Source organism: Chroicocephalus ridibundus, chromosome 3, assembly GCF_963924245.1.
Source record: "Chroicocephalus ridibundus chromosome 3, bChrRid1.1, whole genome shotgun sequence".
Classification (NCBI taxonomy): Eukaryota; Metazoa; Chordata; class Aves; order Charadriiformes; family Laridae; genus Chroicocephalus; species Chroicocephalus ridibundus.
Window position 1 is genome coordinate 90,307,650 of NC_086286.1, and position 72,089 is coordinate 90,379,738.

A 72,089-nucleotide genomic window follows, 5' to 3' on the forward strand; every position below is an offset into this window, starting at 1 on the left:
AAATTTCATAATGGTTAATATAAGCAGAGCTACAGTAGTGCATATGGTTAACAGCTGCTTTAACATGATATGGCATAACAACTGTCTGGAAATCATTAGCCTAACTTTTCTCTAGTATTTGGGTAATTAACCAACAGACAGAGCTATTTCAGCTTATCAGATAATACTTAGATATATATTTTTTCTTTATTATTTACAGTACATATAGTCCTGTTTCTTAAAATAATACATGAAACAATTGCTGAGCGGATGAAAAAAAATCATAGGTCTCAATAGATATTTGACAGATATTTAGATCTTTCCAAAACACTGAAACATACATGGGTTCCAAAGACGACTTTCCTTTAAGGAAATTAAAACATAAAACTCTATTACTGTTAAGGTTGCATAGAGACTAACAAAAGCCTGGAATATAAATATTTTTATATATATATAAATTTTGTTAAATATATTAAACCGTAAAGCAGAGTTCTCAGGGACTTTGATAAGGTAGATCACCTTTTGGTACAAAGATTTTGTAGCAGGCCTTTATTGCTCTTCACAACTGCCACCTTCCTCCTCTTTTATCTGCCCATAGTGATTTTGTTGTAAGTGCAGCTATTCTTTAGCTTAAACAGTGGTACCAGGAAAAGTTTTAGCTCTTGTAATATTAAGCAGAGCCAAAATTGAAGAGGAAGAGAGATCAGCACCACCTATGGAGGGCAAAATAATCTTCCTGGATTTGTGTTGATCTACAGAAAGCTAGGAGCCGTTGCCGTCTTGCACGAAAACATATAGAAACATGTACGGAGTCAAGCAATTATAGGAAGGCAGCTTGAAAAACAGAATAGTTTAACCAACCAACAACTCCATAATTTGTTAACATTACTGGTCTAGAAGTTTTGTTGCATATTCAAACTTTATTCACTCTGCAACAGAATTAAATTATAACAATAATATCACTTCCAAAAGCTTATTTAGGAAATAAATATGGTCAAAGAGACAACCTAAAATTTAGACTGTACATAAGTGGCAGAAGAAGTACTTAAATAAGAGTTGAATTCTTGTCAACTTCCCATAAGTCCAGATAGTAGGGAGGTATGATGTAAAGTTTTCCTTTGTGCTTCCTAGGGTGTTTGCATGTGTATATTTGTGCACCTGTCCTTCCTTGAGGACAGCTCAGAACTCATGTTTCATACCCATAGGAAGCTAAACCTGTCCCTGCATGCAGGTGCGTCCATGTTCTTTTGAGTGGGGCAGTGAAATGTTCTTAATAGTTTGGTTATAATGAAGCTTTGGGATTGCAGAGGGAAAAGGGACATGACTAAAATACAAGTAGTTACTCAGCTGCCTGAGAATAAGCCAGAGACTAGTTTGACCCAATTGACTTTTCTTTTGGATGCCACTAAATGCAGCCTTCACTCTCGCTGCTCCACAGAACACAGCTTATTTCCCCCTTTTGGACCTCATACCTACCAACATTTATATTTCCTTACAGCACACATCTGAGAACACAGTGGTCAATGCTAATCCTGCAACGGACTTTGAAGCACAGGTGTGTTCTTGCTTGATAAAGATAGATCCTTTTCAATGGTAGCCATTTAGTAAGGAATATGCGTAATGCACTGCTGCCTGAATCTGATATATCGCACTTCTGCTAATACACGACAGCATAGAAGTCAGAGACAAAAGACTTATTAAACATCAGTAGCTTTTCCGCAGACTCACCACCGCTATTAATTAACTGCCTGTTAATGAGTGCAGCATGCTTTCTAAAGTCCAAATCTGGATCTGGATGGAGTTCAACAGTAATCCCACCCCACTGATGGGCTTTGACAAACAACCAAAATGCCTATTTGCGGTCTTCATGGAACAGTATAGTCAGTAAAGATATCTGGTGGTATTTCCACATGTATATGACTTCTGTATGATTCATGGTCCAACATGAGCAATGACTGCAATTCCTGTAAGGTTGTGGAGTAGACGTATCCCATTGCTCTTTGTCAATGGAAGCTGTCACAAAACAGATCATTTAACTCAGAGAGCTAAATTTTGGGAATAGATACAGCGTTGAATCTGCTCCTAGTTTTTGTTCCATGGGATACAAAGAACTGAAAAATTCACATTTCTTCAGAAATGTCATGAGTTGAGCTCTTTCTCCTAGAACTCCATACGGCGGAGAATGCTTGTGGGCTGACAGTCTTGCACGATATTTAATACTCGGCACTTAAATCTCAGGAGAACAGTTAATTGCACTTTGTCTTCTTCAGGTTTGACACAGACTCCTGCTAAAGGCAGAAGAAAGCCAGCCCATGTGGCTGAGAGGAACCTTTTGAGGCGCAGGAGCGGAAGTCCTGCCGTCTTCCAGCTGAGCGCTCCCCTCCTTGCAGAGAGCACTTTTGGCATACCTACCACAAACTGCCGTACGCAAGCGCATTTCGGTGACAGCATCTGAGCCAGATTCCCAGCCTCCCCGCGGAGTTTACAGGAGTGCAGTGTGAACTCTCAGATGTGTTACTATTGCTACCATCTTTGTGCCAATGTAGTTGTACAGCCATTCACATACGACATGTCACTGGAGCAACCAAGTACGTAGGGGTCTTCTGAGCATGGGTAAAAAGTAATTCTTATTAAGGGAAAACCCCTTTTGTTTTACCTCACTTGCCCTTTTTTGCTCTTTTAGGACAATAGCTAGAGTAAATCTGCACAACAATATAGAGTCAGATTTCTAATCACAAACTAATGTCTCCATTCTCAGCACATCAGATGAAGAAAAAAAATTCTGTTCCCTTTCCCATTGTTGGCCTCCGACCAAGTTCCATGTGGGTCTAATACTGCAATCTTCATTCAAATAAGAAGAGATTTATCAAAGTGAGGATCAGGACTTTTGTCTATAAAATCAGATGGTTCCTGTTAGAAGATTCATTCAATCATGATGACATTTGTGATATCTCCACCAAAATCAGCAGAACTCATTCCTTTTGCTTTGCAAGATTCGTCTCATTGTATCTTATCAAAGTCTTTTTGTTACTCAGAGCAGTGACTGTAAAGAATTATCAGAAAAAAAATTCTGGAACTGCTTAAGACTACTGATTTCATGAGGGGGATGGAACGAGTGCATGGAAATCCCCTTCCAAATTAATAGCATTTGAATCCTGAAACAAATGTAACACAATAAAATTGTCTTCAATATTACAATAAATTTAATGAGCCTTAGAGCAATTCAGTCACAATAATAAAACACAGAATCATGCAAATAACACTAATAGTAACAGACAAATTCTAAGAAAAAGTATTGCATCTATCTGACGATAATAGTGGTAAGAAGATGAGAAATTAAATCAAATCAGAAAACAAACTTTCAATGGAAATCTTACTATCCAGACGTTTTACAGTTTGAAATATGTCTAAAATAAAAGTAGGAAGAAAATGTTAAGTACCCTACCATATTACAGATACTTTGAATAATTTTTTTTCAGTTTTATATCTTCCATCTTTGTTTTCAATATTTAGGCAAAGCTTCCTGGGAATGTTCTTCACAGTTAGCTTCCTATTTATCATTTGTCTTCTGTTATCTGGTCCTAGGAGGTAAGAAATGACAGTAAAAGGAGAGAAAAGAAGAGGAAAAAAATTATCTAGCTTTAGTCCCATTTTCTGTCATATTATAGGTACTCTTCATTTCTGAAAAATGGGAAATAACACGTTATATTTCCTAGATGCTGTTAAAGCCTGAATCTACGAGTCCACATTCAAAAAATGCCAGCAACATTTTTGAAAGGACTGCTGCCAAAGAACAAATAATACCTACACTTCAAAAAACAGAATTTGTGTCCTAAAACTTACTCCAAGAAAAGGGAGAACATTGCTCCCAATCTTTATGGGTTTCTGAAGATATATTTAATCCGTGAGCTAATTGATTTATTTTGGCAGGAGAGCTGTCCTTTTCTCTTTCTCTTTTTTCTTTTTCTTTTTTTTTTATTCTTTTTTTCCCTGCGAAACAAGCAGGCTATCTGGACAGCTTTTTCAAACGCAAAGATCTGCTTGATAAACTCCTTTGAGAGTAGTTGGGATGCAGATGTTTCTTATAATTATTACTTATAGCTTAAGATAAAATGATGATGGCAAATTAGAAGTCTGAGTTTTATACAGTGTACCTACCATTAAATCTCTTTTCTATTGGTGATCTTATCCAGCAGTATGCAACAAATGTATTTTACTGCAAAGCATACATTAAATATACCACACATATATAGCCAGATAGTTGGATGACGTATAACTCATGCAAAATTTGCATTATTCTTCTTCCACAGGGTTTACTGCTGTAATGTAGAGCATTTGACCAGTTAATATCCCAAAGTTCACCTGATACGTGTAAAGATGTTTCTTTTTTTTCACGGCAAATATGTAAAACTTTCCCTGTGGATGTTTTCTTATGACGCGCAGCACCAAAGCTGATGTCCCTCAGCCCTCTTGTTGCAGAAATGTGAAAGCACCTGCCTGCTGCCGACCAGCACACCTGGCCATGTTAGACCTTGACCTTTGGAAACGGGTCTTCAGTATGAGCCATCTTGCTGGCGCTTAGGGATGTCTATTCATGATTGGGACCCGGCTCTTCCAAGCACTTCACGCACACCTAAGAACAAATTTTTTGCTGCCCTGAAGAGTTCACAGGCTCAAGAAAGTAATTTTCTCCTCGGTGGTGGCCAGTGCAACCTCCTCACCAAAGGCAGGCAGGCATGTCACAGCTGTGAGCAAGGACGCGCAGCCTTTGGTTCCCACCCAGGCTGTATTCTTAACTGCTGCCCACAAATAACTCACGTTTTCTCCATTTTTGCCATGTCAAAGCTCTGTAGCTGTTTCTCCCTGTTTTTCCTTGTTTTTGTATTTTCTCATTCCCTTTCAAACCCATTGCTTTTTCCCCGCAGAACTTTTTTAAGCCATCAGGGTTTTAAATTTAGCTCTGGCAGAAGCCAGAGGGTAGGTTTCCGTGCTCACCTCTGGTGATGTAAGGCTAACCTCGGGGTCCACACTTCCAGCCGAGCCCCGTGCTCGGCAGAGGAAAGCTAAGCACGCCGATTTTCCCATGCCCTCAGGCTTTGCCTCTGGGCTGCCTGGTGGCAACCACTGCAGTAAACAAAAAGCAAATCCAGTGCAGTGGGTTCTTGTTTTATCTTTATGCATCAGGAGCCCAGGCTTCAGCCGGCATGAGCCAGGGCAACCCAGTCAATCCAGGCAAGGCTATGCCAGGTTGTGTCATCTGAAGACCTGGCTCCTGGTCTCAGGAGCCTCTCATGAAGTTCTCCGGGAGATTTTCAGCCAAAAGGCTTTGCGTTCCCTTTCCAATAGCGGCTGCTTTTTCCAGCACTGAGAGCGGAGTTCTCATAAAACGTGTACTCTTGTTATTATGATGGGACAGCAACACCAATATTATAGTAGTACCCAGAGGCCTGGAACGAGGTCCCATCACATCGTACACTGAACAAACATAGCTGTGGGTTTTGGCCGAGGCGTCAGCCCTGCTGCAGCAGCAATCGTTACCACATGCCCACAATGGGGCTGGAGGTACCAAGCAGGAGGAGACCCCCGTGGCTGCCAGCTAGGTGCACACCAGCCCTGTCTGTCTTCAAATACCCACCCTTTCGTGCCCTGGGGTGGGTTTTCTCCTTCCTTTTCACTACCTAAAGAAACCTGCCAGGAAGAAAACTTATAGGATGCAACATAAGACAGAGGGTAGGATGAGAAGGTTGCCATGACCCTCACAGAAGAAATAAGAAAATACCTGATCTCTGTACCACCAGGGGCTTAACTGATTTGCTTTTCAAAAGAAATATTCCAGTAATGAAATGGCCCTTTCAGAGAGACTTTTAATGTCTTAGAGTAACCAATTACTGGCTTATGCTGCCTCCTGGGGTGCTGAGATCACCCTCAGGTGAGGGTGATCACATCCAAAAGGGAACAAGAAGGTACACACTCTCATCTTCTGGCTTTTGGATATGCCTTTAAAAATTGTACATTGCCCTGCAAGCAAGACAGTGACAGAAGAGATGCCGCCAAATAGGGCATGTCTGAAGGAATCTTTCCATGGTTCAGATACATGATCTGGTGGAGAGATATTTAACTATGTTAGCGTGAGAAAACTCTAGTTACTGTGCCAGTTGGTTTACTGGAGAAGCAATTATTGATTGATACATGCTGTTTATCAGTACTCTGTAAACACTATGCGTTAACTGATGTAACATTCCTCAAGCACAATTTCACTCCTAGTACTGCCGTTTGGTGTCTGTCCTGGGGTACCTGGAGGCTGTCCCCATGCTTCGCCATTCTGCAAGGTACTCTACAGGCGCATAATGTTTCGCAGACCCTATTTCAAAGACTTTTAAAATTACGTTCATGGTTTCTGGACTAGATTCTCTGTTAGTTTAGGTTGGCAACCCTACATTGACTTCAGTGGAAGTCTGGTAATTCACACCAACTGCAAATTTGGATCTTTATTTCTTCTTCTTTTTATTTCTGAGGACAGATCGGTTTATTTTAAAAGCTGGCTGCTGACTAGAAATGTGTGAAATAACTTTTTTTTGTTGCATAAATATTTTAAACACTATTTTCAAGGATTTTGCAATGAGTTACATGAAGCTGGCAAAGCTCTTATACCCCCTCCATCTTGTGCAAACAGAATTATGTAAAGAACAGGCCTTTGGGACATGTGCATGTTCAAGGAAAAAGAGCATTAAAATGCAACTTTTTTCCCAGACACCCTTAACCTTTCCCCATCCTGGCCCCGGGAGTGACATTCCACCATCCAGAGATTTTACCTGATTTATCCTAACCACCCCCGCTAGATTTTTTTTATATACCCAGGACAGGACCAACTGGCCAGTTCAATGCTTGCATTTGCCATCACTGCAATTAATAATTAATCTCATGCTGTGAGTCCCTCGGTCTATAAAGCCTACTCCAAATTCAATTAAATTTCTAAGTGTAGGCACAAGGCCATCTAAAAGTTGTTTTTCACTTCAATTTAATAGGTTTTGGCCTAGAAAGCTGGTCCTCTGGCCTGGTAGTTTTTCCCACATAAGGGAGGCCTTTCTCTTTCTTCATTATTCAGAATTACCTTGGGATCTTCTTAGCAGTAAGCACTCACTTAGCCATACACCTCCCCAAAATATTTTAATGTGGTGAAGCCATGGAGCGTACCTAAACAGGGACACAAATATTTAGGACTGTAAATGATTTCTGCATCCGTTTGAGCATTGTCTAAGGCCAAAACTCAGAGCCAAGGAACCAAGTTTAAAACCTTGACATGAAAATAAGAGCTTGGCATCTGGTCCCCGATGGAGGGCTGTACCCCTGCTGAGGCTGCAGAGATGCCTTTCCTTCTCCAGAGCTGCCTCTCGCCCAGCTCTCTGCACGTGCCTCCATGTCCTCTCTCCAATCCACGGTTCTTGTTCACCTTCTCACCAGTGTTTTGGGGAAGCTGCTCTGTGCAATATCCAGTCTCTGTCCTGCTGATGAAGCAATTTGCCTCCTCGGCTCTATCCACTCTTATTCCAGACTCCCACTTAGTTACACACTGGAATTGACAAAGCAAAAAGATAACAATTTGGGCAACAGCAAGACACAGACACTACCAGACACCTCCAAGTATGTGGGATGTCTTTGATCCCTCCTTTGACCTTGAGCTCCTTTCCCTTCCTCATCTCCAAAGGCTGTGGTGGGCATGGTGGTGCAAGGCTGCATGAGAGTGGGTGACAGCTGCCCAGCCGCGGCGCCGAGAGCTGTCACAGCTCTTTGGGCATTGGAGTGCTGATGGCTCCTCCTGACCTTTGATTCATTCAGGGACCTGCCTGCATTGTGCTGGTGCAACCCTGCATCTGACAGCAATGGATAATGCTGCCCAACCCTTGCCACCCACCCCAGATCTGCCCCTGCCTCTCAGCCCCATCTCGCTTTGCGCTCCCAGTCCCAAGGAGCTGCTTCCCTGGCTGCACACTGGTTCCTCACTCCTGCAATGCCATCACACACACACCAAATACATCTGCTTCTGCAGGGATTTCCACGGCTCTCTGCCTGCCCTCCTGCTCCCAGTTCCCCCATTCCCAGCCTGGCAGCAGGGGCTGGCTAGGAAGAGGGGAGCAGAGAGCCCGGGAATGTGCATCCACCTGAGCTGCTCCCTTCTCCTGGAGGTGGAGGGCAAGACGCAAGGGGCCAGGCAAGGAGGGCTTCCTCCCGAAGGCAGAGCTGAAATTTATAAGGGGGCTGGATTTCTGCCTTCAGATCTTTCCTGGCTCCGCTCCTGAGAAAATCATGTCAGCGAGAAGAGCTGGCAGCACTGCCGGCTCCCCCCGGCTCCGCAGCCCTGGAAGACCTGCTCGGCCCTCCGGCTTCTGAATCGCGGCTGAGCTGCACGTGGAGCTGGCCGTCGCTCCCAGCCTTTGCCCTACCCCTCTATACGCCGCTTCTATGAATCACAGGTGTTGTGCATTTCCCTCGAAGGACTGAAAGGAGTTTTCAAGAGCTCCAAAATCACTCAAAGTTAATGGGAGCCGGGAGCCCAAAGCGCCCCCGAGGAGCTGCGCTGCCCCAGCGCCGCTCAAGCCCTGATGTGCACTGGAACTGGGATTCCTAAGTCACAGGATGCTTTTAAAAATGTGTTTCGCTCTCTCACACAAGTAGAAGCCAAGAGCTTGCGAGTTCTGGTCTCACTTCTGCAATTAAACTATTCTGAGGCTTTTAGGCAAGTCACAATCCTACTGAGCCTCTTTCACCATCTGTAAAACGGAGATAACAATATTTAACATCCTTCCAAAGTAAATGTTAATAAGACTGCAGCAGCTTATGTCTGCATAGGGTCTTGAAGATACAAGGCACTGGGAGAGCATTATGTGTTGTTGTTACTAATTGTGAATATCCTTCGCTTTAGTTTGTTGTCAATTATTATTAAAAGTGAGAATTTGTGATCCAATGTAATATTACTCTGAAAAGATTTAGTATCTTTCACAGCCTGTAAATAACTTGGTTGTATTTGTCTGATGCAGAGATGGTAATAGGAAACAGATTTCAAAAGTGGTGCAAAAAGGAATGTGTGGTTATTCTGACAATATAGTTTTCTTAAATTTAAACCTGATAAATCAGCTTTGGCCTCATATTTTCTCTGAGGAGAATATTTTTAAGTGAGGCAACATAAATGAATTCCTTAATTGGAACATAAACATTAGCACTATGTTTCTACTCTTCCGTTCATTCTAATGAATAAACAGACACATGTCGGGGCTTTAAACAACATTTGGCAAGGCAGTATAGGGAATTTGTTCGCAAATTGCAGAAGAAATCTGATGAAGGTCTTCCAACTAGCAACTTTTTGACCCCAACAAGTGAAAAGTGACCCACACGTTGCAAGGCTAGACACAGCGGTGTCACAGAGGGCATTGTGACATGTCAAACGTTTACCAAAACTGCTTGTCTTCGTTACCGTGAAATACCTATCTGAAGCCATCTAAAATATGGCAAACGAAAGTTAATTGGGCTGCAGTAAAGTTATTAGATCAACTGACCCCCTCGTATGGGAAGTTACTCAGCCACAGGAAAGCTCTGCTCAGTTTCCTTCATCTTGTTCCTTCTTTTTTTTCCTCAGGAACCACAGGAAACTCAGGCTCTGCATCTCCACCATGAATGTTGTTTTTCCTCCCCTGTCCTGCTCATTCCTATGGATTCACACTACCATGGCCTTCCCTCTGGTGGGGGCTAGCCATAAAAATCAACCTGAATGTAAAAGGTGGAGTAGCTCTTGGCTGTTGTGCCTTGAAGAAGTCAGTTTAGGAAATGCAGAAATTTTCTCAGGGATATGGGATTGCTGGTTTGGGTTTTCCTCTTGGAGATTTCCATCCCCAGTTGACTGAGTCTCCATCCCCTAACACCAAAGGGTTCCCAACCCTTCTGGGGTCACAGTGCACCAGCTGAAGGATTGTTGATGTTGCTGCTGTTCTCCTTTTCATAAGCACATGAGTATGGGTCACTGATGTGAAGCAGCCGATTTGTCTGCGGAAAATGAAGTCTGGACTCATTCTTCCGTGGCTGAGGTTTCTTTTATGCTCTCAAGCCTTGTAAAGCCACTGTGTAGCTCCAGGTGTATGTATGGTTTTGTGTGTTTTTAATGTAGCTTCTTAGATCCTTTAGATTAAAATCTATAATATTTTTCTAATATAATAGCAGTTTTGGAAGGGTCAGCTCTAATGAGTTTTATTATAATTGGTAGCGGATCTCGGTGTATATGGATTTTTAATGGAATCTCGGCTTCCATGAAGCTGAAGCAGATAGGAATTTCTCAAAAGAACAGAAAGGAGTGAGAATGCTAGTCTTTTCCATATTTCTAAGCAGCCAGTTATTTTGGAATCTATCGCAGATGTATCCCATTAACTGTCAAGTTACTTAGTAAACCCACCAAATTACTGCACACTCACTCAATAAAAGTGCTAGATATATAAAAGAGCAAGGAAGTTCCCAAGGTTTTTCTTAAACCTCACCAGGAAAAAAAAGAATTGTTTGTTCATTCTTTTTTTTTTACTTTTTTTTTTCTTTTTTTTTTTTTTTTTAAACAGGGAGTACAGCCAGGGAAAATGAATGTTAAAAAACAAGCAGCACAAAATGAGGGCTTACATTTCCAAACCTCGACATACCACATGTGCCTATAAAATACAGGAAATGGGTACAAATGTGAAGCTGCACACAGGATTAGAGGCACATGAACACATTTAAAGCAGGTGGAAATAATGTCAGCTGGAGCCGTAATGTTGGGTTTGTACCAGGGGGCAAAGAGTAGACAGGGCTATACTGCTATTAAAGTAATCTTGATACAATTTTCTGAAAAGAAATCATAAACACAAACAATTTCTGGCATCCTTAAACAAATGTACAGATGTTAGTTGCATCTCTTCCCATTGCTTTTAAAACAGGAAAGCCTCCGGGCCTTCAGCTCAACTGCAAAGCCTTCCAAATCCAGAGAGCTACTTTGTCAACAAAAGGAGCCTTGGGGAACATCACTAAAGTGACTTTTTTGTCAACTGGCATTACAATATCATGCAAGGCCAACACATGACATCAAGCTATTGGGAAATCTGTGGCCTGGTGCTAAGTTGTCCTCGAGTAAGCATGTCACGCATTAAAACAATGATGGGATGCACACAGGACAAGTAATAAGATGGCCTCTACTGCCCCCACAGACTCATCCCTGCAAGATCGGCAGGGGCGGGTGTCATCCTCTGCAAAAACGTCTCCGTTTTCCCTACCAATTCCCAAGTAGGAGGCTTTTGGTTACGCTACATCAGCAAGAGCCTGGCAGGATCAACATAAGGTCTATAGAGAAACAGTCTTTCCATCTCTTTTCGGATAATCCTGCCAGCAGTGAGGGTAAAAGTAACTCCTCGTTAGCTATGCCCAAGGCTATAATCTCCTCTCTGAAGATCCTGGGGGCAGCTGGAGCTGACAGAGCGCAGCAGTCGGGGGAAAGGGCTCAGAGCTGGCACACAGGCACAGCACAGGATGGTCCCGACCCTGTCTGCATCCTCTGGGATGTGAGTCGCGCTGTGTGCACAGTTGGTAAAGTTTACTGCATCCTGTGCCTCTCCTGCCAAACTCTCGCTCACAGTGAGGATCCAAATCAAAGGCTCTCCTGCCTCTACAGCCCTGCCTCCCCGTAGCAGCTTAGATTACACATTTTCCACGGGCTGGAGGAGCACCCATATCCTATGGCTTAAAAGCTGAAGAATTGCCTGGGTCTGAAGAAATTTGTGCTTCCAAAAAAGACAAAATGTGAATGATTTCAGAGTCTGGAATCCCTTCAATCGATGCCTTCCAAAAGCAACCCTAGCCCTGCATCCAAAATCTACTGAGGGAGAGAAAACAAGCAAACCTTTCCCACTTCTGAAGATATGGCATACTTGCTTCAGTGCCCATTAAATGAGATAGTAAGCTTTCCTCCTCTTTGCCAGGTTAAACTACAGATATTCCTTCCCATTCTCTTGTACTGTCTTCCAGAGCACAAATAAAGCACCATCTGGCCCTTCATTAACTCTATTTGATTTCCTTTGATCTCATGTAAACGATGAGAAAAAGATCTAAGAGTCCCTTCTCCTCTTTAGACATGTGCATAACTCACATCAGTGTCAATGGGAGTTAAACATGCCTATGGAGAGGAAGAAATAGAAACCACTGTGTGTTTCACTGTAGCATCTTTGCATTTGCAAAATGGAAACAAAATGGTCCAAAACCTAACTCCCAGATCACATTCCTCCAAGTCTGAAAGTGGACCTTAGAGAGGATGTAGAAATACCAGGATACTGTGACAGGACACAATAGGGTAGTTGATGTTCTTATTCATAAAGCAAACCATCTCGGTTGTCATGAATTCAAATGTCTGCAGCTCAAAGGAAGAGAAAAAGAATAAAACTTTAAAAGCATTTTGAAGTTTTTCACAATTTACTTTATCTTCTCTTTATATACAAGACAAAAATTGCTGTAAATTAAAGCCTGTGGTCACAGAGCGTTCCAAAGCCCCTCTTTTATTTGCCTTCCTCCCCTTCCCACACAGCACCATCGTCCCCCAGCTGAAGGAATCAAGTTCAGCATTATCTTCTCTCGCTGCTGGTCGAGTTTGTAAGGGCAAAAGGTGCTCTCTCTGTTTCACATTCCCCAAAGCCGCCATGGATCTGGAGAGCTGGCAGATGCCAGTTAACACCCCACACTTCCTAAGGCATGTGGGGAAGTTTGTGCCCATATAACACCACTGATGGTGAAGGCCAGGGTTACGCGCACCCCCAGGAGAATTGCAGCCACCCAGGCAGTCATGGTCAGGCAGGGGGGCAGGGAGGCTGCGTACCCCCTCACATCCCCTGGAAAGGGGTGCTTGGGGCAGATGAGACCTTCACCCTGTCCCGCACCATATGCTGGCACTGAGGTTCCTGCTTTGCCCTGCTGCCAGCGGGTTTCTCAGCCCCCCTCCCACTCCTCAGCATCCTCTGCTGCCCCTTCAGTGAGGCTTTTCATGGATCAAGTGATGGATTTAGGGGTGCGTGAGTGTGGACAATCCTACCCAAGAGCTCAGTCACTCTAAATACATGGCCCCTTCTGCCCAGCTGAAGTCCTATATATGTGTGCGTGTATATTTGTATACATACATTTATACATACATACAAGGTCTGTTTCTGCAGTCCGGCCCGGTTCCCAGTTTGTGCACTGAAGGTACAGCCCCAGGCACTGTTGCAGGACACGCCGGGCACTTTGCTGCTGGACCAGGACGAAAGAAAACCGCGGGAGAGGGGCTGGGGAAAGCGGAGCCCCCGGCCTTGCGCACCGGCCCACGGCGGCTCCGCGGGGCTCCGCGGGCGCGCAGGCGGCCACGGCCCCCCCTCCGCCGGCCTTTCAGCCGTTTCGCGGCACCTCTGCGGGCGGCTTCTCCCGCCATCCGCGGGTGCGCAGCGCTGCGCCGGGCAGCGGGGAGCTGCGGGGAGCCGCGGGGAGCGGCGGGCGGGAGCCGAGCCCTCCCAGACGGTGCGTTTCGTTTCCCCGGCGTTTAGTGCGGGCTCTGATCTCTAGTGCAATAATCAATAACCATCCTTCAGTCTTTGAACACCAGGGGGCTGAGAGGACTTTTCAAGACAAATTCCTCGGGCGATGATGTATACTTCACACTTACTGTGCACTTTCCACTGAGAAAAGGGAGAGAAAAAGAAAAAAAGAAATATGGGGGGGAAGGGGGGGGGGAAGGGGGGGGAAGGGGGGGGGGGCGGGAGGAAGGGAAGGGGGGCGAAAGCCAAGCAAAACCAAAACAAAAAAACAAAGTCAAAAATTGCATTTGCCTACAGAAATCAACGACTGAAAGAATCCCGACCGCGAGGCGTGCCTATATGGAATGGGAAGACTTTAATCGAGATATATGTCTGTGCGTGTGTGCTTGTTTATACATACATATAGATTTATATTATTATGTGTATGTGTATGCATACACACACGCGCTTTTGTTTATTTTTAAAAGGGCGCCAAGGGGCTTTACACAGGCGAACCTTAAAGGAGAGGGGCTTTAAAGCCCCGCTTGGCGACACGTAGCTGGAGTCTCCCCCAGCGCCTCGCCCTCGCCCCGCTCCCCGGGTAATTACAAGCAGAATGCTCGCACAGTTTTTAATAACTGTCTCCCTTTCAGCACATCGAAAAAGCAATATATTTAAAAGATATATTATGTATGCAACACTTGATAGGGAGCTCGGGGGAAATGATCTCCTGGATGTTACTCTGAAAGTATTTTGGTCTGGCTGATTGCAGAGGAATTTAATTTTGACGAGCCAAATCCCTTCTTTCAGGTGATAGAGGGAAGCGGACCGTGCCCAGGGGCTCGGCCGGCACCTCGCCGCAGCGGGCGAGAGCCAGGGGCGGCGTGAGGAGCCGGCGTGCGTGGGCTGCGCGGCAGAGAAGCCTGTGTGATGGCTTCTTCAAAACCCGCTGCCCAGATGGAGCTCAGCTTTCTCCTCGATAAATGCCTTCCTACCCCTAAAGCCTACCCGCCTGCCTCTTCCTCCGACGGCTCCCCGCAAACCCGTTCGCCCGCCGCCGCCGGGGTGTCCCGGCCGGCCGTCGGGGCGCGAAGTCCCCGTTCCTACACGGAATCCCCCCAAAAGCAGCCAGGCGGAGCCGTGGGAGCGCGGCTGCCGGCCGTGTTGATGCCCCGGCGCGGATGCGGGGCTGCGGGGAGCCCCGGGGCTATCCCGGGGTGCGCGGTGCCCCGTCTCCGTCCCGCGGCGTGGGCCGCCGCCGCCGCCCGTGGCCAGCCCGCGGCTCGCCTGACTTGGGGGATGTTCGCGGGGGAAATAAAAAAGCAAAAAGTGCCTGCGCCCCCGGGTGCGTGGGTTTGCTCTCCCCCGACAGCGAGGGACGCGCGGGGCCGAGCCGAAAATCCGGGCGTGGGGCTGCGAGGGGAAGCCTTCGGCTGCTGGGGGGGGGAAACCAGTCGGCCAAGGTGGGTTCCAGTCAGCGAGACGTTTCGGTTGCTCTCGCATATAAACGCGGGAACGGCCTTTCAAGAAATTCAGACAACTTTGTAAAACACCATCCACTCACACGTTCACACCGAGAAGAGCAGTAAAAGGGTATGAGTGCAGGGTCTGGATTTTATATTTCCCTGTCCTCTGGGGTCTGGTTTTAGACAGAGAGAATTGGTTTGGGTTTTTTTTTATTTTTATTTTTATTTTAGGGATTTTTTTCTTCTTCTTTTTCTGTGTGGGGAAAGATTAACCTTTCGAGCCGACAAATACAGGTGCTCCCAGGAATTTCTATCCCCCCCCGTCCCGTCCCGTCCCCCCCCAACGCACATATCTAGGCGAGAACCGCAGAGCCGGGTTCTGCGGGACACCGAAAGGGAAATTACGACGTTGAAAGCTAAAACAAAGGGCTCTCGTATTTCCCACTGAGCAGTACCGGGCTAGTTATGGCAGGGGAAAAGCCAAGTCCTTAGCAAGTGAGAGAAGCAGGAAGAAAGCCAGTTCAAGGCGGAGAAACAGGGAGTTTCGTTCAGAAATTGATCTGCGCTTGGAACAGGAAAAATTGACTCTTCCCTCCACATCTGTCCGATTATTTCGGTTTATTTATAGCTGACGGGGAAATATCATCTTTTCCTTCCCCTCCCTGGAAACGGGAAAAGCGCTAGCAGCTCTCGCCTGACGGGATAAGCTTTTCCGCCGCTGGGCACGAGCGCAGTTTGCGAGACCCGGCGGCGGCGGCGGCGGGTCGGGGTTGGGAGGGTTCGGTGCATCTCCTGCCCCCGCCGGCCCCGCCGCCCCCCCGGCGCCGCTCCCTGCCCGGCGGCACCGCCGGTCCGCTGCCCCCCACTGTTCCCCCCGCTCCTCGCCGCTGTCCTTCCAGCAAAGCCTTATAGCGCCTTTGCAGAGCAGGGTGGTGTTTGGGGGGAGCTCTGCCAGGCGTGGAAAGGGAGGCCCGATCCTGCAGTCGGACCCGCGTTAAGGTTGGGAGGAAGTCTTAACTGAGCAGAGACTCTAAGGTCAGCTTCTAAAGGAACCTACTGGGTTGTTTTGTGGCCATAAAGTCCTTAAGTAACCTTGCATTAAAAAAATAAATAAATAAATAAATAAAGAACGAAAGAAAAAAAAAAAAGCCTTCTTTGACATGGTTCAGTAATAAAACAATCGAAAAAGCTAAACCTCTCCCACTCGGACGCTCCAAGAAGGGAGTTTGCAATTAGCTGAAAAATCCCCCTGTGAGTTAATGACCTAATTTGTGAGGTATAAATTCACTAACTGTCTTTGCTTTCTTCTTTTATTTTTTTTCTTTCCTTTTTAATTTTTTTTTCCCGGACCTCCATGGAAATGTCTTTATTCATTTGTTTGTAATATACCAAAACTATGACTGCGACACTTTGCTGCGCAGTATTCAAAGAACGGAAAATACTCGCTGGAGTACCCTTGGCTTTGTAAATAACTGCTTTGCCAATAGATGGCATAGTGTCCTTTCCATTGTGAGGAAGCTCCGCTTCCCCGTTTATTTACCTTGCTTGTTTGTTTTGCTCGCAGCAATTTATTTTTTTTTTTACGCATAAACGTCTCTTTGCATTTCCTTCCCTGCAGTACAGAAAACATAGGTATCTTTAAAAAGGTATATTGCAAAAATTAAAATTACAGATGTAATACATACTGTGAAACCTATAAAAATGCGTTTACAATGGTTACTTAAAAAAGAAATTTATAACTTTCATATGTACCTTACTCGTGCAATATGCAACTGCCATATGTTTCCTAGTTCCATAATTCAGTTTTTCCTGGACAGCTGGAGCAGGTAGTACTTCTTAAAGTACATTTCATGTAATATGAGAACTAGCCCTGACTAAAGACCGAGGGTTACCATAAAAAGACACAAGCCTTGCTTAAAAAATGTTGTTTAACTACACATCATTTCTTACAATGGCATGATATAAATGTTCCCGTAGACCCACGTTATGATAAAACGGGGATATACTGTATCTTTTTACTGCTTAAATCCCAGCCTCGCAAACATAAATATTTCCAATTAGTGACTCTACCTTAAACTATAGTGATTTAAGGCTACCTAATTTAATTTAATTCCATACATGTTTTCATATTTTTCCTGAGACAATAGTGAAAATATGGGTTAAATTTATAGGAAAGCAATAAAGAACTAAAGCCAGAGGTTTCTTCAACCCTCATTTAGCGTTTGCAAACGTTTATTTTGTGACCGGAGTAATGAAAAGGCTATTTTTAAAAATCGTTTGTCTGAAACGAACAATAAATGTAAGTGGGAGCGTCGTATTAAATACTGGAGATTTCCTTACAAATGATTCATACTCGTTGCTGCGTAATTCCAAATTAAGGTAGCAATTTAAGCGCTATAAAACGCAATCACCAGAATATTTATAATTTTAACACGGGTGCTCTTAAACTGTGTTTTCAATTCTTTAGTGCAATTCCTCAGCATTTTCACCCGTCTGGAAAGCCGGTCGGTTGGCTGCGCCTTTATTTCCGTACGCCGATCTTATTTATACTCCACAGCAGGGGACTGAATATTTTTTTTTTTTTTTCCCGCAGTTTTAAAACGAGACCTGAGGCTGCGGGGGCACCGGCCGGTAGGGACGGCGGGGCTGAGGGGCTCGGTGGAGTGCGCGGAGAAAGGCCGGTGGCCGACGCGCGGGGGGATGACGCGCGCCTGCTGCCGGACCGGGCGCCCCGTCGGCGGGCACGGCGGGCCGGCCCGACCCGTTCGCCTCCTCGGTGCGCGGCCGCCCCGATGCAGCGCACCGCGATGCTGAAGCGGGAACAAAATGTGCCACGCCGCACCGAGAAGCCCTCCTCTAATTCCACTCACGGCGGCTGTTTGTTTGAGGGCCGCCGTCGCGCCTCCGTGGCCGCGCTCCTGACAGGTTGGGCTTGGCTTCGGGGCGACCGGCGACGCCCGCAGCGAGGCTCCCCGCTGTCCGGGTTAACTCTGGGTCACCTCAGGCGACAAACGGCTCTGTGAGCGGTGAGGGCGCGGGGGGTTCCCTTGGCCTCCCCTTCCCCGTTCCCATTTCTCGGCTCCTAAGCCAGGACCGCCGAGCGGGATGCTGCATGCACCCTGGTCCTGGATGCTGGGGCCGGGTCGGCTTCGCCTTCCCCTTGTTTTGGGAGCCGCCAGTCGAGTTCGAGCCTGGGGAGCCTCAGGTGTCGGGGAAGCCTGCCCCGCTCCCCCCCGCCCCAGTCCGGCCGCGGAGCTCAGCCCGTCGGGCGGGCGCACGGGGCGGTGTGTCCGGGACAGGCCCCGGGACGAGTACCGGCGGCTGAGCCCAGGGTCGCCGGGGCTCGGTGGGCCTGGGCTAGGCGCGGGGTGAGCTGGGGCCCCCCGCGCCCCTCGCTGTCAGCCGCTCTCGTTACGCGCCCGCGGAAGGCGACGCACACAAGCCGGGGAAGGGTCCGGGCCGCTCTCATCGGAAACCGAAGGAGAGCCCCGCCGCCGCTCCGGGCGGCCGTTCCTGCCGGTTCCCCCATGCCACCTCCGCCGGCGGGCTGGATCCCGCTTGGAAGCGGCGGGAGCAGCCCGGCCGGAGGATCCCCGGCAGAGCGGGACGGGCAGGCTGTAATACCCCGCCGTGGCCAGGGGGGCTGAGGGGGGCTTTCCTGCCTCTTTTAAATTTAAGCCACGCTTAACCTTCTCTCAAGCCTGCTTTGAAGGTGTGTTTCGGGGACAGTCGCTCCAGGCTTGGCGTGCACCGTGTTCTAGGAAAACTGGAAGTGCTAATTCGCCCCCAACACCCCCCGAGTCCTCCCGCTCAGCCACAGCGGCGGAGAGCAAGGAAGAGAGACGGGGCCGAAGGTGCGCTTGGGAAGTACAGAAACCGAGTTTACATGCGCTGTTCTCACCGGCGTCTCTAATTTTTTTCTAATCGGCGATATTTGACTAACTAGCCCCCGTCAGCTACCTGCTGTCAGTTTTATACGCCACGTCTCCTTAGGGTGAAGCGATTAGGCTCACTGGGGGGAAAAAGCGGATAATGATATAAATATGTTTTCCTTAGTGACCGCTCCTATGGTCCCCTGCTGGGAAGTTACAGAAAATCGTGCCTTTAAGGAGAAAAGGACGCTTTGGCTAATTTACTCTCTGATGGCACCCGACTTTAACGTTCGAAAAGGTTTGCGGAAATCACACCGTGAATGGCAAAACACGGCCATAACCACACCCTACATGACACTCGAGATTTTCGAAGGGAGCTCAGAAAAATATCTTTCTGGTGGAAAACAGTTTAAACACTTTTTTTTTTTTTCAGGAAGCCTGAATATGCGATTCTCCTACATCAAATAAGAGCCTCACCCAACTGCCTAAAAACCCTGACGGTATTTTAAAGTCCGGAAATAAAAGTAACCCCAGAAAGGTGTTTTGAATATATATATTATTCCATTAGCAGATCACTATATATAGAGATTCTTCTCTCTTTCATCATCCCATAAAAAAATTAATCGGACAGACATATGGATCACAGGTTGTTCGATAAATTTAAATCCACCCAGTTATTTAAAAAAGTCAAGAAATGAAAACAGCATGCCACATATCAACCTACAGAAATCTGGCAAGGAAAAAAAAAATCAACAACAACGAGAAGCGCCCACCCTCCCGGAAAAAAATAATCCGGACGATTTGTCCATCGGCCGTAGGACGGGTAGGCTCAGGCTGTGCGCACCCCGCGGAGCGGCGGGGAGCAAGGGGTCAGGGTCTCCTCCGCGGGAAAGCGCGGCGGTTTGCCTCTAAGGGGAGGGAAAGGAACAAAAACTGGGCAGGACCCGCAACCCCCCTGCCCAGAGGCTTCTCCGGGACCCCCGCCGCCGCACCCCCGCCGCTCCGGCTGCCTTCCCGCCCGTGCGCCCAAGCCGCTGCGGCGGCGAGAACCCGGCGGCGGGGGGGGGTGGGCAGCTCGCCCCCCGGCAGGTCCCGGCGGCCGCCCGGGGCCGACGCCGCTCTCCCCGCCCGCCAGAAGCGCAACCCCGGCCTAAAGCCCCCGCGCCCCGCGCCGCTCCCTCGTTGGTCCCCGCTGCCGCGGAGCGCAGCCCTTCTCCGCCTCCCGCGCTGCTCCGCATCCCCCCACCCCGCCCCGGGCCGCCGCGGCCGGGCGGGGGTCGGTACCTGCTCCCCGCGGGTCCCGCCGGGGCCGACGCACCGGTGGCGGTGGCGGTGGGGCGGGTGGCCCGGCGGCGGCGGGAGAGCGGAGCGGGGCGGCGGAAGGTGCCGTCGGAGCCGGGCGGGCGGGCGGGGGAGGCTGCCGGAGCGCCCTCGGACAGATAACATCCATTTCCTTCCTTCCTCTCCCTATCGATCTCATCCCCACCGCGATGGCGTTTAAACTCTTGCAAGATCCTCTAGCTTAGCACGTTTCGACCACTCTCGCACATCTGATTTCCTTCAGATTCAATCAGGGTTGGAACAGGCAGAGCAGACAGACTTTAGACCACGGAACAGTTAATATGTCCCAGATTTAACGTAAAGATAAACTAACTCCGCAGCACTCTTGGTCGGTGACAGGCACTAGGCATTTTCTGCTCTCCTGTCGATTCAGAGCGACAGCCACTGCAGGGGGATTTTTTTTTCGTAATGCTGAATTTTTCTCAGACAAATTGCCATCTTTTCCAATGTGCAGAGAGTTAGTGCTCCTGCGGCTGTTTCTTTTTGTTTTGTTTTGTTTTCTTTAATCATTTATCTCTCTGTCACATACCTATATTTTCACGTCTGGAAAGCACTTCTACGGTTTTAACGCCGATAACCGTATTTGAAGGGATAATTTATCTCTGGGGTATATTTATTAGCCAGCCTTTCCTCAGACTCTCTGACGAAGCGACTATTAAAATCAGGGGTAAATTTGCATTTTAGGGATAGGTAAAAATGCTATAGTGGAAACGGTTAAGTCTCCTAAATGGCAGCTATTTCCTTTTTAGATTACGATCAGAAATCTCAGCTGTGCCACTCGACGGCCCGAACAGGAGCTCCGAGGCTGTAACACAGACGACCCACGCTACGAATTTCTCTCTCTCTGTTGCCCGAAACAGCGAAGCGAAGCCGAGATCCTATGCCCCGAAACCATGAGATTTGCCCCGTGATTGTTTACAGAAGGAGGATTTCTATTCTGTTTCCTTCAGGGGAGCGTGTCGCCCCATTTAGTTCTGGAAAAAAAAAAAAAAAAAAAAAAGGAAAAAAATATCTCCCAACAAGGGAGGGTGGGTGGGGGAAGAAAATACACACACAAAAAATCTCGATAGTTTTTTCATTTCCCTGGGCATGCAAAGAAAATAATATCTGCGTCCAAATCTGTAACTTTTCATAGTTTTACTCACTGGAAAGATAGGAAAGGATTTTCCCCGTAACTATTCTGTGCACCTGAATATGATTATTATTATTAAAGTTGCTGCGGCTGGATGCATCCGTGTTCAAACACGGTTCGGTTTAATTCTCTTTTTATTGCAGCCCCAGCGCCTAATCGGTTGGGTTCAAAGGGGGCTACGGATGCTACGCCGAAGCCCCTCTGCAGCCCGTGCCTGGATAACAACGCGGTGCAACAGCTGAATAATAATAATAATAATAATAACAACAACAACCACCACCACCACCACCACCACCACCTAATCACTAACAGCGAAAAAGGCCACAACGTCATTTTTTTTTTAAAGTCCGAACGTTTTTCCCGAGCGAAACGCGGCTCCCCGGGCGGGCCCCCCCTTCCCTCTGCGTTTCGGGGGGAGCTGGGGCTCCCGACCAGCCTCGGGGGTGGGGTGGGGGGGATGTGGGGGTGCCTCATTAACGTTTATCGTGGGGTGCCTCTGCCGCCGGCCGGGTGACGCGGGGCTGTTTGTGCCCGGGCGCGGGGCGGCGGGGCCGGGGGCGGGATGGCGGTGCGGGACGGGGGTTCTGTTCCCGTCCCCCCCCGCCCCCGTCCCCGTGTCCCCCCCCCCGCCTCGCCCGGCCGCCGCGGCGGGGGCCCCCTGGTAGGGCGGTGGGGCCGGGGCCGGGGGGCGGCGCTGATTGGTCGTCGGGGCCGGGGCGGCAGGGCGGGGGCGGCGCTGATTGGTGGTGGGGCGCCCGAGGGCGGTCGTAGCCCCCGCCCCGCGGCTCCGCCCGGCCCCCGCCGCCGCAGTGACACTAATGAGCGAGTTCTTCCCACCGGTCTCCTGCCTGGAAGTGCTGACAGATCAAGGCAACAAATTTCAATTACAAGCCCTAATTTGTGTCCGCAGAGCGTTTGTTACCCATGTCAGTCCTGCCTGGCCCATCAGACGGGGCAGAACGTGGAGGAGGAGGAGGAGGAGGAGGAGGAGGGGGAGAGAAGGAGCGCATCTGCAAAAAGGAATAGATTTCTTTTTTTTTTTTTTCCCTCTTTAAAAAAAAAAAAACAACAACCCAACCCACCCCCCCCCAAAAAAAAAAAAAAAAAAAAAGACTTGGCTGATAACTCGGATTTAAAAAGAAAGGCGAGGAAAAGCCCCAGCCCCTTGCCGGCGCGGTCGGGAGGACGGGAGGGCGGCGGGCCGGGCGCGGGTGCCGGCGGCCGCGGCGCGCCTGGATGCGCGGGCTGTAGCGGAGTGAGGCGGGGGGGGGGGGAGTGGTGGGGGGTGTGCGGGCATGGCCGACAAGCGGCGGTCCTCGCCCGGCACCACCATGAGCCTGAAGGCTCACGCCTTCTCCGTGGAGGCTCTCATCGGGGCCGAGAAGCAGCAACAGCAGCAGCAGCAGCAGCCGCCGCCGCCTCCGCGGCAACCCAAGCGGCGGAAGCTGGGCGGCGAAGACGAAGCGGCGGAGGACGAAGGGGGCAGCGGCTGCTGCTCCAAGAGCTCCCCCCCCGCCACCGCCACCGCCACCGGTAGGACCTGCGGCGACATGGAGCTGGGCTGCGCCTCCCGCGCCCCCGCCGGTGAGTGCCACCCCGCGACCCGCCGCCTCTTGCCGCCGGTTCCCTCCTTCCTCCTTATCCCTTCTGTCTTTCCATCCTCGCATGGGCATCCCCCCGCCCCGCCATCGCCGGCAGCCGCGGCGCGGAGCGGGGCGGCTGCCGGCAGAGCATCATCTTGGAGGAGGGGTGTTGTTTCCGAGGATGAGGAGGGGGAAGCACCCCTCGGTTCAAACCCACACCGGGTCGGTGGGGTCCGGTTGGGGTCGAGGGACACCCCCCCCGCCTCCTCCGGTTCGGAGCTCCGCGGTGCCCCGGTCCCCTCTGGCTTCCTCTGCCGGTCTCTCTCCGCAGGCGGCTGCGAGGAGGATGGTTTCCCGGCGGCTTCCCCTCCCGCTTCCCCCGGCGGTTCCCCGAAAAATTCGAGGCCCGGCTCGCCGCTACCCACGCCGCGGGTGGACCTGCAAGGAGCCGAGCTGTGGAAGCGCTTCCACGAGATCGGCACCGAGATGATCATCACCAAAGCGGGAAGGTAACGGGCACCGGCGGGGGCCGCCACCCGGGATCTGTCCCCGGGCGGGCGGGCACATCAAAAACCGGGGTTGGGGGGGGGGGGGGGGGTTGAAAAAAAACCCACCCAGATTTACGAGGCAGGTAGATGGCGATAATTTTTAGCTGGGCACGGGAGCGTGTGGGTTTCCTGTTCATTAGGGCGCGGGTCTGGAAGCGCCGTGTCCTTCGGAGGGGAAACTTTTCCCCTTTTCCCGTGGCTACACATGGTAAAAACCTGGGTAGTATAAAAGTATCCGAACTTATTAGAAATTACAAAAACATATTTTATTGGATCCATATGCTGCCTTCTACGTTTTCAGAGAGGCTTTATTAATGATTGAAATGCAGTCTTGAACAGCACAAAGCAACATTTGTCTTAAGAGAGTCCAGTCGGGGAATTTCTGTTTTATCTTACAGGTGCACTGAAATAAAAGGGAAAACTAGTTAACCGCAGTCAGGTTTACCCTCCTGCTTATTCAGAAATAACGGAGATGGGATTTTTCTTTCCAGTAACGGCTTTTAATTGATTTATATATATATATATATTAGAGCAGCAGCAAATACTGAATAAACTGGAATGGCTTGCAGGTTTATAAAATACAGAAAAGTACCTTTCATTAGCTTGCAGTCAGCTCGTCACTAGAAATTTGTAATTTTTTTTTTTGCTTCGAGAATGAACCTTCTTTATAAAAGGCATGCCAAACGTGAGCTATGAAATGCATTTTTTTATGTTAAAACCACCGCATCGGTTAATTACTCCTTTTTCTCTGCAGAAGCAGCTAAATTGTGAACGTATTTTTTTATTTTTTTTTTTTTAGAAATTACCTCGTAGATTCGTTTCTGCTTTCAATAAAGAAGTTTTACTATACCTTTCAAAAACAGAGTAGCTCTTGCACTTCACCTTTAGTAAGTTGCAGACAGGAAGTCCCGTCTCAATAAAGACCATATTGTTGGGTTACAGCATGGCACGTTGGCTTTTAGAACTGCATCCTCGCAGTGTTATAATTGTATCACCGTGGACTTAGCTTCCTAATTTGCTGCTACAGACATGAGACACCATTTGCTGCTGTCAGTTGCAACTCCAGTGGCAATTTGCATTTCTGTAAGTGTTGGTTTTCCTGGGTGGCGGTGGTCTTTGCGCATCTCCAGAAATACATTTCCAGATAGCATCTCAGACGGGCTTTAAGTGCGTGTCCTGCTAAAGTGAAGGCTCAAACCCAAATGATTTACTGTCTAACAATAAAGTCGAAATGATGTGGTAATAGCTGTACTCCCAAAGCGTATCCCAAAACATACGAAGCATTGTTCGAGTAAATGCACTTTAGAAATCTGTTTTGACGTATCGAACGGGCCATTTCATGGCTATGTAACTATAATCGTCCAAAAGGACTCTGTAGGCTAAAAGGAAGAACGAGAAAAATCCCACGAACCGGTTACTTTTCCTAAACAACCATTCCCGAGTCTGTTTCATATTAAAAATGACCTCTCTCTTTCCATGTTCAGGCGGATGTTTCCCGCAATGAGAGTGAAGATCTCAGGTTTAGACCCACATCAGCAGTATTATATTGCTATGGATATTGTGCCAGTGGATAACAAAAGATACAGGTATGGTGACTTTAAGGCAAAAAACATACGATGCAAGCCATAGGGAGCTTGGCTATTGGAAGAAAACATTAACACTATATAAATTAGCCGAGGGTCGTGTTTAACTCTCCTTCGGATTCCCATTTTCATCCCAGTGCATTTGAAAAAACACAAATTGTGCCAAGTATGCAAAACCAACTAAAGTTTCTCTTGAAGCTCTTTATACATTTGCCTGATGTTGTCTATGTAGTGTGAGCAGATGCTCGGGTTTTGGCTTTCAGAGAGCGCAGTTCTAGTGCGGTCAGGAAATCTTGGCATATTTTATTGCTCATCATGTAGGTGGGAATTATTTCCTATTAACAAATATGAAAATGCACATTTTTCTAGTGCTAAATGGCATTCACATTTATTAATAACTTTATTAGCACTGATGTCTAGCTTCAAATTTATTATATCATTTAATTTAAAAGCTGTTTATCACTTAGATATTTGGTTGCTTGGATTCACAAAGGGTAATGTTTCTAATTTCTGCTTTTTAAAGAATTGATGGCATTATTTTCTGAAGAATAATGTGAGGAACAAAAGTAGTTCTTTGAACATTTGTAAGTAAGAACTATGTGCTGAAAGTCTTGCTGTTTGGAGGGCAGTTGTGTTTCGAAGGATAAAGTTGGACTCTGCTGAAAACCCCTGGTCCTGTAGAAATGTTTGCAGGAGTTATTATTGTGAGTTGTGGGCTTTTTGTAGCTCTTGCTTTACAGATGCGATCCCATGCTCCGTCCTAGCCAGGAGGAGCCTGGCCAAGTAGTTCAGTGGAGGCAGGATCAGGTCCTTACCAATTGCTGGTTTGATTGTTTCAACCCTGTACTTAGCCTAATGTAGGGAAAACCGCTGCAGATTTAATTGTAGAACTAGGAATATTTCAGGCTAAGACCAAAAGGTTGGTTCTGCAGGAATGCTGCCTTGTTTCCTAAGCAAACACTGCCCTGTGTTTTTTGCATGTCCTTACCTCATTGGCTGCGATTTTGTCCTTTTCTTGTGCGGTGCATAAGACATTTCTCAGGACCATTTTAGATTTCGTGTTTTTCAACCAGGTGCAGATACCAGAGCTGAGGATGTGCAGTACATACAGTTAGAGGAGGCATTTCTGACTGTGTCGTAGAGAAAAAATGCTTTTTTTTCTTTGGCCCAGTGCAGTGCAGCTCAAATGAAAGCCCTTTTCTTGCTTTGTGTTGCATGTGTGCATTACTTGGCAATCTGAGCATATCATTCCTGGAAGGTCTGAGCAATTCCTTAACTCATACAAAAAGGAAGGTAATTATTCCCAATTGAATAAGAATGTCAGTATTAAAAATTCAAAACAGTTATATTGCATATGAGTTGTTTAAACCTCATTTCATTTAAAATAAATACAGTCATAATGAGCTGCACTGTCTGCCCAGCGTGATACGTGGTGCCCAGATAACTGAAGGAACTTAACAGAAGTTAAGTATGAAGGGCAGTATTTTCCTAGTTGGCAAACTAAAATGTCTGTAACCGTGTACTAGCACCATGCCTTTAACCTTCCCGCTGAATATGAGTGTTTCACATGTTTCCCTTGATTCCTCTTTTCATTCTTTGCTGTGCAATCTATGATTTTTTTCTTTTATTGCTGACTGTTATTTTAACTTTGTCTGTTCATGTGGCTTTACAAACTGTCTTGTAGATCTTTAGATTTGAAAGATACAACAGCAGTCACATATGGAGCCTAGTCTTTAGCTGTCAGGGAAGACGGCAAAGCTAAATGGAAATGAAGAAAATTACAGCTAGGTCTAGGTTTCTGGCAAAATTGGACCCTGCTGTAAATATTTGGAAGTGTTTACATGAAACTGTTGCTCAAAATATTTTCTGCGTCTTTATGACTTTAGTTACTTTTGTAGGGAAAGCATGTATTTAGTATAAACCATCAAATATAAAATAAATGAAAAATGTTACAACAGCTGACTGTGTGATCTGGGGCTGAGAATTTGTCACCAGGAGAGAGTTTCATCTCCACTCCAGATCTTAGTTTTACAGCTTGATATGAATTGTACGGAGCGGTGCGTGTATTGGATCATTTTGTTTTCATTTCCAGTTATGTCGTTCGTCTTTTTCTAATAAGGAACTGAATTGTACAAACAAATGATTTGATAAGGTTTTTCTTGTTTTTATTAAAAAGTATAGCTGAATTACTGGAATTTCACTGTACTTGGAAAAAAACGCCTTGAAGTTTTTAATTGGTGCTTTTAAAATTGCCCTGTGAGGTGTCTGCCTTCAAAATAAGTTTTCTACCAAAGCAGGCACTATTTTTATTAGAAAATGACTTTGTCAGCATTGGCCTATCAAATGAAATATGGGCTGTGTTTTTTCATTTTTAAGCCTTTCTGCAATACTATTCCAGAAAATTAATATGGTCTTGCAGAAATACCAAGAGCATAGTCTGACATAGTTTCATTATTTTTCCCAATCATAACGTTCTTTCCCTTCAATAGCTTTATTTATAGACTCTTATATTAGACTCAACATGTTAAACCTTCCAAATATGGAATTACTACTCGATTTGATAAATGAGGGACTAGATTCTTCCCTGCTTGCTGATGCCTATTCAGAGCGGAGCTGTAGCAATCAATGAACTGACACCAGCTTAAAGCTCAGTGTGGAGCCCGGTGTTAAGGCTGTTCCTGATTTTAAGATGACTAAGGTCAGAGCAGAGCCTTACTTTTGCAGATACCAGAACTATGTTTTGAAATTAAAAAAACTCCACTTTTATTTATTGTCCTTTCAGGTTTTGTTAATTGGTGGGTTCTTGCTATAGGTATGGGCCCTAATTTATTAATACTGAATGGGTCTGATTGATAAATTATTTTGTGTTTTGTGGCTATAGGTATTTGTTATCTTTTTACAGGTATGTTTATCATAGCTCCAAGTGGATGGTGGCTGGTAATGCCGACTCCCCGGTGCCACCTCGGGTTTATATTCACCCCGATTCACCCGCCTCTGGGGAGACGTGGATGAGACAAGTGATCAGCTTCGACAAACTGAAGCTTACCAATAACGAGCTGGACGATCAAGGGCATGTGAGTACTCGCTCTTCTGCAGGACTATATGTAGGCACATTGCTCAGCCCTGGAAGACTCTGACGTACAGCTTCAGGGTGCCAGAAATAGGCTTGACTTTTCAAAGCTGTTTTGGAACTTTACCGTCCAGATCTGAAATCTGCTTACTTTCTGCTCCGATAATTAACTGCTTATTAGAGCCTGCTGTTTTACTCCCCCCTCAAAAACAGAACTCCTTCTGCAAAGTTAGACTTTACAAGGCTAAATTGCCTAATACGAAGGGGCAGAATTGCTCTCATGTTTTCCCACCGAGTGTGTTACTCGCAACTTCTGCTCCGATCAAAAAGGACGCTTAAATTCACAAGCGGCCAGAAGAAACATTAATAGTGTGTAATAACTTCATGTGAATAAAAATACACTTAACTATTTTCTTAACCTAAACATTTGTGTGAAATCCCATGAGGTGTTAATAATTGCAGTCAAAAACGAACAACATGGGAGCTGGGTTTGCTCCGATAATGATTTATTACATACCTTATGAAGCAAGACCCTTTCACAGCTGAGGCTCATTACTTCTGAAAAAACTGGCGAAGACGTATGCAGTATGAGTGTTCTGTTTGCAAGGTCTAAATTGTTTAGTTATGACATTATCTAATGTGACAAAATGTGTTATGTTAATATTTCCTTTTCTCTTCAAAACTGTTGAAACATGACAGATGTAAGCCAGTATCTTTCCAGCAATCCCTAAAATAGTTTTACTTGACACCTTAGGAAATAATTAAAAAATTAGAATTGTTTTTAGTCAGGGTGAAGTCTTTAGTTTTGCAGAATCCCATAATAAATGGCAAATGTTGGCTTCCTTTCAGAAGGAGCATCGAGTTCCAAGTGGTAGAGTTTTAAGATATTGGAGGCAAGTTTTGAGACAGGATGTGGATTCCATTGTCCTTAGTGTAGCCCGATTTATTAACCAGGATACTTTCTCCTTCACGGAAGGGAGTGAAAGAAAACGTACCTGGCACAGAGAACAAAGATACTACATGCATCTTTCAGTATAGTTGTAACTCTGTGACATTAGGCCAGGTATTTTGCCAATACGTAGTCCAAGTTTAAGCATGAGATTTTTTTTCCTCCATTTGTGTTTGCAAAGGAGATTAACGCGAGACTGTGGTCAAATGGTGCAGGAGCTACAAATTTCATGTTACAGAGGCAAAAAAAGCTTCCCTTTCCTCTAACGCTCTTCATAATTTTATTGTGCTTTTCCTTAAAAAGAATATGGGGATATTAACATCTCTTAAGTTAGCAGTGCTTTTCTTTTGGTTTGTAAGAAAGACTTTTGACATTGCTTCTTTCCAGAATTACAGTTGTGGGGTCTCATTTGGCGGTGTCCATCTGAGTTAAGGTTAGCACACTCAGTTCCCTTAGTTTTCCTAGCGTTTGTGTGTTTGTGACTCTTCTTGAGTGGGAGCTGCTTTCTCTGGGTCCTGACTCTGTTGTAAGGGCTTAAAAAAGTGAAGCGGATGCGAATGGGTAAAATGTCACTTTTCCAAGGCCGAGCGGGCAGGCCGGCTGGATTTTGTACTCACTCATTTCGGAGGGGCGATACGTGGGTACCATGGTCCACCCATGCACTTTGCAGTCGCAAACTGTGATAAAATCTTGGCTATGTAGAGAATTGTATTACTGTATTTTTTCCATCCCAGATCTTAGCTTTGTTTTTATTCTGAACTGAAACCTGTGTAGCGTACACAGCACACCATTATTCATAATGTTGGGGAGATATAAATTTTCTGGTCTTTAGTTAAGTGTTTCGATTTGGAAGCTAGTGAAGCGAAGCCCTAGTACAGCTATTTGAGACACATTGAACTGATTCAGAGTTACGGCAGCGCCCCTCCTCCCCAAAATGGAAATTTAAGTATTAAAATAAAAGGACAAAAGAAGGATGACTGTAAAATAATTTCATATTTCTCAAATCTGGGAAATTGCAAACATGTCATTCATAATTACCAGAAAAGGCAAAAGCAGAAAGCAGAAAAGTGTCTCTTCCAATGGGTACATTTTTTCTTTTAAAGCTATGGTAGTGTGGAATGCTGTATTGAAAAAGCTATGTAGCCTCTGAATGCCTCCAGCAATAATGGAAAACGAATAATCATATTTTGTGATGAATATAAAAAACAATTGTTTCTCATAAGCAGGAAGGAACCATTTTTCTCAAGAGGGTACCAGGGGAGGGATGGGGGATTAGAAGAGCTAGGGGTCAAGGCTGCACTGTCCCTCGAATATTTGTTTTTACATCGAGTGTTCTGACTCTCCCACCCTTCTATGGGAGATGGGGTATACTTTAGATTATTGGAAAGTTGGGGGTTTTTTCCCCTCTTGCTTAGCCAGAATGGCTCAGAGAAACCTCAGTGAGGTCTCTACACCCTGCCATCATTCCTCCAGTAGTCCGAGCAGTGTTGGCCTTTAGCTGTTGTTCTTGGGGTGTGCTTTCCATGCTGTCTGGTTCTGGGGCTTTAATCCTTGTCAAAATTGTTCCTTTATTCTAACCGCGCGCCTCAGAGGTATCAGCTTTTGCAGGGTTTTTGTGTTAAAATCCTAGAGAAAGGTTTTGATCTTGTGGGTGTTGAGGTAGGGAGCTAACACGAGATCGACCCAAGGCCCTTGTACCTATTCCAGAGTATTACCTCTCCGAAGCAGTGAAAGAATTGACCCACGTCCATGGGAATGGGGACGGGATTTGCAAACAGACACTCAGGTAGTGTTCCTGTGCAGTATTTATGTTGTAGTAGTAGTTCATGGCAGCCAGCTCCCCTCGCGTTGCGTTGGCCTGGGATTAGCTTCTTGTGAAAGGAGATCAGCCATCTCTAAGACAACTCGCTTCGCTGCTCAAACGCTTTCCGGGCTCCGCGTTGCCTGCTGCTATGTTCATCAGTATTCTGAGTGGGAGTTTGTGACGATGGAATTTTATAGCGCTGTTCTGCGGAGAGATTTCGAAGCGCATCTGCACGTAGGACGCTCTCTGATACAGGGGTTCCACTTGCAGGCTGAGGAGATCAAGCAAAATTTGTAAGAGTATTTTTGCCTTGCGTATTTTTGACCTCCAAAGGGAGTCTCAGGGTGAACTCCCTACTTCGGAAAGACTGTGTGCTTATAGAGGCATTACGGCCCAATGGCACCGTTTCGACACATACTGTGGCATTTGTATCTTTCATCTGTGCTGTGATGGCAAGGAAAAGTAAACCTGCATTTTGCTGTTGACGCTGAGGAGTGCGTGTTCTGGGCGCTCTTTGTTAATGCCCCTCATCCCTCTCTCATCTGTGGAGTAAGTGCTGCATTGTCAAAGCAGTCTCTCCCTCCGGCTGGTTAGAGCTGGCTGATTTTTCTGTGTTGATGCAGTTTTTAATCTGAATTTCAGTAGAGGGGGAAAAGTCAATATTTTTGATGCTATTTTCCATGCTTTTCAACTGAGTATTTTTTGATGCAGAGAAACATCTTTTAACTTTTAGTGAAAATGAGGCTGTTAGCGTGTTAATTGTTCCTTGGTGGTTGGTATTTTTTTATTTTTTTTTGACCATTTGAAAGCGGGGTGAGGCTGGAAGCAGAGGCGGACTGTTACTCTGCCCAGACTTGGCTCCAAGTAGCAAGCTCTGCTTACAGTCAATGGGTAGTTATACGTTCTTGTGACAATGAAAAGCTGGGAAACATCAGCATTTGCACTTGCAGTTTTTGTCTTTGTGGAGAGGGAATCCATGCTCCTTGGCCCCACACGCTTCCCTGACTGCAGAAAGCCTGAATACATGGGCTTTGCAGGGAGGAACAAAGGAGGATTTTTGGTGAAAACAGCAGCAAGGTGAGCACCCATCAGGGTGGAGAGGTGGCTGTGGAATCTGCGCACCGCCGAGTTGCCGGGGGATCGGCATCTCCCCCAGGAAAGAGGACAGGGCTCTCGCTTGTGCTGGCTGTGATGGCTGTGCTACGGCGGTGCCCGAGCCCAGGGTCAGCTCTGAGGCCTCATCACGGCAGCATCTCTCAAAAGCTGTATTGCGAAGGTAATCCCGAAGGTAATCCCAGTTTTGTGTCTGAGGGTGCCTTGGCCGCTTTTGCTCTCCCAGCCGTGCCCTGCTGCCTACCTGTGGGCTCCCTGCTGCGGCGTCTCCTGTCTGATAATGATTTCTTGACAGCTTGCAGGGGCCAAAGCGTAATTTTACATCTGGCGGGAGAGGTTTATTCCTCCCCAGAGTGTTTTTTTTTGTCGAGCCCCGTGAGGGATTTGTAGAGAGAAGCAGGCTTTTCAACTGTGGGTTGAAAGCAATGCCAGTTCGTGCTTGGCATTTGGTGGGGTTTGTTCTGGTTGGGGTTTTTTTATTGTTGGCTTTTCGGGGTACGAAGGGAAAGTTGCTGGTTCTGCAGATAAACTGTTAGATCCCATTTGCGCCGTTGAATATGCAAGCAATGTGAAATGAAAAGCAGGAGTCTCCTTTTCCTTAGCTTTTTTAACACGGTAAGTCTAGGCGATGATTAGAATAATAGGCCTACGTGGTTTTCAGAGTGGCCATTGCATCTCCCTCTCCTTTTATGTCCTGTGTACATAGTGTTGTTCTTCAATTCACCAGGGCTCTGCTGTTACGTATTATTACGTATTATTTATTCAAAATTCAGAGTCCTGGTCATTAACAGAGTTCCTATTGTACAAGGCATGGTACAAAATCAAGAGAAAAAAAAACGTCCTGCTATGGATTCGCTAATTGTCTGACAGTATGTCAGAGTCGGAAATTTCAGTATAGCAGAGAGCCGAGCCAGGTTGCTCTTAAGCGATGACAAGGATCGGTTTAGCTGCAAGAGCCACCCGGGTAAGGAGTGGGAGATGGTCATCTCCACGCTGCTGTGGCTTCACTTGTCCTGACACATGAGAGCAGAGCTGTTCGTGGCTGCCTGGGTTATCATTGCGTACGGTCAAATCCGCCGTGTAGGCAAGTGGGTAGTTTGCATGGCAGAGCTGGTGGGGTGAAGTGATCGGGGTGGGAGCGGAACGTGGTACGCTCAGTGGCACCCAGGCAAACGACAAGGCACCAAATAGCGATGGGTTTCATCAGTGGAACAGAGCTTTCCTTGATCATTTTTCTTCTCTTGCACCAGTATCTCCCCCGGTTATCACTGGGTGTTCACGGGAAGACAGGGTCAGGAATGTGCTGTCCTCTCTGCATTTTCATTTTGTAGATCTTTGCCAGCGGAGAACTGAAAGGAGTGTTGTAAAAGAGAATACACATTTGCATGATAAAAATCTTGCTCTGTGCAAGATTTCAGAAACCGGGAAAAGGCTTCATATGAGGACATCCATAGGACACTCCCTCAGCAAATTAATTGGAGCCTGTGATGTCATTGTCAAAACCTTACTTACAGGCTGATAAACCCCCTGATTATCCAGAATCTTGGCTTATCCAAAATGGGGTCATGTCATCTGGCCAGGACCAAGTGTATTGAACTAGCCAAACTCCAGTTTATCCAAATTAATGTAATGTCCTCTGTGTCATTTGGATGAATGAACTTCCACGGTGTCTGGCATAGGGGCTCCGTCGAGTGCCTCAGCGCATACACGGTCTGAGGCTACTCAAGGAGCAGGAAATTAAAAAGCTTCCCCTGAATGTTGGTTAGGGGTTCCACAGGCCAATAGGCATAGGACTATTTATTTATTGAGTTACTAATTTATTAGGCATTCCAACAATAATAGCTGAGCTTCCAATTATTTTTTTTTCTTGAAGTCTTCTGTTTTAGTAGTGGTTAGCTGAAGTGGTGTAAAATGGAGGAAAAAAATCAGTATTTTAAATCTTCTCTAAAATTTGGGAACTATATGAAGAGGTATTTTTTGTGTTTAATTTCATGCACTATGAGTTCATATACTTCTCATTTATCCTTTATTCTTAATTGAGCTTTTGTATGCTGGGAAGGGTTTGTGTATTGGTTGTATTGTGTGGATATGTATTATAAATCTAGGGTTATTAAAACTTTAGAGTTTTGGATCTTAGTATTATTTTACTTTTAAGTTTTTGCTCCTTCAGAGTGTGAGAGTCTCAGCTTGTATTCAAAACAAGATATGTTTCCAGCCTTTGGGATATCAGGAAGAAAATTGCTCCGAGCATATTCTGGAGGTTCCAAAAACAAAAGGCAAATGCTGTTGATGTTAATCCCGTCAGATCAAATCCAGGCTCCAGTGGAAAATAGGGACAAACGTTTCCTAATTCCAGTGGGAGCAGGGCTTCATCCCTGATTTTTTTTGTAATTTTTTTTTTTTTGAGCCATTCTCAATTGAGCTAGTCTCTGAATTTGGAGCTCCCGAGTCATAATTTTTAAATGCTTAGGGTTGGCAATAACATAAATGCACAGGGATTAGACTACTGTAATAAGAACCTTCAGAGGTTAAAGAAAACATTTGATTTCCAGTAAGTGGCATGGTAAACACATACCATAGTCTGTTCCAAAAAGCTATTAGTCCTGAAACAGCAGTGTGTCCTTTCTAATAAATGTTGTCTTTTGCCTTTCATGACTGCATAGATTATCCTTCACTCTATGCATAAATACCAGCCTCGTGTCCACGTCATCCGAAAAGACTGTGGAGATGATCTGTCCCCGGTCAAGCCCATCCCTTCAGGAGAAGGGGTGAAAGCCTTCTCCTTTCCAGAGACAGTTTTCACTACTGTCACAGCGTACCAAAATCAACAGGTAACGTCGGCTTTCTGCTTAGCACTTTAGGGGTTCTGCAGAGTGGACAGGGAAGGAAGAGATTGGAGAAAAGCGAATGCTTTTATTACACCACTTATTAAAAAGCGTTGCCTAAACCCTTTTCATATGACAAATAGCTTTTACTAATAGTATTACAGCAGTGCCTGGAGGCTATAGCTGAGACTTCAGGCCATGTGGGCTAGACACTGCATGTAAAAAGTCATTCTTATTATGGAGATCACACAGTCTAATTAGCATAATTAATGATGTCTTAATTATAAATACAGCATTGAAGCACAAGGCAAAGAGCAGTCTAATTTTTAAAGGTGTTTTTGTACATTTAAGTATACATACATGTCTGTATAGAATTTTTAAAGCATTTTTGGTACTGACTCCAAGTATTTCAAGACTCCCAGGACCTTAACAGAGAAGCTGGGATCTGAAAAAAGTTGGAGTCGTTTTCATTAACTGCATTCAATGTATATTATTAACTACAGTTTGTCTGGATCCACACAGATCCAAAGTCAAAAGTAAACTGCAGGTTGCATGACTCCAGTGTTTGGCTCTTACTACTATTTGTTTAAGTATTAAACATAGAGACACCATAGTTAATGCTGTGACATTTTATTAATTACATGTAAGTTATTGCAGCTATATTTTGGGAAATTATATATGCCTTGCTATCTTTACAAAGAGAAGAGCAGGAGAGGCATGTAAATACTGAAATGTAATTATTTGGTGTCTACCACATTTATTTAAATAAACTACAAGCATTCGGATGCGTGTGTGTGCTGGTTTTTTTTATGGAGGATAATAGCCTAGGGATAATCTCTCTTTTCACATTTCCTTCTTGACCCGTACAGAAATAAAATTTAATTTAAATTTTATTGCAGTTAGGCAGTATACTCTCTTAGGTGAAGAATGACATTTGCCAGAAGATTTTTCTCAAGAATTCCAACCTGCCATTTGGTAGCATTAAATACCTATTAGCTTCTCTGGGGATTTGCAAAAATAATGATTAGAAGGCTAGCCCTTATTTTGCTGTGTTTCAGGACAACCATCTTAAACCATGCAAACATGAAGATGTTTCTACTCCACTGTTGGCTTAATTCTGTCAGGATAGTCATTTTTGGTGTTACTCAGCTGAATTTGCATGTAATAATTTCTTTAATTGTCTTCACAGATAACTCGTCTGAAGATTGATAGGAATCCATTCGCCAAAGGGTTTAGAGATTCGGGACGTAACAGGTAGGTGTTGGGGAAGGAGGTGGGCTTGTTACTGCTGACAGAATTGGTTTGTGAAGGCTGGTAGAGGGGAATGGCTGTATTTACAGACAAATTAGTCTGGGGACTTAGATTCCCTGAGGGAGCACTTAGATTTCCCAGTAATGTTCTCGGTGATGGGCTCCCGTTCCTGCTCCTCTGACCATCGCGGTCAAGAACAGGTTGGCACATGGCTTGACTCGTGTCCTCAAGTTTCCTTTCGGTGGAAGCGGCGGCATACCACGAAGGCTGCAAATGCCATTAATGCATACTCAGGTGTGTGATTTCAGGCTGCTTCTGCTTCTGAAATCTCCTCTTTCTTCTGGCTGGAGACACAAATTGCAGATAGTGGTGTCAAACTGTAAGCCCAGGCTTTCTTGCCCATAAGTGGCATTTAGTATGGATGAACGGCTTGTTGTTTTTACTTAAAGGGAGAGAAACTAAGTCGCCTCTTGCAGTAACCTTGTGTTTAGTACACTTGCCTAGGAGGTGGGAGACCTGTGTTCAAGCGTCTCTTTAGCCTAAGGAGTTTTAAATCCACTTCCTAGGTGAATACTTTTGCTATTATGCTATAGTTGACCTTGAAATGAGCTTGGTTTCCACCTCCTCTGTTGCAGTTGGGCTGATTAATTGCTTGTTCTCTCTTGATCCATGAATCTTTCAAAATAGCAATGGGGAATCTGAGTAGTGCAAAGTGGAGACTTGGGTCTAGTCCCTGCTGCCAGTACTGATGAGGTATTTTATCCAAAGACAGTTTAATGCAAAATACTTAAGCCTGTTATGAATTGTATGTTAAACCATTTCAGCTAAAAAAAGCAGCATTTAATTGTGGTGCATAGTATACATCAGTTCCAGTGACCACATTGCGTTTGGTGTCTACAGCTGCTATATTTATGACAGCCTTGCAGAGAAGGCAGCAGACTGTGCTGGTAGGAATGCTCAGAGAGTATCTTCTGGTAGCTGCTTTATTAAGCTTCTCTTTTAGCGGAGGCCACAGCAGTAAAGCCTGTTCTGTGCTTCCACCTGAGTCACATAAACGTTAAACCTGGACAGCAAACGAGAGCAGTTTTTAGAAGACGAACAGTTATGGCAGGGGTGGGGGTAGTGTAAAGATTCACAGGAATTCACTGTTAAGTATCTTTTCAGTTTGCACTCTGCATTTGCTGCTCTCTAAGATTTTTGTCTTCTAGCAAAAAACAATTGGCCACGCTCCGTCCTGGGGCCTGGAAGGGATGCCCCAGGCACCCGCATAAATAGAGTTTTGTCCTCATTTAAGTGAACAGTAACTTCCAGGTAACTGCAGTGACTGAAGAAAGAAAACATGCCGTATGTACTTGGGGAAGGAAAAAGTTGCCATACGTGCCCTGATTGACAGCTCTCCGTAGGCAGTGTCTCTGCTATGCATTATTTTGCAGAGCTATAAAATAAGTTCTAAAGAGAGAAGTGTGAAACCCTGACTCCTCTGAAATTTCTGCATTTAAGTGAGGTTTGAATTTCTTCCGTAATGTTCTATGAAACAAGGAAAGATGACCTTCAAATGAGAGAGGAAAGAATTGTTCGCAAACCATTTTCAAACTGGATTTAACGTGGCGGGACAGACCTGGTATTATCCGAGGTGCAGCAAGAGAACTGCAAATCCAGTTGTAGGACTGGGGCTATTCAGAGTGGTTTTTTGGTTTGTCCGCTAGGAATAAGTTTGGTTCGGGCATTGGAAAAAAAGCAGGATATTTGACTTGAAAGACAGTTGTACTTTACAGAAATGGATTGGAGGCCAGTCCTGTAGGAAGGGCCAGCCTCTGAATAAATGTTTTGGAACTGGCTTTAGATGAGGTCTGAATGCTTTTATTGTAGTGTTTCTCCTTACAGAAGTGACTCTGCAAACTCTTGTCCATTGTAATTCGATGTCGGTTTACTGAAGTCAGTATTGCTGTTTTCTTTGATAGGCTCTGTGGTACTGAATAAGTGTGTTTGGGAATGCACTTCAGATTTTAGTTGTCAAGGAAAATTTCCTTTTTTAATTTAAATTGCCAGTCTACTCATTTGATTATTATTTTATTATTATTATTATTTTATTATATTATTATTATTATTTTACGCTGTTACTGGACATTGAAAGGGAATGTTAAGATTGGGTTATCTTTATTTTTCTAGCCCGTGTACTTCTAAGCTAGGCGTTATATTCTGCAACAAACTGTAAAAAAAAATAAAATAATACTGTGGAAGCATTATATCCAACTTTTCATTATTGTTTTAATAATTGCAGCTATCTTACTATGCACTGCTGCATGCAGTAATTCTGTTTAATTAAAAATATTCCCTTTCAGGTCACTCCTGTTCAGTCCCACAGGCTATTTTACAGAAGTCAGTAGCTTCACCTTTTAAAAGCATTCCCTGTGCATTTGCAAAGTGCAACAGAATTTATGTGCTGAGAATAGTTTCATTCTTCAGTTAGGCCTTAAGTTTGACCCTATAAAAACTTTTACTCAGGAAAGGACCAGAATTTCTCCCTTTAAATACTTCAGGAAAAACATAACTGTTTTGTTAAATAAACTTGGCCATTTGATAGCGTAAATTAGGGTGGTGATAAAATGTGGAAATTGTTCGAAGGCATCTTGTATAAATTATCGCCTTGGCTACACTCCTCCAGGAGGTGGCTTTTATCTCCACTTTAACTAGAAATGAAAATTCACCATTACTGCACAAAATGAAGGCTATCTTTTTAGTCCAGGTTCAGCTAATAAATGCTTTATAACTGTTTCCTGAAATACATTTGTGATCCTGCTAGAAATGCAGTGGGGAAGAAGCAGTATCAGAACATGTTGGTAGCTTCAGATTGGGCTATTTGCATAATTCGAGTTTACAGAGTGCTGCTGCTCAGAGGCAAGCACTTGTATTTGGTGCATGCCTGATGCTGACACTTAACAGGCCTTTGGGGCCCAGCAGCCAAAAATAACAGCAAAATTATACCTCTGAGGTACATTATTCATAAAATGCTGCCGGAAAACAAATGAGCCTTTACCTTCAGGAAATAGGGATTCTTCTAAATACCGTCTGTCATGATTGTCTGCCCGGTTACTTCTGTTTTGTCATGGCACTGTGTAAAGAAAATGACAGAATATTTTTAGTTTCTAAAGGCGTTTTGCTCAGCACGTAATAACCAAGAAACAACATGTCTTTATACATGCCTTGCTCATGTTGTAAACATGATTTTCCCACTCATGGTAATGACTGGGAATCCTATTTTAATAGAAGCTGTCAGTGGATCACCTTTGTTCTGGGCAGAAATAGGAGGTCATCCCTCTGGCAGTTAGAGCAGTTTCTATTACGGAAATGTTGTACTAGGAAAACATTTAACGTCTTTTTAGTCAAGTCCACCCCAGACCCCCAAACTCCAAAAAAGCCAAAACTGAAATAGACTGCCAGACTTGCGGAACTGGGAAACTCCTTGCACGCTGCCAGCCCAGTGACTGCAGATCACAGAGATCTCATGGGTGAGGATGCAAGGCTCTCTTCTAAACAGCAAAATCAACTTCAAAATAATCCTGAAATATTACTAATGTCTATATTTTTCTGAGGTAAAGTATCCAGAGAAATGTGAGAAAATACAGCTTTATCTCATGATGCCATGTTGGTTTTGTTCTAAACAGAATGGGACTGGAAGCTCTGGTAGAGTCATATGCCTTCTGGAGACCTTCATTGAGGACACTTACATTTGAAGATATACCTGGGATACCCAAACAAGGTAACCATCTTCTTTGTGTTCTTTCAAAACAAAAATACACAAAGATAAAGCTTCACCCATCATTCTTTACAAAAATCTAGGTGAGTGTGTCACTTGCAGAGGAAAAGCAACGAACCAACCCCAGTGCAGGCCATCACCTCTCATCAGAGTTATTCTGTTAGAAAATTAGTGCTGACTTCACCACTGTGGCAGTTATAAGGTTAGATCGTAAAGACAGATCAGATCTCATGTGGGAGAAGATGCCAGATTTAAGAATGGTATAACCTAGTGTTATACCATTAAGAATGGTATAACTTAGTGTTATGGCCTGGCAAGATACACAAGGCAGAGATCATTTATAGATGACTTCTGTTGTACACATCCACACTCCAATGTAGAAATTACTTGTGTATTTAAGAAAAGAAAATGGAATGAGAGAAGAAATGTCCGCTAAGTAATGAATCAATAGTGGCAAGCTTAATTGGGTTTCTGCCTGGGAAAGCCTCCTTGATTCCTAAGGATCTAAAAATTGTTCATTAAAAGTCCCAGCAAGCTTTATCTGCATCCTAGAACTTTAAAAAATGGACTTTCTCTCCATTTTGCTTTTTCCTGCTCCCCAGTCCATAACCTCTTGGCTCCCACTTTCACCATCATACAGGTAGTGCTGTGGGGGAGGGAGGGGTATTTAAATGGCCTGTTTCGACAGAGAGGGGTGTCTCAGTGCTTTTTTCTGAGTCTCTTTATTTCCAAAGCATCCCTCGGCATATAGAAAACCTCTCATCTGTTTCCCAACTAAATCAGACATCTTGCTCCTGATTCTTCACATTTCCTGCTTTCTTGTTAATATATTCCAGACTCATTAAGCATCTTCAGACCAAAAACCCAGAAAATAAGGAAATACACAGAAATAACTTTTATCAACTTCTCCTTAGCCCAGTCCTCTGAGAAATCTAGAGCATCGATGCCTGATGTGGGCAACTAAAAAGGAGTTTTTGTGCTGAGTCACACATATGTTGGATGAGGGCTTGCAAAGTTTTGGTTGGAGGATGGGAGTGGGAGATGGTCTTTATAGAAAAGGCTGGTAATGAGAAGCCAGGATCAGACCTGGAACAATTTGTCAGACTGCGTAAGACTGACTGTATATGTCACACTGTTTGAGAGAAGGGAAAGTGCTGCCATGAACTTCCCACTTCCTTTTCTCCTATTGCCTGAGGTTAAGTAGCTCGTTGATGCTCAGAGGATGGGATCTGGCATCCTTACATTCCTTCATCCTTCTGTCATCTATACCTTGGACAGTGGGGTAGTTTAGAGACTTGCTGAAAGACCCCATTAGAAATTATTCCTGATTGATAATGCTGGAAGTGCCCATCTTCAGATAGCGGAGGTGTTGATGTAGATTGGAAGCAAAATATGTATGCCTTACATCAGGATTTCTGGAATGTGGCAGTATCTCATGGTGCTTTGTGCCTGTTGTGGCCTGTCAACAGAGCAAGAAGAAGCAGGCAGAGTTCACTGATAATGTATTTTTCTTTTTACTAGCTCACCTATCATGAAAACCTGTTAACTTATTGACAGCGTCTATCTCTTTGCAGCATCACGCTGTTTGATAGTTAATGTGATTCACAAACAGAAGAATCTTCTGCATTAAGTGCCTTCTGCCTGGGAGACTTGGAAAGGGCCAAATTTATTCTATGCTCATTTTTTTCAGGGAGATATAATCTCTAAGAAAAGGAAGTGTTTCTTTCAGTCCTGAGAAAAGGCTTCATCTGTAGCAAGCAGCATGTTCTCAGGAGCGTTCAGCACTGGTATTTCCCATGTAAAAAGTTCTGATATCAGTAAATGAACAGTTTGTGAACCGTTTGCTGCAAACCTAAACCTCCACCTACCCATTCAAGAAATGAAGCAGACATGCTTTTTTGAGCATAGGAAGTTCCACCTAAATATGAGGAGGAACTTCTTTCCTTTGAGGGTGGCAGAGCACTGGAACAGGCTGCCCAGAGAGGTGGTGGAGTCTCCGTCTCTGGAGACATTCAAAACCCACCTGGACGCGCTCCTGTGCAGCCTGCTCTAGGTGACCCTGCTCTGGCAGGGGGGTTGGACTAGCTGATCTCCAGAGGTCCCTTCCAACCCTATGATTCTATGATGCACAGTACTCAGCCTACACTTTTCCTGAAGTTGTTCTGAAATTTTGTTCTCAAGTTTTTTGTAGTTGGAAGTTTTTGGTTCTGAAGTTATGAACTTTCCTGAAGCTGTTGAACTGTGGGACCCCCTATCATTTGAGCTAAGGAGCTGGTTCTTTAGCTGGTGCTCTGACAGTGAATCAGGCAGAGAGCGTTTGAAATGCACTCTGGTGTAGCCACAGCATTGACAATACAAAAATTAATAACTTTGAAGGAGGCTTCCTATGATGTGGTACTCGCCTGTCTACTTCTTAGCTGCCTTGCAGCTTGCTTTCTGTGTCAAATAGAGTAGTTAACCTTTTGGGCAGTAGCTCTAAGTATTGAGTGATGGGTGCAAAAGCATAACTTACGTTTTCTTTCTTGGACAGGGTGTTTCTTTAAAAAATACACGTGCCACACACGCACACACTCCCCTGCACATGTATGTACATGTCATTTTTTGAATTTGCATCATGTTTCGTGTCAAGGGTTATTATAAAAGACAAAGGTCTTGATCTGTCACCTAGGAGGTGAACCTTTCCCAACATGCTTCTTACACTGTAACATTCTCTTGCAGGAAATGCAGGTTCCTCTACTTTACTCCAGGGATCTGGCAGTGGAGTGCCATCTACCCACCCTCACCTTTTACCGGGTTCCCCTTGCTCATCTCCAGCCTTCCACCTCAGTCCCAACACTAGCCAGCTCTGTAGCCTTGCTCCAGCTGACTACACAGCTTGTGCCCGCTCAGGCTTGACCCTGAACAGATACAGCACTTCTTTGGCTGAAACCTACAACAGGCTCACAAACCAAACCAGTGAGACGTTTGCACCCCCGAGGACTCCCTCCTATGTCGGTGTGTCGAGTAGCACAACTGTGAATATGTCTATGAGTGGCAATGATGGGGATGCCTTCAGCTGCCCACAGACTGGCTTATCTATGCAGATTTCAGGGATGTCTCCACAGCTCCAGTACATCATGCCATCCCCATCCAGCAATGCCTTTACCACTAATCAAACCCACCAAGGCTCTTACAACACGTTTAGACTGCACAGTCCCTGTGCGCTCTATGGATATAACTTTTCCACATCCCCTAAACTGGCTGCCAGTCCTGAGAAAATCGTTTCTTCCCAAGGAAGTTTCTTGGGGTCCTCGCCAAGTGGAACCATGACGGATCGGCAGATGTTGCCCCCCGTGGAAGGAGTGCACTTACTTAGCAGCGGGGGGCAGCAGAATTTCTTTGACTCTAGGACCCTAGGAAGCTTAACACTCTCGTCTTCTCAAGTGTCTGCACATATGGTTTGATGAAGCCTTTAAGTAAAAGTACAGTATGTTTGGTGTCTACAATGTATTTCTTTTGGAATATGAAAGGACACTCGATGTAGCTTGTAAAGTGTGTGTATATATAATATGAGAGGAAGTTTCACTGAATTTTTGACTTGCTCGTGGCCAGATTATTCTCCTATTTTGAGTTACACGCAGTTTGTTGCGGCACAGACTGCTTTAGTTTTCTGGTATAATACACTTAGTTGTATAACACATTGGGACATATGCAACAAATTAAGTAAGACTTCCTCCCCTTTCCCCCTCCTCTCCTCTAACCCCTTTAAAGAATGAAATGACACTTGCAGTATTAAACAACACAAACAAGCCCACTTACATTTCCTACAGTATTAGTGAGTTTCTTTAAAACGTTCGTACAAAGATAAGCTGACGCACCAAAGGCATTTTACAAATTTCTTCTCTGTTATAAGGGATATGAAGGGTATTTGGACTTTTAAGTGTTAAGCATCAAGCATCCAGCCTAAAATAGAAGTTCAGCTAATGGATTATTTACAAAGTAAACGGAAAGATTAGTTTGCCTTCTCATGATATGCTGTTTTTAGCTTATCAATGGCACAGCATTCTTACTAGGATTTATTTTTTTTCAGCATTAGTCTAGATTTATGTTTAGGTATTTGAAGACAAATAACGCATATTCAAATTGTGGTGATAGGAGTAATTTAAACCAACAGCAGAAGGAGGGGCATTCCTTGGTACAGAATGAACTTTGAGGTGCTTCATTTCTGTCAAAGGAAGGGCTTGATGCATTTTTTTCCTCCATAAATATTGCCTATAAGACATTTACTGGACAGTAGGATATTCGAATGTATCTTTGTTTTTGTATTTTTACTTTTTTAAAGGAAAATGCAGGTTTGATTTAGGAAAAAAAAAAGTGAGCAGGATAAGAAATTTCACTATTGGTTTTACCCTTTTGTGTATGTGTTGTTTTTTGGGTTTGGTTTTTGTTGTTGGGTTTTGTTTTTTTTAATAAGGGCAAAAAGTCCTTCATCCTCAGTATCTCATAAATACATCGCCTGTAGCAATTAGGCAGATTACTCGGTTTGCCCACAAGTGCTGGAAGCAGAACTTTGTCATAGCTGCCTCCCTGTAACACGACCAAAATGGGACCAGGATTACAATAGGCAAAATTCCTTTAATAGTTTACTTTGAATGCTCCAGCATGACACCTACAGCCTATGTCCCCCCCTCCAGGGAGCCATCTGTCTTCCTCTTACTCCTTTCTCTCATGAGGTTATTGCTGCTCTGTCTCAGTCGGTTTTTGCCCTGGAATTGGAGAGTTTCCCTTCCTCCCCAGCTCTGGTTTTAACTGGTGCTTGTAAGATCACAGCCTGCTCCTGACCAGGCTTCTCCTGAGTGACAAGGACATGCAGAGACAGTCTGTCGTGGTGAAATTTCTGCTCTCGTCTGCACCTGCACAGCCCAGGTGTGCATCGGTCCTGCTGCGAAAGCTGCCTGTCAGCTGCCCGCCTGTCAGAGCTGAACCATGGAGGTTGTAGAACAGATTTTAATGCTTGAGAGAATGGGTCATCTTCAACAGTTCCTCCTTTATGTTGTGCAGATGATGTGAAGGCATTTTGAAGTGGGTACAAATGTAGTTGAAGCTGCTTCCCTGGTCAGCATTGAAGGAGAATAAGGCCTTTCAGATTTTTCTCTGTTAGATTTTTCGGTGAAGGTGGATTGTTGTGTTTCTCAAGAGTTCCTATGTCTTTTCTGGCAAACAGTGGGCTTAACTGCTCCCACTTCAAGACAAATTCCTTGCAGCTAGTGTTTCTTCAGAGGGTTGGAGATAATGCATGAAGAAACAGCCCTCTCACTATCTCTTCTTATTATTTGGGAATAGAAGAGAATCTACAGCAGTCTTTAAGCCCATGCCTGGAGAAGGGTTTGTTTCTATTAGTTACATATTTGTTTATGTTGAAGAACACACGTAGAAAGTTCTCATTCAAAGCTGCAAAGACAAGATGATGAGCCTGCAGTTGAGGAGATGTGGGTTTGCATCTTTGCTGCCACAAACTTTTAAGTGACCTTGGGCAATTCACTCAGCCTTTCTCTATCTATTTTTTTTTCTTCTGTAAAGTGCAATAATAGCACTTCTCTGCCTTACAGTAAATGCTGCCAGTACATTAAAGGTGAAGAAGATCATCTTTACATCTACTGCACTGTGGACAGTACATTACAGATGAACGGCTAGGTAGTGTTCATATATGAGGATAACAAAAAGCATTCGTGTACTTCAGGTCTGTCAGTAGTTTTGGTGTTGCAGTGTCCTTGTAGCAAAGACCTGCAATGCTAAAAACACTGTTCAAAAACCTCACACTAAGAATTTGTGAAATGGTTCTAAGATGGGTAGAAGATGGGCAAATTTTCAATCATGTAAATTGTCATAGCTCTGTTGGTTTAAATTGACAAGAAACTTGTGTATAGTAATTCCTGCTCTTAGCCAAAACTTTGAAATGTTGCAGTTGGACAAATCTTTAAATGGGAAGAATGACACAATTACTCTGTATCTGAAACAGCTTAAGGATAATTATCCATGTCATCTTAAGGGCTGTGACTAGGTAGAAATGTGGAAGAGCTAAATCATGCATGTTCCTACAAGAGGAAAAAAAAAGGTTGTGCACAGATGATCATGGAGGTGCTCCTGGCAAGAGTATGTACTTTATTGTCTGGGAATTTCTTAGAACTGGTCTCTTATTTTTCCTCAAATTATTCTTATCATATAACCACACAATATTGTTTGAAACATTTGTTCCTTAAAATTTGAATCATATTGTAAATACTTACCGGTGTGTCATTGTGAAAAGACTAGCTTTTTATCAATATAGTAAATGCTATATATGCATTATATCTATAATTATATATCTGTATTTTACAAAAATGCCACAGAAAATATATTAAAGTGTGTATTCAAACACTTTTTACTACATTTGGAAAATTGAGGGGCTTGGGCCTTTTTATTTTTCTCTCCAACTTCAGCAAGACCAAAGGAAGTGACTCTAAGGTAAGCTCTGAAATTCGAAGACTTAATACGACACACTGCAATGGTCCAACTAGTCCACAATTCTTACATGGTTCAGTTTAATCGTCTGCTGTTGAATGTCTCTGTTACTTGTACGCAGAGGTCATGACAGATGTTGGGTACAAGGAGATGCTGAGGCTGATAGCAGAGCTGTGAGGTTTTTACATGGGAAGAAGGGACTGAGCAGCTTGCTGGGCTCATTAGTCAGTGATGAATCCTTGCTGGTTCCTCATAGCCCAGCTCATCTCAGCTGCTGTGACCAGTTCAGCTTCCCCATATCAGCCAGATCTGGGAAGTTACTACCTCCCTGTGACCAGGTGCTTGAGCGGGAACTGGGTACCCTGCATACTTTCTCTCTGTGCTCTTACTTTGGTCATTCCCTCTCTGTTCTGTTTGTTCTAAATGCAAAAATCCATCGATTCCTAAGGCAGAATTTACAACGTATAATCAGCTGGGTATACTGTTACTCAGCAATGACCAACATTTCTCCCTCCAGAAACGCTGTTATGCATAGTGGCCTTATTTCCTATTGTATTGCAATAAATGATTCCATGTGATGTAGGGCACAGAGCCTGAAAATCTGATTACTTTAGAGACTAGGGTTTCATAGTCACTTAACACCAGCATTGTTGCAAATGACCAGAATTAGGGCAAGAGAAGTAGGCATGAAATGCTTGATCATAAATATCAGGCCTCGAGAGAGAAAGAAAGCTGCTGTTTTTAATAAGAGAAGAGCCTTTTTTGGAATAGCACAATCAGACTCTGAGAGGGCTCATTTCTGCTTCAACAGAGGACAACAGGAGAAACTTTAAAATCATGGACAGTGTTGTCATTAATGCTAGCAAGTCTATACCATGAGCAGTTCAACAGAAGGAACTTAAATCATCCTCAGAAGTAGCTCACAGGTTCTGTGGGTGTATTTTTGCTGTAAAGATAATGTATCTAATTGGTCTGTATAGAAGTGTGTTTAAAAAGGCTGAAGAGTAGCTACCTTTAAAGGCTTACGTACCAATTTCATATATCAACCTATTACCTTGTTGCACTCTTCTGAATATTGTCAAACTCATGACAATGGTGTTGCAGTTTACTTCAAAGCCCAAGTTTTAATATCAGTAACTGCAATTTATCAAAATGAGGTAATGGTTACTTTTTTGTGGGCTGACTGCACTTCAGCTGACAAAATATATTGACTTGTCAGTTGAGCTCTTCATTAATGTGGTCCTCAGGTTCAATGTTTCACCTTTTATTTAACAGGAAGTTGCTGATATGTCAATTTAATATATGCAGAACTACAGGAAAATTCACTTTCTGCCTTGTGTTCCACCATATTTCTCAGTTACCCAGTTAATTCAAAACACCAACGCACCAAGACGACACCCACTTTTAAGAGGTGACGACTTACTTCGTTAGGAAATAACATTTCTAGAGAATTCAACTTGCTTTAAATGCTTTTTGCCAGTGCTGTTATGTCCATGCTCTGAAAAGCTGCTTGCTACCCAAAAAACCAGAAGTCCTACACGGTCACCATGTATTCTTTCAATGCAGTGTTGAATAGGCCATAAAACTATCTCAGATAGTTTGGTGCCCAGAGCCCAGACAGAGCGGTTCCATCAAATGAGAATCTGAATCTTCTGGACATACTTGTAGAAAGATATGGACCTGAATTAGCGATAGTTTTATCTGTTGTTTACATCAGATCTGAATCCTCATCATCTGCAAAGGCTAAAACTAGAGCTTTGTACAGGAATTTTCTAGGTCATCCCTTGCCAATCAACCTGCTGCAGCCTGGCTGAAACCTTGTCCCTTCCTGAAATATTGTCACTGTTCCAGCTGCTCCCCTCCTTTCAGCTCTCTGCTTGCAGAAGCAGCAGACAGGTTTGCAGGGGAAGAGGTCAGTCCTTGCTCCACTGTTAGTTACTACCCTAAAGTACGCTTCTACAGCAAAGCCTCATGACCCACAGTGAAGTAAGTAATCCTACTAAATGTCAGCCATGTCGTTTGCCTCAATTTTAGAATGTGAAGTCCGTAAAGTAAACGTTTTTAAGAAGCATCAGTAAATCAGAAGATCAGTACTGCTATCAGGAAAATACAAATACTGTGGGCAAATAAAAATGCTCTCCTGAAATTTATTTGCCTGTCACCTTCTGTCCAGAGGTTTATGACCCTTAAATAGTTAGTATCTCTCATCATCTGCTCCATCAGAATGAATATTACACCTCCAGGAGCTGGATACATTTCCAATTTTTTCCTTTGTGGCCTTTCTAAACATCGGAGGGAACGCATGGGTTCCAAGACAAGTGCTTGGGCTCCAATTCTGTGGCAGGGAATGGCGTGAGAAGTGGAGATAGCACAACGGACCCTGCAATCCCACCACACGCTTTCGAAATGTCACAGGTACTGTGATGGCACCCACAATGTATAGTTCTATCCAAATATATCTCAGTGCACCTCTCACAGGAGTCTGCAGCCTAAAGCAAGAACTGACATCAAAGGCTGGTCAGGAAGGATAAAGTATGATGTGAAAATACATGTACTACCCGAAAGCTGGACTATTGCAGTGAGCGTTACGTGTAGCCCCAGCACAGACGTAACCTGTGTCAGCACTGCAGCCACTTTGGCCATGCTGTGCCCTTGCATTCATTTGCACGCCACTGAGTTTTATTTGGATGCTATAATATAGACCCAAGAGTAAATTCGGAGCGTATTGGAGGAAATCTGGACTCCACTGTGGCCAGTGGTAATGTTGTCACTGACTTGAGCTTTATGGATACCACCTTTCCAGACCCTAAGCCATCCCTCTTTCTGTTGCCGAGTGCTTTACCCACGCAGCAGCTGTAGTCATACTGTTTTTAGGGATGCTCTTTTGGCCCTTTGTGGTGTTTTTCAGGTGGATAACGGGCTTTTTGCATTTCACGTGCCCAGTTTTTATTTTTTATTTTTTAAATTTGTGCTTCTGCAGTTTTTGAGCCACAGTCTGTCTCACACTGAAAGATAAGACAAGGCTGGAACTCGGTGCTCCCGCCCCCAGAAGCCTTGCCGATGGATGGTGTATTCCCTTCCACTGCAGATAATTGACTATATATTTCCCACAATGTTTTTATTGTATTTTACAGAGAAAAGTAATAAAAATAGAAGCTGTATCACAATCAAAGCAGTGTTTCCATTCCTCAGGCAATATTTTTCACTAACCCAAAGGAAAACACCTCCCCACCCTTTCCTGGTTACCATACTCAGTATATGGATCTCAGTAAGAGGAAAACCAGATGCCATATTTAAATGTAAGATGGCAGAAACCAGAAAACCAGAAAAATGGGTGCCAATTCAGGGAAATGTTCCCGGATAGTCTTTGTATGCTTTGAAGTGCAATATGGACACTGATGTTTCCAGAGACATCTGCAAAGACCCTTTGATATATCACCAAGTAGATCGCTGTTTGTGTATGATAAATGCCTTGTTGACACAGTGTGCACGACAGATTACCTGCCCCATGCTCAGGCAGGGCGTTGTCAGTGCCACACAAAGACGTGTGAGCAAATGCCATTTATGTGGTTCTGGTAATCCTACACAGAAGTGCAGCTTCACAAGTGTTAACCAGACCCCATAGCTATGTTAAGAGACCAGCTCTCAGGGAGAAGGAGTTACGTGCCAAGCCTATGCAATCCAGTCATCCTCATGGTGGTAATTAAATAGCATCTTACAATGAATATAAAAGCGCTTAATCTAAGCAGGCATTTATTTCACTTTGCTATTACCAAAAAGGATATGTTAATTTCCTGAATATTTTGGGAGGGGAAGGGGACTGAATATCTGGGAGTTGTAGTGTTGAATCTTTCAGCCCCAGAGGAATTTTTTTTGTGGAAAGAGGGGAGCCTTGGAAAACAAAATTTAAATCAAAAGAAGGCAAACGAAGGCTGATCTCTGAGCAAGGAACCTTTAGACATCAAAATGTGCCATCGCAAATGTCTAAAAATGGTCTGTCTGGTGTCACGTCCTTGCATTCAGCAGAGGACAGAACTGTTACATTAAGGAGTGATCTGTGATACCTTTAACTTTATGAAGTGTTGGGTAGAATGAAGGCCTTTGTTTGGTACGTTAGAGGCTGAACTACTTAAAATAATCTAAGATTGAATGTCTGCCATTTTAAGTCTTTAACATTCTGTTCTTTTTTTAATTTTTTTTTGAAAGATACTTTTAGCAAAGATGAGATGATGCTTAAAAATTACCAGCCAGATGTGTCTCCAAACATTCCCAGAGATGAAGGATATTCAAATGTAGTTTGGATTCAACCCATTATATAGATAAGTTTGTTTTATAGCTGGCCACAGCTGTGAAGTTTGGATTCAGATCTGTAACTCCCCTAAACTTTGAAGACTGTAGTCAAATCTGTGGTTTTGGATTTGAATCTCCAGTTGCTTGTTGCATCAGACTGTCATTCCCATCTGTTACACTGACAGCTCAGTGCAAAACTCCGATACCAGTTTCAGACACTGCGAAGTTGAACCTCGGAAAGGCATCTTCTCAAGTCCACTCTTACATATGAGCAGCGACAGCAGCATATTGCAGGTCTGTAGGTTAACAGCTCTCTACATGCCATCTAATGGCCATCGGTGACCCACCACAGAGCACTGGCTGATGGGTCACAGGCTGTTGGCTCCCACCCTGCGAAGTATGCTTTACATACTTCCTTCATATTATGTTTCTGTGTAAGCGAATGCTGTAGCTTCCCACAGGGATATTACATGATCCTGTGTGGAAAGAGAGAGGGTTGGTGCAATTTGCAAATGGGATGAAAGCTGGTCCTTGAGGCACTCTCTGAGGGCTTATCTGTACAGAGTGGTTGCTGAGAAATAAACTAGGAGGTGAACTTACAACACCTCAGCTCCACAGGTGGGCACTCTTAACATGCAATAAGCAAGGGGAAGGTACTCCATGTGGAAAATAAGGGAGAAAATACTCCACACAAGCGATGTTCCCATGAGGATACAGTGCTGTGAGGCTGAGGTCCAGCAGTTTCCCTCTCTTGTTTGCTCTACAGGCAGACCTTAAGGACTTCAGCCACACTGTGAAAAATAACAACCCACAAATGTCTGTCTGGGAGGGTGTTACTGGTTGTCACCATGGCACAGACGGCCTCACCAACTGCAGTGACGGAGCCACCCATGGTAAATGCTGGACAACTCTTCTGACCTGTTAATAGTTGGCAGACTATTTGATGACAGTTGCAAGAATCTGATGCACAGCAGTATCCTTTACAGCAGTTTAATCTTTGTCATCAAATCCCCCAGCAGCCATGATTAATAGCAGCACTTGAGCTTGTTTTGAAAGTTGTATATTTGGCAGCTATGAACTTTGATCTATGGTTTCGCTTTAAAGAATCATTATGACACAAACTTTTCCTGTAATCCTTCCATCTAATTAAACCACACACAAATACTATGTGGGGAAATATGATGCTATTGATATAAGCTGTGTGTTTATTACAATATTTTAGGCACTTTATTAAAGTGGATAGTTGTTCCCAGCAAGATAGTAGATAAGCTCCCCAAAAACAATAACATCACCCAGAAAGAATATATAAGAGAATTTCCCAAGGCCAAATTCGATTAGAAAGTTTCTTTGTTGATTAATACAGTGCCCTTGAACCCGTTAAGGGCTCAGATGTTTTAACCTAAGCTAAAATTACTAGCATTTAATGAATCCAGCCTACTAATGTGTACTTTTCCACAAAAAGTTTGCCTTTGTTCCAGATAGTCAAAGGACTTCAATGTCTAACATAATAGTATCTGTCTTCCTGTAGTAGGTTGTTCAGTATCTGGGTACAATTCAATGTTCAAAGTTTTCAAAGATCAAAGAAAATTTATTTTCATATAAATATTTTAAACCATGAAACATCCATCTTTTTGTATCTGAATCACCTGTAAACCAGACCTTTCTTGTTGGTCTCTGTCCTGCTGTACATTGTGTAGTGAAATTACCATCAGGTAGACAAAGCTCCTATTTTCAAGCCTAGAATATGAACCCTGGATCAGAGTCTGAGGAGTGTTTTTTCTAGGGCTGAGGTGTAGGGTTGCACAGTCTAGACTGAGTTGACCTGCTTGTGTATTGCAACTTCATGACCCCGGCATTCATACAGAAGAGGGTTCCTTCCTCTAGAGCAGACTACCAATGTTCTGAGCAGTTTTATGGAGCTACCTGGAATCTCTGGAGTTTCTCCTAATTGGCCCAAAGTGTTATCTGGGTGCCACAAAACTGAGAGATAACAGAGGTGGAAATCGCCATCTTGAGGTTCCTGCTGCTGCCAGGTCCACCAGTGTTTATATTTGCTGATCACCATCTTTTCCATATTTTCTGGGTAGACTTCCAGCCAGCTGGCTTTTGCCTAAAACATGACTCCTGTCAGTACTGGTTGAGCCCAGTGACCATGGCTTCTGAGTCAGTTGGAAAGCAGACAAAGTACCAAGTATAATAATTTTCCCAAATTGTCTCACAAATTTACAGAGACTTCATATAAATGTAGAACAGCTGAAGCAACACGAGTGATCCCTTAGGGAATTCACAGCTGGGCGCCCTCAAGCAGAGGGAATAGCTGCCCATCACCACTCTCTGGACTTGATCAGAAAGGAGTGAAACAGAACTGCTCTAATGCAATTCCATCTGCTCGTGCCAGGTTCTCCAGTCTTGGTATTAAATCCCCTGTGACGAGCTGTGTCCAAGGCTACCACAAGACTGAGCAGAATTAGCAGGGACATTTGTCATGTGTCTGTTGTCATGAGGGTGGCTGGATCAGTGGCCAGAAATGGCCTTGACCTAACCTGCTCCTGAATAGCTGGACGCAAGTTACTTGAGCTGTCATCCTCTCTTTAGTGGCTCTTCTCTGAAAAGCAAAACTTGCTCAGGTATCCTGGAATCCCCCCTCATCTGCACAGCCAGGGCTTTGAGTGACAGTCACTGGCTGTGCAGAGTGGAGGTGTCACATTATTCTCAACCAGCTGCAAAATTTTTTGGGTGGATATAGGGTCAAAACGTATTTCATATACAACTGGAATAAAGTTTTGTATCAAGAGCTTATAAAACCTCATAAGGATTTTTTACTAGATCAAGGGCCGCCTCTTGTTCTTATTGAACTCAATGGGAATTTTGCTACTGACTTCAAAGGAAGTTGAAAGGAGCCATGAGGGGTTGATTTCCACTACTACATGTGTGCTTCTGCACACCAAATTTGCATCTGGAAGGACTGTGTTTTAGTTGTTTTTTGTTGCTGTAGTTGTTGGGTTTTTTGCTACTTGACAGTTTGTATAAGCACAAGATCTGCTACAGGCAGTTTGTCTACACGCATGAGCAAATAGCTTGTTGCTGTTGTGCAAAACTATACGTACACTACATATTGCATACATGCCTTTAGAAAAAAGGATGTACTTGACTACCTTATTTGAGTGGCATTATTCTCCCGGGAGACCAAAACCTCTCCTAAGCACATAATGACTGGTGAAGCAAGTTCTGCACTTACCAGTCAGATGCATAAAACCAAAACAAACATAAATGAATCCTTTGCAGGTTTTTTCCAAGGCTGCAAAATGGAGAGCTTCAGCTTCTATTCCGTAAGCAGGCATAGAGCAGCCATAAGACCATATTCAAGAATCCAAACAGTTGTCAAAATGGTTTGGAACTTGCTTTAACTAAAACCACTTCTGCGTGCATACTTCTCCGTTCCTTCTCTGCAGCAATTTGCAGAGGATGAGATTTATCAACTACACCCAAATACACTATGTTAGGCAAGAGGGCTTCTTACACAGGAGTATGAGTTAAGACTTTGATGGTTCAGAAACAGGTGTGGAGCGGTTAGAATGGGGGCACAAGTCAAAAAGCAGTGATTCAGTGTGAACAGGGGAGTGACCTTGCAAATACCTGGCAGTTCTGTACAAACCTTGTGTGCGCTAGAGGCTCCTGAAGGCCTAAGCAAAATCAGATGACTTTTGCATGTCATTTGCGTGTCAGTTATAAAATGCTCTGTTTGCTTTACAGTTGATTGAGACCTTGCTGTTGATAACTTTCTTTTAGGGATGATTTCATAAGCTGTAGATCATTGTGTTAGGAAACGCTCTGGCATTGCGTGCTTCAATAATTACTATCCCATTCTTGATAGTTATATATTCTCTATAAGACTAAATAATTCCACTATTTCAAAGGTTTTTATATACTTCAGATATTGGAAAGTGTTTTCCTAGCCTGCCTCAGTGACCCTGTAGGCAAGCCATATGTATTTAATTCCTTCAACCTTCCCTTCGAGAAGACACCAGAATAAAAGTTGAGACAGCACCTGCATCTCCATGCAAGGATCTAACAGAAAGCAGAGTGAGTGGCTGGGACCTCTCAGCCTCTCAAAAGAAAACTGGTATTCTTGGTCCTCCCCTCCTGCATGACTCTCTCTCTGGATTACTCAAACCATGGGCATGGAGTAGAAGATTGCTGAAGCTTCATAGAGGATGACTCCTGATGAACTGGAGAGAGTTCAGGGACCAATATGATGTGTGTAGGAGGAGACTGAGTGAGTGGAGTTGGGGAGTAGCAAGTAGGGAAGCTTGGTGAAAGCCTACACAACCTTGTGGTAAAGAGTTTGGGTAGTCCCATAAAGCATCAGCACCTGGTTGCTGATGAGAACAAATCCAGTTTTCTGAGCTGACTGATGTTTCTTTCCTCTTCATGAAAAATATGTACTTAAGATCTCACACTCTGAAGCTAACCCAGTCAACTTTTCAGAATAGGTTTAATATATTTCGTTGTATTTGAGGTCAAAGGGCTTTGCTGCAGCTGCAGCTCAGCCAAATAATCTGGACCTGTTGCAGGAGTTACTAGTCAGAGCTCTGATTTGTGTCAGGTGTAGGTTCAAACCAGATGTGACAGGGATACTTTCTGGTGTTGAAAGCCTGGGAAGGTGTCTCACACTTCCTGGGAGCTTAGCCTTGGGCAATATATACTGAAGAAAATAGAGTTAAAAGGCAGACAATAAAAAAGTGACATTGGAAACTTGAGTTATAATTCATCTAATAAACAGAAAGATCTTATACCATGGTTGTGGTTGTGCCTAGTGTTGATTTTTTTATGCTTTCTGTAAGGCTTGCTTTATGTCCAGGATTAGCTTTTCAAAATCCAGGAGTGATAAGGGCTTTTGAAGGGATGTAGGTAGCTAGCCATAAGATAAAGGCACAGAGCAGCTACTAGATTTCTTTTCGTTAAAGCAAACATAGCTGTCGAACTTGAGAAAGACCGTGTCCTGGAGACAGGCACTGACACAGAAGCCCGATTTAGAGATCCAAGTCTTTTAAAAGGTGGAGTTTGGACTATAAACCCTTCATGGTTGAGAGGGAATGAGTAGACTGAAGGGATATCTGCATATATAAATCATCGATACATTCAAATTGGAGCTCATGCTATCACAACTGGGCTAGGCTTGCCTGTCAACTCTGGCAGCCCTCAATGCGGAGTGAACAGGTAAGGACACAGCACAGATCCTCGTCACCCACTTTGACCTGATAGGCAGATGTTTCAACCAGAGTGTTTCACATCATTTTGTCATAGGGATTTATGCCCGTAAGTCCTGGTGGGACCTCATAGACCCTCACTTTGCACTGACAACAGTGCTCCAGTGTAGAATAATCGGAGACTGAGAATACTCTGATAGACAGTTTCATTGCGACAATTAACAGGAATTTTCTCACATTGATATGTTAGGCTGTTTTTAAAGCTGTTCAGGCCACTTGCTGTTCACTAAGAGTCCAATACTGCACCCTCTTTCCCTAAATGTCAACAAAAAGGAGGAAGTGTGTGAAATACCTATATGTTACTGCCTGCTCCTTAGAAACCCAGAATATACTCTGCATATGTAAAAGCACAGCACAGCTCTCTTCAATAAGGAAAACGACAACACATGTATTTAAATATCAGAGCCTGAATGGAGTCTGCTTCTTTTCCCACACCTCTGTAAAATCAAAGTTTGAAACCCTGTAGGAGCTCTTTTAAAATATCCTGGCTTCCTTGCTGCAGACCATATGTTGTTTCAAAAACCAGGACTGCAAACTCGAATAATTGCATGACTTGTATTCTATCACTGTAGACTGTGCTCCACTGGCTTCAACTGGCACGGTTTGGTAGCTGTTACAGATGCCACAATTCATTGCTTTGAAGTCTGCACATTAAAAAAAAAAAAAAAAAAAAGCGGGGGGGGGAAGGGAAAAAAAAAAGCTTTGAAAAGATTTGCCTGACTTTCTGTTATGAATAAGTCGACATTTCGCAACATCTGTCATAGTCCCTGCCACTTCAGCTTCCTTCCTCCGCTCAGGCTTATGTGTTTTATGTTAATACTGGAGCAGCTGTGGATTCACGCTCCGAGTGAGGTGCAGCAGAGTGGGAAGGGCAGGTAATTGCTTTCTCTGAGGATCAGGCCACGAGGTGTTGCCTTGCTCCTGCCAACATCAGGTAGGGAGCAGAGAGAGCACGGATATTATAGGAATATCTGTCTGGGAGCAAACTGTCATTACAATGGTCTGCAATAGCCTGTCCTTGTGGGAGAGGCTCAGATCATCCCTGGGGAGCCTACAGGTACCCCAAACCACCTCCCAGCACTGCTCAGGCATTTACCCCTTCTTCTCTACTGCTCTTATCAAGGTGTTATGGAGAGTTGTAGCTTGGATCACTGGGGTGCAGCTAACCTTCTCCTTTTCTTGCTGTTTGGAGGCTCAGGGCAGTGAATCCATGCTCTGCTCAGCCCCTCACCGTGACTAGTTCAAGTATTACCATCAGAGGAAATAAGCCTTCTCTCCGCTGTTCTTTGGTTATTGATTTTCATATTCCTAGATGCAATCTGTATAACCTCATTCAGCCGTTAAATGATAGGACTCAGAGAGAAAAGCGTGCCCCAGGTGGACCTGCTACCAGCTTGTTTTAATTAGTTTTTGAAAATAAATATTGCCAACAGCAGAAAGCAGTGCTATCAGTGATAAGATTAAGCTTTGACTATTAAAGTACTCGAACACTAAGCAAAAGCACCTTCACTTGGGCAACTTCAGCTGGCTCCCCAGAGGATTTGCAGTGTGATATCATTTTACGTGCAGTACAATTTCCCCGTTAAAAAACTGACGCCAACCCCTCCTTGGCATGTTACTAGCAGGGTTCCTCTCATAGTGCTCATGCCCGGGGAGGTGCCCTGGCTGTCTGCAGGGCCCTGGCTACACCGAACGTTGGCTCCTTGATTCAGGATCCACGTGGAATAATTCCACCCAGGTTGTTTTCAGGTTTGAATTCGGGGGCTGGAATTCATCACCTCGGAGGCTGCTTCCCCCGATTCTGTGGTGCGTTCGATCACAAGCATCTGTAATCTCTGTAATCCATTTCACCCCACTCGCCTTTTGCACGGAGGATGGGAAGAGAAGCGGTCTGACTCCATAAAAGCACGTAACACTGCCTGTGACCCTCCTTAAAAGCCAGAGGAAGGTGTCCTTGAAGCTATTAAGAGGAACTATGTGACAGCTCTTTACACTATTATTTTAAGTATCAGCTTCAGCTTCCTTATTCTTTTCCAGTATATTTTTGTTTTCGTTTGGTTTTATTTGGTAATAATATCCTGAGCATGGCACTCATCTGGTTTAGCTGAGGTGGTGCTACTGAGGTGGGGATTTCCCCGCCCCCCCGCTCTATACTGTTGGTCTGTTTTATAGAACATGGGAAAAGGGTCAGGGCAAACATAATTAAAATGCCAGCACATGAGCAGATTTTGTCCACATGTTCTTAAGCTCTTGTTGTTCTCGGGTTTGCTGTTTCTATGCACCAGGTGTTAAGACCAAGTTATGTTAAAGGGGTTTCATATTAAAAAGTATATTTGATGTGGGATATTATTAGCTGGCAGCCGTGCTGTCTTATCCTAGCGAGGTAAAATGGAAAATTTTTGCATAGCACTGCACTTCGCAATCTTTTGCAATGTGAAGCATCTAGGTCTCGGGAAAGGGAATGCATTTCAGCAGATACTGCTTTGTCTCTCCCCTGTCAGCCATGATTTGGGAGGGTTTCTAAATCTTGCCACTTGAAATCCCATTGAGCTGAATCTTGCCCAAAAAGCTGTCAGCCTTGTTGTTTTTTTTTCTTTAACATGCTGTTCATTACTTCCATATACCTTCTCCCACAAATAAAAAGTGGTAAAAGAAAAGGAAACAAAGGACTTTTTAAAAAACTACTAAAAGACAGATTTCTAACTGGTGCGATTCTTAGCAAACAATTAGGCTTCAGTGAACACAGAGATTTTTTTTTATTTTGATAATCAACATTGTTAAAGAAAAATATTTTTAAGCTTTTAGGTATTGATGTTTGAAAAAATTAATTAGAACCATGATGCATTTTTCATAAGGATGTGATTGTCTATAATGATGCCTGCAGAAGTTCATATTTAAAATTCAAAAACATTTATCCAGGTTCCCGTGTTTAACTAAGAATATAAGAGGCAAGCATGGATGGAAAAGTAGTTAGAGGCAGAAGGGAACATATTTCTCATGTAAAATTTTTGAGCAGAAACCACTTTTGCTCCTGCTCCTGCCCTTGTTAGTTAACAAGATGCCTAAACTGGAGATCAAAGTGACACACAAAAGTGATCCTCTGAACAACCAAGGTTAAGGCTCAGCTGCACACCACTGTTGTTATCTTTCCTGCACCTTCTAGGGCACATCCAAGGGCACAATTTGGGGAGGGTAGGGGTGGAAGGCAGGAATGAGGATGGAACAATGTAGAAATAGAGTGAAATGTGAATATATCATGCATGCATGCATGAATATATCATGCCTGGATCATCTCATTTTGTATGATGGAAGCTCTACCAAGAAGGCAGCCTGGGAACCGGGAACTGAACAGCCACCATTTATCAAAGACCAGAGTGCACATACCAGGCACATACATGTTCTTCACAGATATCTACAACTCATGAAGTGGTTGTCTAGTTACTACTTGATAACCCACGGCAGAAAATTGGAACTTCTAGGTTTCCATTCCTCTTTTTTTCCCCAAAGAAGGCACGTACATCGGGTCAGATAGATAAACTACTTTCTACAAGCACTGCTAACTCTCCCAGAAATACAAAGGGCACCTAGGATGCTCAGCTCAGCTGTAGCAAGATGTCTGTAGTTAGGTGGGATGAATCTTATCTAAAATCACTGTGCTAACGATTCTGACTTCCTCTGGACCTCCTTGCATATGCCCAGGCATTATGTTCGACACATGGCAGCCCTTGCGCACTGTAACTGCTTGTCATTTGTCCAAGATTTGCTCCTTCCAGCCCTGTGGTTTCTTTGGAAAAGGAAGCGCTTTTCTATCAACGCTTTGCAAGGTGCTATCCGTTAGACAGAGTGACATTTATACCTGTGGCTGGAGCAACACCCTCTAAACTTGGCTGGACTGAACACGAGCCCTTTCTGTTTCCCTCCCTGAAGTGACACTCGGGAACATTTTGCTCTTGGTTCTGGAGGTGCACAGCTGGCTGTTCAGAAATCTAAAACGTTAGTGTTTTGAACATCAGCTGAGGGCTAATTCTTCTGGCACTGTAAAATAATATTGGCAACACAACTTAGCTGTCTCTGTTCTTAAACCAGGCCTTGACTCTTGCTGGTACTCCATGCCTTTTCACAGACCTGAGAGCAGAGGAGTTCCATAATTTCAGCAAAGTTAAAATCCCTTTCCTTTGTCAAAGTTGTCAAAGAGCCTTAGTACAACTAAGAATAGGTGTGGGCCAGCCTCTCTCTCTCTGTCTTGCTTTTTTTAACAAAGAATTGAGCTATGCCCCCCTCCATACTGCCACAAAGTTGGGTTGTTACCAATATCATGGTAGTTAACATAAAGTGAATAGTTATTATTTCACTTGGTGTAACTCATTAGCAGTAAAACAGGCCCGTATATTTACTTATCTATGCTGGAATAAACACATTGCCGCAGTTGTGACTGTTACAGTTAAGACTGAAGTGAAACTTCCCGTTACAGCTCCCACTTTTATATCTAATTATAATGTTCTTAATCTCGTACCAACTTTGCTTGGCTGAAACATTGTCTTTGCACTCATTTGAGAAAAGCATTCATGGTTTTATCAGTCATGAGTAATGTAGTCATTTCTATGTCATACCAATATCCACACAATCTTGCCTTCATATTATATACATTATGTTTACATATAAAACGTTATTATTTTATATGAGTATATATACATATTTACACATACATACCCAAACACATGAACTGATAAGGAAAAATATTTCAGCATTAGGCTTTCAAAGAATTATGAAGTTAGAATAGAGTGAAAGGTTCACAATGAAACTTAAAACTTTACTGGCTATAAGATTTCATTACTAACACAAAACTCAGGCCAATACTTTACTCAGGCCAGGGTCAACTTATTTTTAGCAGGAGGAACAGTCTTGTAGTTAAAATACAAGTGAGAGTAAGGTTTGATTTTCAACACAAAAACTTTACATTGATAAGTAGCTCCTCCTCAAAAAAAAAAAAAAAAAAAAGGAATAAGGGCAGTTTGTTGCCAAGAATCCAAGAATGTAACCTTGCTAAATTCAGTGCAACAACTTTGGATTTGCCTTGATCTGCTGTGTATATGGGAAGGATCTATATGTTTGCGTTTTCATGTTGTTTCTTCTGCTGCACGATATCACTATTTTATTCTTCTATTGACATTGCAGGGGAGAGGTGGGTGTGAAATAGCTCATCCACGCACAAGCCAAAAGTATTTCTTTAGGTACAGATGTTGTCGTGTTTAGATTCTGCATCCTCCCTCCCTTCCCGTGTGAGCACGTTCGTGCCAATGAGAAGGTTTTCAGAGAAGGAGGGGTGTTAATGCACACACAGTTGCACCAAGTTCCTGAAACTCTTGGAAACAACTCTGCAGTTTCATGAGTGATTTCCTCAGGCAGAAGGCAGGAATGTTTCCTATTTTAGTCAGCTGCAAAGCCCGAGGTGTGAATGGAGAGAAAAAAGTTCTGGCAATAGTAGTCACGGCACACAGCTAACATGAGCAAATCTCACAACCAGCGTACATTTACACGATCATTTGCTGAAGAGGTCAACTCCGAATAACAAATTAATTTCTGAACTTTATTTGTAAGTGGGATGTACTTTCTAGATATCTAGAAACATAAAGTGAGTATAAACAAAGTAGGTCTTACAAAGACAAAGAACAGAAAGAGGAAAAGCATGTGGGTTTTCCCCTGTTAATTGCTTAACACTCTTCACTAAATAATTTATTGTTTTTAAAAAGATATTTCGAGCTAATAAAATGACATAAAAGTTGATGACTTTGCTGATAGCTCTTATATGTGAGAAAAGTTGAGAAGGGAGAATGACTCAGTATCTCTGTCATGCAATAAGGTTTCAAAACGTTCATCATCAGGAATTAGGTTCTTGCATTTCTGAAGCTATTACACAAGCCTGTGACGCTTTCCTCATAAGGATTTTGGAAAAATATATACACACATTGATAGTTTACACCTGCCATCGGTTCCCTCCCCTGCGTGCTGCGGAAAACAATACTTTGTGAACAGAGACATTTTAAAGTCCTTTTATGGAAAGACCATTGTGCCCAGTATTGTGCTAATATTTTCTTAATCTAAGCAGATGTTTAAACAAAGTTGTAAGACTGCAGCATCCGCGGCTGCTGGGAATTGCCCTGTTCCAAGGCAGAACCATGGAAAGTTGCCATAAGGAATTACTCCTCCGTGAAAATGAAGCATAGGTTTGGAGGTGACAGACTACCCCTGAGGAGAAACAAGGAACCCCTGGAGAAGCTCTTTTCTTTGGCACTTGGCTTTATATGAGTTAGAAGCCCCCCTGGGTCTTCTGCAATTTTTCCAATGGGTGGGAAACGCAGTTAACATTTAGGAAAAGCAATTTTTGACTGCCAAAACTGCAGTGTCTGACAGTTTTGCATCCAAGCAGAACTGATGAAAATCCAAATATTTGTGGATTTTGCTTCAGATGCAAATATTTTGTATAACTTCAATCCCAAATCGAAGTCCCAATGGAATTTTGATTAAAACTCCTGATATTCATACTTCAGTGTTTCCCTCATTTCAAATAATATCAAGCTGAATATTTCTTAATAATTTTCTGAGTGGATATACATGTCAAAAATATTTTAGCCTAGTACATGTTTATAACATAGTATGTGTATTTTCAAAGCCGACTTCAGTGAGGATTTTTATGCAGGGTGTGTTTTATGGCCAAAATAACAAGCAGAGAAGATGATTATTTGCCAGGAAGTATCATTCAAGCAACCAAACAGCACACTTCTTGGCCTTGGTTCAAACGTGCTATCAATTGCCTTATACAAAATCAAACTCTGGAGCGAAAAAAAGTCACAGCTTAAAACAACAGTCAAGCTTGTGATATCATTTGGATTAGAAGAAAGGATATTGCCGAGGCTGAATAAGTATCACTGTCTTCTGTCAGCTAAGTAGACACAGGAGACATGGCAAAGTGATCGCTGGAAGGAGAACTATGTGTGAAGTGATCTCGGTTAAAAAAAAAATCTCTGTATTTTGTTTAATGCATTCAGTGGTTAACAGATACAAGCTTTCATAGTAGTTCTTTGAAGCACACAGATCAGGAAGGTTCATCTGTTTTGTCCTTCCTGAAAACCCAGAAAGCTTTCAGCAAGGTTTCCTCACCAATGCCTGCTAGGGAAACTAAGCTGCCATGGGATGAGAACCAAAACTCTGACATGACTAAATAACTGATTAAAAGATAGGAAAGAAAAGGTTAGGAATGAAAGGTGGAGGAAAGTCATGAGTGAAATCCTGCAGGATCTGTGTTCTGGCCAGTGCCGTTCACTGTGTTCATAAGTGATATGGAAAAAGGAGTGAATAATGAGGTGACAAGGTACACTGATGATAGTAAGTTATTTAGGGTGGTAAGGACAAGGGCCTTTTCATGGTTGAAGAAGGACCTGACAAGATCTAGTAACTGAGTAAATGAAAGATATTTGATGTAGGTAAACGTAAAATAATGCCTAAAAGAAAAAACATTTCTAGTTTTACCTATTCAGTGGTGGGCCCCAAGGTCTGATGCCACTGTCTTTCATGAATAAGATCTTTGCATTACAATACACACTTCCATGGAGACACCATCTCATGTGCAGAAGCAGTGAAGAAAATAAATCAGATGTTAGGCACTGGTAGGAATCAGAGACCAAAAAGTACATATGACTATGCCACCACACAACCTCTGGTGGTGTTGTCTGGAACAACGCATGCGTTTCTGGCCTCTTTTTGCCTCCACAAGGATGTAACAGCGCTGGAAAAAGGTCTGGTGAAGAAAAGCTGTCAAAATAGGGCACAGCTTCTGTGAGGATTAACTGAGGAAAACAGGAGACACCTGACGAGATACAGTACTGCTTTCTAAAATGATGCTTCTCCTACAGAAGGCAAATAGGAAATAGACACCCACTGCCTCTTCCAACACAAAGCCAGACAAACCAGGACAATGAGACCTTATATGAAACTCATGGGTGGCAAGTGTGAAAGAAACAAAGGCAATATTTCCTCCACAAATCAACAGTAAACTGTGGAACACCTTGCAACTGGATAATTTGGATGCTAACAGTTACTTGGGTTGAAAAGTCTAGTGGAAAAAGAAATGAAATAAAACCCCATTGAAGGTATGCGAACACGAAAAAAAGCAGTTCCAGACTAGAATACTCCCTAAACTGCAAATAACTGGGGACTGAGGTTGTATTTTGGGGAAATACTACTGCAGACTTGCCTTCTTCTTGCTGCCTTCCCTAGACATCTGCTACTGACATTCCTGGAGACAGGACACTCAGCTAGATGGACCTCCGGTGTGGCCCAGTCAAACAACACATGTTCTTATATTTGCTGCTCATGATCTATGTTAGCTTGGTTACACCTCAGTGGACAAGTGAAGCTTTAACTAGGAAAAGTAAAAATGCTTCCCTCCCGCTCCCCAAACCAACAAAACCCCAACAAGTTTTTCCGGTATAATTGTTGTATAAGTTTAGCTGAAGAATGATTTACAATCAGAAAATAGTTTGATGATCACAAATATTTCCTTGAGCATTTGAATTACACATGGAAAAACAAAGACAATTAGTGTGAATCCTTCCCTTTGTGCTCAATAAACTCACCTGCATATTTATCTTCTGCATCAAATCACTCCAGTGTTTTTAATCCTGCTCTTGGAAAAGCAACAGGAATACTTCCATGGGGCACCATAAAAACTTTTGTTTCTTTCTGTTTGCTGTTTTTCACTAAAATAAAATCATCTTATATGTCAAACTGGTTTGAGACACACTGTTTAGTCACATCATAGAAAGCTACATTAAGGCATCAGTTGGGCAATATTCCTTATCCAATCTTTCTACAAGCCTCTCCCCTGTATGAAAAGAACTTGACCTGGCAATCACAGAGCACACAGGAATGACTCAGTCCTGGAGAGTGTACAACAAACAGGAATAGCAGCACTGCCATCAATCCTGACAAAAATAAGAAATTCAGAGCCGTTGAAATGACAGACATGAACGCTGTTCTTGCAGAAGAGATAACAATGCTACCAACCAGAAAGAAGAGCAGCAAGAGCAACTGTTGCTAAACACAAGAGGATTTTTGACAGGCTGTGATGATAAGGAGTTCTCAGCTGGCTGGCAGGCAGGCAGAACGCATCCCTGCAGAACATCTTTAAGTCAGGGGATGCCTGTTAGCCAAAGTACACGCAAAGCAAGAGTGTGATGCGAAACAGGAGTGAAAGATAGAACTCATGCGGCAAAAACCATCATCGGGGATGGAAAATTTAAAAAGTAACAAAGCCTTGTGCCACTGTGAAGTCTGTACTCGAACTTTTCCTAGCCAAAGTTGTCTGCTGCAGCAGAATCTGTTACGGACATTTCTGATGTTCCATGTTTATGCTAACTGTGCCACCAATCACAGAAATACTCAAAAATTGTTAGGACATTCTGGGTTATGATGCTCCACTCCACTGGTTCTAATTTCACTGTCATCAATGGGAGACATTTTCACTTATTATTTTTTCAGCTGCAAATGCTTTTTATTGAAGCTAAACATAATCCAAAACCATTTTCTTTGTGTTGTTGCTTAGAGAAAAAATAATTTTGATTTTTCCTTCTCACTTAAAATGAGAAAGTAATTTGAAGACCTTCATATATTTCATAGAATCATAGAACCACAGAATCTGTTGGGTTGGAAGGGACCTTTAAAGGTCATCTAGACCAACCCCCCTGCAGTAAGCAGGGACATCTTCAACTAGATCAGGTTGCTCAGAGCCTCCTCAAGCCCGGCCTTGAATGTCTCCAGGGATGGGGCCTCCACCACCTCTCTGGGCAACCTGTGCCAGTGTCTCACCACCCTCATTGTAAAGAACTTCTTCCTAATGTTTAACCTAAACCTACCCTGCTCTAGTTTAAAACCATTGCCCCACGTCCTATCGCTACACGCCCTTGCAAACAGCCCCTCCCCAGCTTTCTTATAGGTCCCCTTCCAGTACTGGAAGGCTGCTATAAGGTCTCCCCAGAGCCTTGTCTCCTCCAGGCTGAACAACCCCAACTCTCTCAGCCTGTCCTCATAGGAGAGGTGATCCAGCCTTCTGATAATCCTCGTGGCCCCCCTCTGGACCTGCTCCAACAGGTCCATGTCCTTCTTGATTTCACTATAAGAAAGAAAGAGAGAGAGAGAAGGAAAAGAAAGACTCTACCACCAGTAACTACTTCCTTCTCAATTCTAACAGTAATTATTTAAGATCTGGAAAATGCGTTACCTGTAAGATTCCCCTAGAGCTCTGTCTCTCTAGCTTATCAGAAAGAAATTGCAGGGTCACCTAATTACACTTAATGGGGAATATAACTCTGGTAAGAGAAAGATACAAATATCGAGCATCCTTGAATGACTGGAAGCTCAAGACAAAAAAATATCTGAAAAACAGAAACCTAACTGACCATTGAAATAACTGATGTGATGAAAGTTTTCTTCCAGGAAATTTTAAGGCTGGGTATTTCGCTAGAACACACATTTGATTCAATGCAAGCTCTTGAGCTTCAAGCCAGAATTCAGTCAGGGAAGTCCTGTATCACTGAGAGCCTGAAAAGCAATGTGTTCCTTTCATAGGCAGAGAAAGGTAGGACTCCTAGAGTGAGTCACACTTACGATTGAGAATTCGCACCCAGCCTGTCAGAATCAGCTGTTAAATGGGCTTTTTGGGAAGAGGCCACTTTGAGCCAGTGCTCAGGGGTCTCAGCCAGTGCAAACAGCAATCTGAAGCCCACACTTTCAAAAGCTCTTGGTGGTTGCTTGAGTACTCGTCAGGCCAGAGGTCTGGTTCCAAATTAGGAACTCCTGCTTGGTGCCAATCCATTTCCATTTCGGAGAAGAGCTCACCCTGACAATACCTGATCTCCTCTTCTTCAGATACCACAAGGGCAATCTTTTGTGCACACCCAGTCATCAACTTGATCAAACTGAAACGAAGAACTTCCTGAAGTCATAGGAAATTGGAGCTCTGATCCTCCTTCTTGCAGAAGACAGGGTCTCCATAAGACAATTAGGGAGATGAGATGGGATTTGTAACAACCTGAGCCTATTCTCCTTGAGGGCTTCTCCTTATTCTACCAATAGCATGTCCTGAAGTGCATTCTTTCATTACAACTGTTGATGCTTTTAGCCAGTTTCTCACCTAGCAGAGAAATGACAACTTCTTGTCTGAAAGGACGGATTTGGACAGATACCAACATCATATTTTCTTCTTTTTTTTTTTTTTTTTCCCCTCGATTGCCTCTGGTTTACTATTTCCGAGAACCTACTTTGGCTTCTGGCAAAGCTCTGTCTTACCACATAGCAACATCAGGGAATTATATGTAATTGGTTTAGAATGATGATAATTCCAAATTTTGTGTTGCAAGACCAAATGGGGGACAACAGTGACTTATATATGGTCCTACATTGTTTCTCTTTGGTTTAGTGATCTATGCAAGGTGAATTTACTGAGGTATGGTCTGTTCTGTACCGGAAGAATATGTGAAAAGAATGAATTGATGCAACTTGTTTTAGATATCTCTTCTCCTTGCCTCTCTGTGAAGAAGTCTTGAAGCAGGGAAACTGAGAATATATGGCAAAATTCTTGCCTTGAAAAACAAAATGTTTTAAGCAAATTTATCTGAAGTAGGCACTGGGAGAGGCTGCAGAGCTCTTCTGCTGCAAACTCCTCGGATTCCCAGACATTAACTCTTTTTACTTCAGCATTTTTCAGTAGTTGAATCCTCCAGAACTCTTAGGAGTTCACTCTTCCACTTCCCATGCAAAAAATAATAGTAAAAAAGAAACCGTTCAGAAGAAGATTATGACACAGGCTTCCTGCCATTACAGCTATGTGCTAGCTTCAGCAGGGCTGCTGGCTGTTGCGCTTAAAGCACGCTGACATTTGCTGATGCCTCTGGAACAACTGGCATGATTTATGAGCTGCTCTTTGGGCAGGTGAACGGCAGGCGAACACAGGCAGTGCACTTTGCTGGTGGGCACTTGTCCTCACAATCTGAATCCCTGGTTGATATAAGAGAGCCAGCATATGGCCATTTCTGCTCTCTTGGCTGCTGATACCACCACCTTCTTAGTTATTTTTAGCTGGGACGGAGAGGAAAGTGGCAAAGCAAGTTACCCAGCACAGTTCACAGTTCACATATGGTTTGCTACCAGCCTCTTTCTTGGATTTTGTCATGCTAAATATCACCTATGGATTGCTATCTTGCAAGGTAAGAAAGGAAGGGAAGAATGAAGGAAAGACAGAGGGTATTAGAACCAACACCACCACATTTGCCTTTTCAGATTTAGGTTCTGATTCTCTGCACTGTTACACTACTGTATAAGCAAAGTGCATTTACATTTCATTCTCATTCAGTATACATGACTGGAGAATGTAGTCGTTTGTTTTCAGCAAGGTTAGTTCGCATGTAATTGCCATCCTTTTCCAGAACCTTTCATGCATGGAAATCAAAACCCAAAACCAAAGAAAGGCAGGAGAAACAGAAGAAGATAAGAATGTGTGCCTTGCCCAGCTTCATCGCTTGTGTTTTCTTTAGCACTCATCACGATGAAGAGGAGACTTTGAGTCATTTTGTTGCGAATCTGCAAAATGCTGTTGAATTCACTGAATCTGGGTCAAATTTCGTGATTCTATGTGTCATGAGATGACTGAAGCTCACAAACGTTTCAGAGCCTCAGAGCATGAAATACAGAAGTATGCCTAGTCATATTAGGAACAAGCTTCTAAGGACAAACTGAAAGTACACAACAAGCCGAACTCTTGCTAGGAAGGGAGTCACTGTTTCCTTCTTAATGTTCTGGTGTGAGCCCTGAAATGGCTGAAAGTCTCTGGGAGTAGGAAGCTTGCTATTGACATCTATTGATGAAGAGGGAGAAAAGCAGCTCAGACTGGCCTGAGAGCACCATGTATCAGAGGATGGATAGGGCCGGGAGCCCTTTGTGAGCATCTGCTGGTGAACAAAGGGAAATGACTAAAACAGCCCAAACATATTTTCATCTTTTTTGTGGCCTCATTTGCTAAAAGTGCTTCTGGGTTAGGAATCTATTCTGAGAATCAGTATTACTTCATAAAAATTAAACTCAAAGGTCAGACCATAAAAATCTACTATTTACAGCTAGCTATGTGGATATAATGTGTATGTGATACAGTTTTTATCCTCTTCAGGTCATCGGCTCTTATCCTAAAAAGTTATGCAATACAGTAGCACTACTCTGTCATTTTCTAGCAGAAATTCAAATCATTTAATAACCGACATTGTGATTCCACAGCACTTATAGTGTTGTCATATAATGGCTATGCATATACATAAATCCCAGCTTTCATTGTGTGTACACACTGCCTGACCGGGGGATCATTTTCGCATGTAGTTATTTGCTATAGTTCCCTCATTACTGTCTAAGCGTGGTTTTAGTTCATTTGCCAATTTTTTAGCTTTTCAAGAAGAAATACAGGCAGGAATTGCCATCAGGTTCCCATTTCTAGTGATTCAGTTTGCCCTATGTCATAAAATCCTTTGATACACATAAATGTGCTTTCACATGCATGCAAAGAATTGTTTTCAAAGTACAGCATGGTCCCGCAGACAAGGAAAATTCTCTGAACACGCTTCCAAACACGGACCGAACACAATCCTGCTGGGTTTGACTGCAGCTCTTCACAAGTAAATAAAGTTGTATCCACTTACACCAGGTCTGAATTTAGCCCTATGCTTTCTTGAAAAGAACAAACAAATCCCAACAACAGCAGCAAAACCAAGCCTGAATGTATTAAACAGCTATTTAAACCGTTAAAACAATATGGGCTTTCTTGTGCATCAGCAGGGAGCTAAGCTTTCCCCTACAACACTCTGTGATGGATGGCAGTGCATTCCTCTCAGCTCAGCTGGCAGGTCCAGCACCTTTAAGAAGGGTCATACATCTTTCCCAGTATGTACCAGTGTATTGGAAAGGAGGGAGGAAGGAAGGTTCTCGGATCATCTGAAGGAGGACTTCAGTTACTGCCCTTTAATCGGGCAGATCCTGAGGTAGCAGGGCAGTGCACTGTCACCTAAACTCAGAAAAAGCACCAATAAAAGACAAGATAAGAGATGCAGGGGGATATGTGCAATTAGCAAGTCCACAGAGCAGCCAGAAGCCCAGGTTGTTCTCTGACTCCTCCTTCTAGGTTTGTTGGGTTTTTTTCTTTTCTGCATCTAATGAAGTTTCACCAGTTTTCCAAAGCTGAATAAAAAGGAATCAGTACCAACAGCACAACAGAAGCCCTGTCTTGAAACTCTTACAGCAGATTTTGGGAAGACTTAAATCTACACAAATCCTAATATTAAGACAATGGTAAGCCCCACTAAACATATTCAACCCAGGTTTTTTCCACGTGTCAGTCTTCCACCTCCACCAGCAACCAGGCCATGTGGTTGCTTTAGTCATGAAAGCAAACTGCATGGACAAAATGCACAAAAACGCACAAAATAATTGAATCACGTCACCTCTTCTGTGAATCACAGTTAGCAAAGTGGGGACACTCAAATACAAAATCATTTTGGTTTGTATGAATCAAAATACAAATTTGATAAACACAAGCATCGAGTTACATTTTGCCTTGCCACGAAACCTTCAGATCTCCTTGAAGTCGTGAGAAACCATCCTCTCTGAGAGGCAGACATATTCCTTTAGAGGTACTCTGAAGAGGTGCCGTATTGCAATGTAGACAGAAGTTGACAAACTCCTTACACCCTCCTGATCCCCTCTGTGAACGGCAGCTGGTTTATGTATAGACAGAAACATACGTTTCTGTCTATATGACATTATAACTAGACGTTGAAATAGGACAAAAGTACTTGGGCCACCTATGTTCTTGGATGCAGCACTGAAATTCAAATGTCCTGTGTTTAATCCATTAGCAGAAGAAGATAACTGCCTTTTTATTAAAACTTGGCAATCTGTTTCATATTAATATAAACATTGAGAAGAAGAGTATAAATTCTTAGTGAGCAGTGCTCCAAATGTACATTTGATTAAAATGATGCCTCTTCAGAGAAGTAGACTGTATTTATATATTTTGGATGGAACGCTTATATTTTTTGGCAGGCCCACACATAGAATTTGCATGTTAATATGCTAGTATGGATACGCTCTTTTTAAGTAGCACACATCAGAACTCATATTGTTTTCCTTTGAGTCCCTAGCACAACATCACTGACTGTAGGAGGTAGATGAGGCTTTTAAGAGAAGCTAGGAATACAACACTGTTGAGCTTCACAACTTCTAGAACTCATTAACCACCAGCCTGTGTAAAATTTCATAACATCTGAAACATTTAACACCCATGCCCATGAGAATGGAAACCTAGGAAAGGGTAAGAAAAAAATGACTCAGGCATGTCTATCAACTAAATCTTTAGATCATAAATTCACAATACATTTCATTGTCATTCATGCTATCGGCCAAGCAAGAGAAAAAACATACTCGGAGACTGACAGAATTAATCCGATGGCATGTTTATGAGGCATCACTTTTTAGTTTTATTAATCCTTCTCCTTAAAACTCTGAAGTTGTATACTTGGAGTTCTTTTACTGTTTCTGAAGACAAGATGATTCCAGAAATTTGAAAACGCAGGGTATAAATGTATATTACAGCTTTTTCTAGAATCCGCTGCAAGATACTAAGCACAGCCCTGTTTTAATTTTTTTTTTATTTGCTCAGATTTTCAGTAATAACAATAGTAACAACAAACCCACTCCTAACTACCCTCAGATCATTTTCATGTAGTCTTGGCCAAAAGAGATTTTTTGACTGTGCTCCTTAAAAAAATAACACTTAAAAACCTCAAAATGTTCCCCATGTGTTTCAGACTGAAAAGCTGGAAATGGCTAGCCTTAAAAAGAGTAGAACAAGTCTTACTGCGTAGAGGAAGATTTGCCCATCAAGACAGATCTGAAGAAAAGTTAGATAGCTATATTCAGAATTAAGGTATGATATTGGCTACTTCCTGCAGGTGCCTCAGAACTTTTCTGCTTTTTAACAATGTGCCCTGTGCCTACGAAGCTCCTGATCATATATGGCTGACACTTCGGTGCACTGGCAGGAGTGTGCACTTCATTTTGCAGTGCCAGGCACCCAACCTGAGTGAGTGTTCACAGCAAGAGTCAGCACTGGGCACTTCTTACAGGCACACTGGTATCTTCCACTC

General features: G+C 43.7%; 1 protein-coding gene across 1 annotated transcript; it reads left to right on the forward strand.

Moving 5' to 3' along the window:
* Positions 1–22,488: 22,488 nt before the first annotated feature.
* Positions 22,489–46,151, forward strand: TBX18 (T-box transcription factor 18). The gene is made up of 8 exons (XM_063330055.1): positions 22,489–22,912; positions 23,243–23,420; positions 24,944–25,045; positions 27,945–28,116; positions 34,642–34,809; positions 35,993–36,057; positions 39,720–39,814; positions 42,530–46,151. Exons 1-8 carry the CDS (start codon positions 22,624–22,626, stop codon positions 43,252–43,254), a joined length of 1,794 nt encoding a protein of 597 aa, XP_063186125.1. The 5' UTR covers positions 22,489–22,623; the 3' UTR covers positions 43,255–46,151.
* The last annotated feature ends 25,938 nt before the right edge of the window (positions 46,152–72,089 follow it).

Excerpts from the sequence above, each read along its gene's own strand:
- TBX18 (XM_063330055.1), top strand. The coding sequence starts at position 22,624 with ATGGCCGACAAGCGGCGGTCCTCGCCCGGCACCACCATGAGCCTGAAG. Across the intron at positions 28,117-34,641 it reads AGCTGGACGATCAAGGGCAT|ATTATCCTTCACTCTATGCA; the intron begins GTGAGTACTCGC and ends ATGACTGCATAG. Across the intron at positions 39,815-42,529 it reads ACCTGGGATACCCAAACAAG|GAAATGCAGGTTCCTCTACT; the intron begins GTAACCATCTTC and ends ATTCTCTTGCAG.